This window comes from Moschus berezovskii, chromosome 21, assembly GCF_049115385.1.
Source record: "Moschus berezovskii isolate FMDL1 chromosome 21, NW_MosBer_1.0, whole genome shotgun sequence".
Taxonomy (NCBI): domain Eukaryota; kingdom Metazoa; phylum Chordata; class Mammalia; order Artiodactyla; family Moschidae; genus Moschus; species Moschus berezovskii.
This window is the reverse complement of record NC_142480.1, coordinates 52005448-52077536: the sequence shown is the minus strand read 5'-3', so window position 1 is coordinate 52077536 and position 72089 is coordinate 52005448.

The following is a 72089-nucleotide window of genomic DNA, read 5'->3' as shown; positions in this document are numbered from 1 at the left end:
AGGGTGAGCTGTATGGAGAGAGTAACATGGAAACTTACATTACCATTTGTAAAATAGATAGCCAACGGGAATTTGCTGTATGGCTCAAGAAACTCAAACATGGGCTCTGTATCAACCTAGAGGGGTGGGTTGGGAATGGATATGGGAGGGAGTTCCAAAAATGAGGGGATATATGTATACCTATGGCTGATTCATGTTGAGGTTTGATAGAAAACAACAAAATTCTGTAAAGCAATTATCCTTTAATAAAAAAATTAAAAAATAAAATTTAAAAGTCAGGTATATAGAATATCCATTATTAAATATGATTTTCTAAAATCCCAATCTTATCACCTGTATAAGGCTGCAATTGAAAACAAAAATAGAAAGAAGGAAAAAAGAATTCCATAGCCATTTCTTTTTACTTGCTGTCCTTATTCTTCCTTACTCAATTATACATCTCTGAATGAACTAGTCCCTTATCCACTAACCTTCTTCTGAAATAAGAAGAATATAAATGATTTGTATGTGATCTAATCATATTTCCTGGTCCCTTGGCACTCTAGAGTCTTACTGTGCATACCTGTCTCTGATTTCCATACATTGTATCTCAGAGATAAGCAAATGTATGGCCAACTTCCCTAATTCGATTCGCTGTGTCCTGGAGACCTCCCAGCAGTGCCTTCTCTTCCTTTCATTCTTTTATTTGTGTTTTCTCTCTCTCTCCCTGAAGTATCTTCTCCTTGTACTTCTCTGATCCCTAAGGAGGCTGCTTCAACATTTGTTTATATATCAAAATAATTGAAAGCTAAATTAATTCTCAGCTTCAATTTCTCAAGCAATTTTTCAATTGCTATAACTTTTTCAACCCCCTTCAGAATCTGGACTTTGGCAACTAGGAAAAGATTTGAAAACAGAAAGCACACAGTAGATATTGATTGATCAGTTAATAGACTGTCTCCTTCAAGCCTGGAGTCTATGATTTTATGATTGATGGACTTGATGGATTTTTTTTTCTCATGGGTTCTCAAAACCTGATTATTAAATTACACAGAGAGAGCCACCAACCATGCTTGTAAATCCCACACACTTAATATCTCTGTTCCTTTTGTAAAAGAGTTTTAATGAAAAAAAAAATCTAAACCCCTGGACTATGAGTACTTTAGTGACAAGGAAATGTGCTTCATATCTCTTTATGTACTAAATTCTCAGTATATTGGCTAAGGTATAGTATAATCTCTATATAGAACTCTCTTACTGTGATTTAGGAGGAAATGTGACTGGGAAGTATGTCAAACAGCTTCTTTAATGATCCTCAATGATCTCTGCTTCCTGATATCCATACCAGGTATAATCCCCTCCCTTTGAGGATAGGCTAGTCTAGTGACTTGCTTTTAAGTAATATAATATAGCAAAGATGATGAGATGCTGCCTTAGGGATTGGTTATGAGAGATTGGAGAGAGTGTATGAATGCTCAGTCATGTCTGACGCTTTGCACCCCTATGGACTGTAGCCCACCAGGCTCCTCTGTCTTTGGGATTTTCCAGGAAAGAATACTGAAGTGGTTTGCCATTTCCTTCTCCAGGGGATCTTCCCAACAGAGGGATCAAATGCCTCTCTCCCAACCTCATATTTCTAGCAGATTCTCTCTGACCTATGCTGGCTTTGACAAAAAAGTTGTCTTCTTGAGGAGGCAAGGAATCAAGGGCATTCTAAAAACCAGCTAGGAACTGACTGAGCCCATCAAGCCAACAGGCCTTAGAGAACTGAATTCTGCCAGTAACTATGTCAACTTGGAAATAGATCCTCCTCAGTTGCACCTTTGGGCTTCCCTGGTGGCTCAGATGGTAAAGAATCTGCTCACAATAAGGGCGACCTGGGTTTGATCCCTGAGTTGGGAAGATCCCCTGGAATAAGGCATGGCAACCCACACCAGTATTCTTGCCTGTAGAATACCCATGGACAGAGGTGCCTGGTGGGCTGCAGTCCATGGAGTTGCAGAGTCAGACACAACTGAGCGACGAAGCACAGTTCTACCTTCAGATGAGATTCCAGCCCTGACTGGCACTTTAAGTATGGCCTTCTAGAGACCCTGTAAAAGGACCAGTGCAAGTAAACCACACCCAGACTCTGATTCACAGAAACTATCAATTAATAAATCTGTATTAACTTAAGTCACTGTTCATTATAGTTCGTCATGTAGCAATAGACAATTTACATATGGAGAGTGTATCTATGGAGTTAACAGTACCAACTCTGTACTAGACATTGGAAGAGAGGGACCTGAAGCACAGAACCTCATTTGGTCTTAGCAGCCTTTTTGCAAGGTATGTCATTAGCTGGTACATAGAGATGACTTTTCGGAGAAGGCAATGGCAAGCCACTCCAGGATTCTTGCCTAGAAAATCCCGTGGATGGAGGAGCCTGGTAGGCTGCAGTCCGTGGGGTCACTAAGGGTCGGACACGACGGAGCGATTTCACTTTCACTTTTCACTTTCACACATTGGAGAAGGAAATGGCAACCCACTCCAGTGTTCTTGCCTGGAGAATCCCAGGGACAGGGGAGCCTGGTGGGCTTCCGTCTATGGGGTCACACAGAGTCGGACACGACTGAAGTGATTTAGCAGCAGCAGCAGCAGCAGAGATGACTTTTGGGGTTTCCCTGGTGGCTCAGTGGTAAAGAATCTGCCTGCAATGCAGGAGACCTGGGTTCGATCTCTGCGTGGAGAAGATCTGGAGAAGGACATAGCAACCCACTTCAGTTTTCTTGCCTGGAGAATCCCATGGACAGAGGAGCTTGATAGGCTGCAATCCACAGGGTCACAAAGAGTCAGACACGACTGAAGCGACTGAGCACACACACACACAGATGATTTATTCCAACCTACCAAAGTTCACACAGAGCCAAGATTCCAAAACCCAGACTAGATCTTGTGAAGAATGGGAATGGGAAGAAAAAAAAGAAAGGGCTAGATATGAATCTTGGTTTCATGGGTCAAGAATGAGATAGGGGACTGAGCTTTAGCTCGAGTGTATGTGGATGGCCCCAAAGTACCAGAGAATATGACACAAGGTAAGGGAGAACTAAGTCATGATCTATATACATAAAATCCTAGGGAGGGTAGAAAATTAGTTTAAATTCTCTTGAATTGGATAAGAATCAGTTGACAAATGAAATTACAGAAAGAATATTTCAAAAAAGAGCCATGAAAATGATGCCCATTTAAAAATAGAAAAACAAAAACATTTAATGAGAAAAATGATTTTTGTAGTCATCTGAAACACGTAGCAAATTTTTCCAGGAAAGTCATGTTTTACATTGCTACCAGGTTCTAAACCTAGCTAGAAATATCTATAACCATAATGCAGCTGAAACACTACACATTTGTAATGAAAACACAGGATGCCAGACTCTGGAAATAACGCATTCGACAACAACAGCCAAATGAACCCCAATAAAATAGAAAAATAAATTACTTAGCTAAATTATTTCCTCAAGAAAATCAGTTTTAATGGAAAATTTGTGAGGACTCTGAGCTTCTGTGAGAGCTTTAAAAATTGATACTACTGGCTCTATATTGTTGTTTCTGACTTCTTTACAAAACATCATGCTTTTTCTTGATATACAAATATTGCCATCACAAGTCTTGTTCATAATAGGCATGAATAGGGACACAGAGAGAGTGAGGTGATTTGTTTAGAAATAACCAGAGAAGTTGGAAAGGTGAGTACAAACAACAAAGGAATTAAGAAATTACTGTATACAAAAAAAATGTATGTAAAATGCTTACTGGTAAGAGAATCAGCTCAGTTAGATATCTAAGTAAATGCATCCCAGGAGCAAATAGAAATGCTGACACGACAAATTACTTCTTATGTATGCTTAGTCAATTCCCGGGTCTTAGATTTCTCGTCTGAAAACAAATGATAATGTTTCTTTCTATATCAAATGGCCTCACACAGATGGTAATTCCTTGCATCACGTCTGCCATGTAGTAGATGCCGAATGATGTTTGTTGAATCTGAAACTGAATGTGTTACCTTCCTAGGGGGAAAGAAGGAAAGTCATAAAGAAGAAAATTTAGAATATCACATCCCCAGGATAGATGAGTTTGCAAAGGAAGGAGAGCCAGGAAGGGAGGAAGAAAAGGTCAAACAGAGGCAAAGCCTAGAAAAAGTTGAAGCTGGCTAGATGCCTACCAAACTCCTTTTCTCTTCCTGTAAGAGGGTTTTCTGACCCCTTTGCACATGAGAGACATATGAAAAGTTCTTGCTAATGGATAGAGAGAGGAAGTAACTTGTTTATAGTTAAGTAACAGAAGTTATACATAAATAAATGCACTTTAACCCTTCCCTCCCTCCTGCCTGCTGGCTGGATTATGCCGGGGCAGCCCTGAACTGTATACTGAAGAAAAGCCATCACACAGTAGGACCTGAATCCCTGAGCAATTGAATGACACAGAGGTTCACCCCCACATTGCTTCTGTTGAACTGGAAATGAATGAAAGGACCTAGAGACTGTCATACAAAGTGAAGTAACTCAGAAAGAGAAAAACAAATATCATATTAACTCATATATTTGGAATCTAGAAAAATGGTACAGATGATCTTATTTGCAAAGAAGACAAAGAGAACAAACATATGGGCACCAAGGTGGGAGGAGAAGGGGTGGAGTGAATTGGGAGATTGAGCAATCTTATATGTACATGGACTGTAGCCTACCAGGCTTCTCCATCCATCGGGCTTTCTAGGTAAGGGTACCGGAGTGGTTTGCCATTTCCTTCTCCTATGGATAAAATAGATAACTAATGAGAACCTGCTGTATAGCCCGAGGAACTCTACTTGGTGTTCTGTGGTGACCTAAATGTGAAGAAAAGCCAAAACAGAGGCGATATCTGTTTACAAAGAGCTGATTCACTTTGCTGAAGAGCAGAAACTGATACAGCAATGTAAAACAACTGTAATCCAGTAAAACAAAAAAATGTGGTATACCTAAGCAATGAAGTATTATTCAGCTGTAAAAAGGAATGAAGTAGCGATTGATTCAAGCTACAAGATGAATGAATCCTGAAACTATTATGCTAAGTGAAACCAGAAAAATAATCTACATATAATGATTCCACTGATGTGAAATGTCCAAAGAAGGCAAAAACATAGAGTTAGAAATGTTGATAAGATTGCCTGTGTGCCAGCCAAGTTACTCCGTCATGTCCGACTGATAGCAACCCTCTGGACTGTAGCCCTCAGGCTCCTCTGACCATGGGATTCTCCAGGCAAGAATACTGGAGAGGGTTGTCCTTCCCTTCTCCAGGGGATCTTTGGGATCCTCTCCACTCAGGGATCAAAACTCCATCTCTTATGTCTCCTGCATTGGGGGCAGGTTCTTTACCACCAGTGGCCGCCTCTGGGGTAGCGGTAGGTGGTAGATGAGGAAAGAGCGCTAATGGGAAAAGGTTTCTTCCTGTGTTAGTGAACACTGTCTGTAATTAGATAATGGTGAGAGTTGTGCAACTTTGCGAATATCCGAAAAACCACTGACTTGTACATTTTAAAGGGTCAGTATTATAGTATTTGAATTATATTTCAATGAAAAAGAGAAAAGATGCACTAAAAAACCTTTTACCTTGTTATTCTACTTAGAACTGAATTGGGACTGTCTAGTATTATTTACAAATAGAGCCTAAATGAAAGCAAAAGAGGACATTATGTAGCTGATTTTATGGATGTTTAGAAATTGAAAGTTGAGATTTGGAGAACAGACAAATGGCTTGGTCATTTTTTCCATCAAAGAAATATTCCCTTTAGATTCCTATCAGTGGCCAGGTTCTCCTGTCCATTCATAGTGATTGTGTTTACAGCATAATTTTGTGTGTACAGCCATTGGCTGTGACACCTAAGAGGTATTCGTATGCTGCCTGAGCTGTAACCGACTCCCAGAGGAGGTGACAGACCTGCCTACTGCAGAGGCATTTATTTCGGAGCCAGCACTGTGCAAGAGTGCAAATATCTGAGATATTTGCTTAGGAGCTCAGAATTTAAACTCGCAACATTGGCTTAGCTACTTCGTTTAAGGTAATAAAAGTTGCTTTTGTTGGAGATATATTTGGAATACCCATTGTGTACAGTTTCCCAATTAATTGGACTTTAATTACTTTGCAGAAAATCTATAAAAGAGTCATCAAAGTTTTCGAGATGAGAACAAGCTGGTACATATTCCATTTATTTTCCATAGTACTATCTCACCATGAAACTTGAAAAAAAAACAATGGCCAATTTAATTTTCTTCTGTTGAGGTTTATAAAAGACCCAATAGAGGCTACTATCTCTAATTTTTATAGAGATAGCTCTATTTAGAAATATAAATGCTGAGAAAGAGAACAGGCTCAGGAATGCTGTTTTAAATCAAGGTGACCCTTTAAATCAGTTTCTTACATTGTGTGTGTGTGTTGTACACATTTATATGTATAGATCCTTGTGTGACTGCCTCAGTATTCAACCCAAGCAAGGTTAAAAAAAAAATCCAACAACAATGTGGTAACATAAAACTAATCTCTTAATTTTTTTCTCATTTTCATATGAACTGTTTTTCTGGGGTACTTTCTTCCCATGGGAGGTGGGAGAAAAAGTGATTATAAGTGTGAAAATTGTTTAGTAAAATGTGTGTAACTTCAATGCTGAATATATGCTTAGTGGGGTAGAGTTTGAATAAGACATAGTGGCTTAGCTTGATGGAAATTTGTTTTACAGTCTGCAAGTAAGAAGGATTTATGTACAAATGATGCACAAGAGAAGGATGAAGGGTTAAGAAGCAAGGGTGGGGGCAACGCTGAATGTGAGCTGGGGCTGTATCCTGCCATTTCCTCTTTACAATATTAGTGTTGAAATGGGAGGAGCCATGTTAAAATCCCAACCCAAACTTGTCCAGTGTGGTCAATGAGAAAAAAAATTATTTTTGGCATTGGGAACAGGACAAGACCAGATGGAAAGCTAGAATCTAAATAAAAAGTGAAACCTGAAATTAAAAACATGTCAAAATCCATCAGTTCAGTGTGGACTGAAAAATATTCTTACCTAGAGGGAGTTGATTACCCTTGAGGATGTCTCAAATCTCTTTCTGGCCCTGCACTTTGATGATATAAGATGCTGAGCTGGAAGGTAATTGGCTGAATATTTTGCCTTTGATTTTGAAATTTCTCATCTTCAACCTTGGTCCTGTATAGTGTTGCTACACTGTTTATTTTCTGACCAGGCCACTTAGACCTTCTTCATATTACTAATGGGTACTTTTCTATAGCCTGAATCAGTTTAATGTTTCTGACAATGAATTCCCAAGTAATTGCAATGGCTTTACTCCTGATCTCTCTCCCAGGGCACACTTGGAAATTAAATGTTAATTCTCACCAGTTATTTGCTGACTTCATCCTCATTTTATTAAATAATCATTTTTAAAAATCCTTTCAAATTGAAATATGCATGCCCCAAGGAGATCAAACCTGTCAATTCTAAAGGAAATCAACCCTGAATATTCATTGGAGGGACTGACGTTGAAGTTGAAGCTCCAATACTTTGGCTACCTGATGCAAAGAGTTGACTCACTGGAAAAGACTCTGATGCTGGTAAAGTTTGAAGGTAGGAGGAGAAAGGGGTGACAGAGGATCAGATAGTTGGATGGCATCACTGACTCAATGGACATGAATTTGAGCAAACTGGGAGATAGTGAAGGACAGGGAAGCTTAGTGTGCTGCAGTTCATAGGGTCGCAAAGAGTTCCAGTCCAGTTCAGTCTCTCAGTCGTGTCCAACTCTTTGAGACCCCATGGACTGCAGCATGCCAGGCTTCCCTGTCCATCACCAACTCCTGGAGCTTGAAAAGAGTTGATTGTGAGTCTTTCCTGGAATCACAAAGAGCTGGATGCAACTTAATGACTGAACAACATTATATGCTCTATTATCTGAAAGTTTTGTCATGTTGGAGAGTCTGGGTCAAACTAAGCCAACCCCATGTTCTCTTCATGCTTCTCCATGAATTTTCCATTGGTGTTCAGTGTATTCTAATTTGCTATAAGATACTGTTCTGTCCCTACTGGAGTGAGGGAGTGAAAGTCACTCAGTGGTGTCCGACTCTTTGCAACTCCATGGACAGTAGACCACCAGACTCCTCTGTCCATAGGATTTCCCAGGCAAGAATACTGGAATGGGTTGCCATTTCCTCCTCCAGGGGATCTGCCTGATTTAGTGATAGAACCCTGGTCTCCTGCATCCTTAGGATTGTTAGATCCATCGTAAGGAATCAGATGGATTCCTTCCCATCTGAGCCAACAGAGATGTGACTTCTGGGGCCCTGCTTTAACTGCAAGCAACTATAGCAGAAATTGCTACTATTTAGAGGTGGCTTGAACCTTTCAACAACATTGAAAGTGATGCAATCCAGTTATAGTAAAGAAATGCTTCCCTGGTGGCTCAGATGATAATCTGCCGGCAATGCAAGGGAGACTCAGGTTTGATCCCTGGGTCAGGAAGATACCCTGGAGAAGGGAATGGGTACTCACTCCAGTATTATTGCCTGGAGAATTCCATGGACAGAGGAGCTTGGTGGGCTACAGTCCATGGGGTTGAAAAGAGTTGGACATGGCTGAGTGACTAACACTTTCACTTTAAGATGATTTTTCTTTTGTGTTGGAGGAATTTTCCACAAGTTTTCTGAGGGTTTATTTTGATTGAAGAACTAGGTAAGCAAAATCCCAAGGCACATGCATTGTCTGGTGATGATAATTGTATACTTTATCTACTTCTAGTGGATAACAAGAGCTTTCCCCTCATTCTAGGAGTATTTCTCTTCTAGAGGAGTTGCATGAACTTTCCTGTAGAATTTGGAGGGGAGGATTTTATATTTAGTTAAAAAAATCACCCAATGAGATATGAAGCTACTTGTTCAAATTCAGCAAAATAGAGTTCTCCTTAATTCCCAGTTCATGTATACTAGAACAGCATAGAGTAGCACAAAGGTCTTGATTTTTAGACATAGAGACACTTGATTTAAATTCTGGTAACTGCCCCTTACTAGCTGTATGACCTTCCATATAAAAATAGCATCTGAGTTTCACAGCCCTAGATAGAAAAATAAAGTGTACCTTACAGAGGTTATTGTCAATCTTTAAAAATGCCTTTAATCTACTCCAAACATGAGACACAGCAGTAAAGAGGAAACAGTCTTATCAGTATTTCTCTCATTATTATTTCCAGTGGGCTGCTTGGTTTAAGGCTGGCACTTGTGCGATGATTCATAATATAGTCATAGTACAGAAATTATATTTAGAAAAGCTTAAGTTTTATTCCTTCTACTGGAAATTTACTAGACCACTCAACGTGGTAGATTCTTGTTCAGCAAAAGCACAATATACAGATCTGATATTTTCATAAAGGAAGGCTACATGTAATAACTAATGAAAAAGAGAGAATTTGCATTCTCCTTCTCTATTCCCTGTCTAATTCTATTGTGTGATCTTAGTCAAGCAAGTACATTTTTCCATCTCTTTTGGGGAGGAAGAGCAGAGGGCTTTATCTGCAATATCAAGGCTATCTCTGTGTAAATTATTTCCAATAGATGAACGAGAGTGACTGCAGTATTGTCCCTCAAGTACTTGGCATTCCTTGGAAGAAAACATGATGTAATTGGACTTTAATAACTTGGATGAAAATGTATCCTAGGGCCATAAAATGTTTCTCTACAACATTAGATCTAGGCAAGTTATTATGATTACCTCTTAAGAAGTGTTCAGATTAAAGGATATGTGATTATAAAGTCCATTACAAAGGCAGAATCAGGCAGAGGTACAGAAAAGCACCCTGATATTTCAGTGTGTCTCAGTCCTGAACATTTTGGGCAGAGAAGTTATTTTATCACTGGAATTGCCAGATTCAGCGGGGGAATAGCTGAACAAGGAGACCTGCCCTGAATATCATTTCCACCTTCTCATTTCCCTTGTATCACATATTAGGCATCTGCTTAAAGGAGCTTCCCTCTATTGCAGTGTATAGGTGAGCACTGTGATATGAGTCAAACCACTTGAGTCTACCAGCTCAGCCCCTACCTATCTATGTGATTTGTGTGTGTGTGTGTGTGTGTGTGTCTGTGTGTGTGTGTGTGTGTGTGTGCTCAGTCGTGTCTGACTCTTTGTGACCCCAAGGACTGCAGCCCGCAAGGCTTTTCTCTCAATGGGAATCTCCAGGCAAGAATACTGGAGTGGGTAGCCATCCCATTCTCCAGGGGATCTTCTTAACCCAGGGATCAAACCCGGGTTTCCCACATTGCGAGAAGATTCTTTCTGAACCACCTATATTCCCATATAAAAAAAAAAAAAACACACAGAGGGACCGTCAGGTAATACATACAAAGAATCAGAATCTCTGATCTATTTGTACTGAGATGGGTCCCACGCATCTGGGTTTTTAATAAGTGCATCAAATGATCTTATGTTCAGGCAAATTTCAGATGATTGTTCTAGTTGCTGTAATAGAAGCAAGAATTAAGTGCAGGCTTAGCAACCAATTCAGCCTGAGGAGTTGTGAATAGTTTCTTGCAGGAACATTTGATCTGTGCCTTGAAAAATGAATGGGGACTTATTTGGCTGAGCAAAGGTGGGCAGAGGGTCCCAGAACACGGTGTCTTAACAAAACCCATATCTTCAAGACATTGCCTCATCTATGAAATGAAGACACTAAAAAGCATGCCTTCTCATCCGATGCCTTCTGTTTCACTGATAACTTTGGAAACTGGGCAATTTCAATGTTATTTGCTTCTCAATTCACCTCAAAAAGTTCAGTGTAGTAACTTGTCAAATTTTCTTTGTGAGAACTTCTCTCTAGTGGAAAAAGTGAAAATATTTGGTAAGCTCTATTATAATATAACTACCTTGCATGCTTGCTAAATCGCTTGAGTCATGCCTGTCTCTTGGTGACCCTATGGACTATAGCCCTCCAGCCTCCTCTGCCCATGGGATTTTCCAGGCAAGAATACTGGAGTGGATTGCCATTCCCTTCTCCAGGGGATCTTCCCACCCTAGGGTTTGAACTTGCATCTCTTAGGTCTCCTGCACTGATATATGGATTCTTTACAACTAGCGCCAACTGTCAAGCAGGCAGAGGTTATCTTTCCTGTTCACTTTTGTATCCATATTATCTATCAAATTACCTGGTTCATTTGCACTCAAATGTGCTTATTATATAACTGAATTGAATTAATTGTATTCAAGTATTCACTTCCAGGTAAACCTGTTAAAGGTTAATTTCATATGTAAAATAATATTTTAATTATAATAATTATAATATCAAAAATGTAAATATTTGGAATAGGGATAACCACTTCATATTTTTAGATCACCCACTCATTCAACAAATATCTATTGAACATTTTCTAGTTGTAAATCACTGTTCTTGGCACTGGAGATGGAGCAGTCAATGAAACACAAAAATTCATGCCCTCATAGGCTTGTGTTCTGATGGAAGAATGGAGAGATCATTTCATCTCTAAGCTAAATTCAGTTATAATTATCTATAATTCATAGATTAGTGAAAGGGATTTCATATCTTGATTAGGGTACTCATTTTGTCACACTTTTAAGAAAAACCAGAAGCTACACAATGCACAGGCTATTTTCTACTCATGAATTAAAAGAAAATAAAAGCTCTCCTTCTAACGCTTCATCCAGCATTAAATAGTGTCTCTCTTCTTGTGTCAAAGGGCCATGAGTCATTTCCCTAACATTAGGACCAAACGTCCTTTACAGGGTGCAGAAACAACTCCAGTATCTGGAGATCACTTTCTGGGAGCATCCACTAGCTGAAACATAGACAGAAATGAAGAATCCAGAATAAAGCCAATCTGAGTAGCAAAAAGAGAAGTGCTGAGTTCCTGCATGATCTGACTCGCTAATACTTTTCGTATTTTTCTTTGATCCTCCCTTGAAGGAGCTGTACAATAGCAACAAAAATAACAACAATAATTGCAACAAAAACAAGAATAGTGAGGAGAGCTACCCCGTTGGGAGCATATACTCATATCGGAGTCCTTATTTCATTTTCTCCCAAACTCTATAAAGCAAAGTATGATTATGACGGCTGTGTGTGTATCTGCTGTGCTTAGTCACTTCAGTCATGTCCAACTCTCAAGGGACCCTATGGACCATAGCCTTCCAGGGTCCTCTACCCATGGGATTCTCCAGGTGAGAATACTGGAGTGGATTGCTATTTCCTCCTCCAGGGGTCTTCCCTACTCAGGGCTTGAACCTGCATCTCCTGAGGCTCCTGCATTAGTAAGTGGATTCTTTACCACTGAGCCACCTGGGAAGCTCAACTATGAATATCAATGTCCAGATAGTTAACTGGTTTTAAGAACCTAATATCCAGATACTGTTTTTATTTCCACCGAAGAGTCTGAGAGAAATATTTCTTATCAAAAATTTGTAATAAAGTTAGTTGTTCTTCCTGTCCCTTCATCATATTTAAAATTCTGTGCATGGATATATAGTACATCACTAACAAAATCACTGATGTTTGGCATTGAAGAATAATCAAAGACACTTTTGCCATCAAGGCTAACATCTCAGGAACGAGCAGAGAAAGCAATGGTGTTGCAAGAAAGCTCAGCAAAAATTTCTGCTAGTAGCTTCCAGATCAGAGAAGGCAATGGAACCCCATTCCAGTACTCTTGCCTGGAAAATCCCGTGGATGGAGGAGCCTGGTAGGCTGCAGTCCATGGGGTCGCTGAGATTCGGATATGACTGAGCGACTTCACTTTCACTTTTCACTTTCATGCATTGGAGAAGGAAATGGCAGCCCACTCCGGTGTTCTTGCCTGGAGAATCCCAGGGACGGGGGAGCCTGGTGGGCTGCTGTCTATGGGATCGCACAGAGTCAGACATGACTCTAGCGACTTAGCAGCAGCAACAGCTTCCAAATATGCAGCAAGCTGCTTTGAGCTTCTTCATTTTTCCTTCTGTTAAATAAACTTATCTGTGTAATGGGCTTTCCAGGTGGTGCTAATGGTAAAGAACCTGCTTGCCAGTGCAGGAGACACAAGAGTTATGGGTTCAGTCCCTAGGTTGAGAACAGTCCCTGGAGAAGGTTATGGCAACCCACTCCAGTATTCTTCCCTGGAGAATCTCACGGACAGAGGAGCCTGGCTGTTTTGAGCATATTCATTTTTCCTTATTTTAAATAAATGTATCTGTGTAATGGCATTGTTAACTGTGTGGGGTAAATTCACCAATGTACTGTGCCCTCACCAACAGAATTTCCTCTTTTTTTCCTTGGGAAAACCTCCCAGTTCCTGCACTGGTGTGTATTTCTCTATCGTCAGTTTGCTTGACCTCTTTCCTTCTGCTTGGCCGCAGCCACAGCCTCTCACTCATGTACAAATACCTCCCTCAGTGAGAAGCGTTGCTCCCACATGATGCGTTACCATAGAGATGAGGAATGGCAAAGGATGGCACCTCAGGGTCGCCTCTTTTATACAACCAGCACTCCTTCCCAGAAGAGTGACACTGATTTGCTCTCCACCCAAGGCAAATATTTGCTGTTGTTAAAAAAGGGGTTTTTCATTTCCAGGCAAACATCTTTGCCTACTTCTTTGGTTCCCACTAAAACACCTTGGACTTTCTGTAAGCCGGAAAAAATTCAACCTCCCCTTACCATTCTATATGTCAGCTTTGCGTATTAAAGGAAGTAACTTTGCAAACATTTCCTGATATTGCTGACATTTTGCACCATTTGCTTCTCAGTACATTTTTTAGCTAATATCTACAGTGCCCTGATATAACCATAATTACAAAGTGAGGGATTAGTCAGTGAGAAAATTGGAGAAAGGAGACGTATTAATAGGCTAGAGAGACATTTCTTATAGAAAATATACATTTGCACCAAACAAGGATCCATGGCTCACCTCTTAGACTCAGACTGCAGAACAGTCTTAAGTGAAGGTAAAAATTCAGATCTCTATTTCAAATCACGTCATTTTTTAACGTGGGAAAATAAATGGACTTTATTATTTGCTATGTTTCTTGTCTCTCAGGATTTTCACTAAAGTTCCACTCCTTTTTAATACCTTCGAATTTCTATACTTACTTCTCATGGTTTATTACATTATTTTGACTTTATTTGTTACTGTTGCTGCTGCTGTGTTATTTTGTCACTCTCTTTTGTTTTTGCCAGAGTTGAACTTGTGAATGGATCCATATTTAATTTGACAAATAGAGCTGGCAAGCCCTGGGGCACTTATATAATTAGTCAAAGATGTCTCACGGCATGGCGTGCCTACCCTGTGTACATCTACACACGGCAATGGAAGAAGAACAGTCCAAATGCACTTTTCTCCTAAGACAGAGGATTATTTTTCAGATCAATCTGGGCTTCTTTAGAATAAAGTTACTTTTCTCAGTAGGCAAATAAAAGGCAGTTCCCAAATAAACATCATCCTTCAGAGTTGTGTGCACTTACCACTACTTGTCTAACATTTGAGAACAAGATACTTTTTTTAAAAAAACTTTATATTGTGTATTGAAGTATAGCTGATTAACAATACTGTGATAGTTTCAGGTGAACAGCACAGAGACTCAGATTACTTACATGTGTATCCATTCTTCCCCAAATCCCCCCTCCAATCCAGGCTGCCACGTAACACTGAGCTGAGTTCCATGTGCTATACAGTAGGTCCTTATCTGTTATCCATTTAAAATACAGCAGTGTGGAGAACAGAGATATCAATTGAGACCCTGCAGTTGTAGACTTCTGTAGACTTCATGCCTCTAAGCAAAATACTCTCTGGAGCATAGTGAACAATGTGGTTCATTGGAAATTATACCGTGATTACTAAATTCTGTCCAACCGCCCTTAAAAAAATGTCACCGTGTGTCTTAGTTAAACTCCCCAGCTGCAGAGCCTGAGATGAGGATTCACTTGAAAGTGATTTATGAAGGTAGTGCTCCCAAGGTAAACTGATAAAAGATTGGGAGAAACAGGAGAGGGAAGGGGAAGAAGTTAGTCAAGGGTGATTTCAGGCAAAGTCTAATCTCAGCCTGATTCCATGAGGACTCTGGAGTGTTTGCAGTTTGCATCTCAGTTTATCAAACTCAAAGCAGTGGAACTAGGCTTTCTTAATCCTGTAACAGTCAACCTTTAGGTATAAGCTCTCCTGGAGGGATAGAATCTCCCAGGCATACAGGGTAAGGTGGTTACAGTAGGCAAAAGACATTTATCTAGAAGTACATGCCACTTATGGCTACCCTGATATCTCGGGGGTAAAGAAACTGCCTGCCAGTGTAGGAACCTCAGGAGACATGGACATGGTCTCTGGGTCAGGAAGACCCCCTGGGTGAGGAAATGGCAACCCCCTCCAGTATTCTTGCCTGGAGAATCCCATGGACAGAGGAGCCTGGTAGGCTATAATCCATGGGATCTCAAAGAGTTGGACATGATTGAGTGCACACACACACGCACGCGCACACACACACACACACACACACACACACACAAGCCAAAGAAGTGCAAAGAAGGTGGAGATAATTCAAAGATCCAAGGAGAACTTGGAAGAGAATTGACAGAGTTTGCTAAACCATGTGTTCTCCTCCCAATGTTTGCACATATGTTTTATGCTGTTCATTCAGGGTCAAAATGTACTCTGATGTAGTCCAGTGCTATCCAATAGAAATATGTGAGCTAAATAACTTAAGATTTTCTAATATTCACATTAAAAAAGTTAAAGGTAAAATTAATTTCAATCATATATTTTCTTTTTTTTTCTTTTTTTTATATTAGATGTACTTTCACGTTGCTGAAAGGATTTATTTATTTTTATTTTTTTATTTTTTATTGGAGGCTAATTATTTTACAATATTATATTAGTTGGTTTTGCCAGACATTGACATGAATCCACCCCAGGTGTACATGAGTTCCCCCTCCTGAACCTCCCTCCCACCTCCCTCCTCCCTTTATCCTCCCTCTGGGTCATCCCTGCATACCAGCCCCAAGCATCCTGTAACATGCATCGACCCTGAACTGGCGATTCGTTTCACATATGATAATACACATGTTTCAATGCCATTCTCCCCAATCATCCCACCCTCACCCTCTCCCACAGAGAACTAAACAGACATTTCTCCAAAGAAGACATAAAGATGGCTAACAAACACATGAAAAAATGCTCAACATCCCTCATAATCAGAGAAATGCAAATCAACACCACAATGAGATACCACTTCACACCAGTCAGAATGGCTGCTATCCAAAAGTCTACATGCAATAAATGCTGGAGAGGGTGTGGAGAGACGGGAACCCTCTTACACTGTTGGTGGGAATGCAAACTAGTACAGCCACTATGGAGAACAGTGTGGAGATTCCTCAAAAAACTAGAAATAGAACTGCCATATGATCCAGCAATCGCACTCCTGGGCATACACACCGAGGAAACCAGAATTGAAAGAGACACATGTACTCTAATGTTCATTGCAGCACTGTTTATAATAGCCAGGACATGGAAGCAACCTAGATGTCCATCTGCAGACGAATGGATAAGAAAGCTTTGGTACATATACACAATGGAGTATTTTTCAGCCATTAAAAAGAATGCATTTGAATCAGTTCTAATGAGGTGGATGAAACTGGAGCCTATTATACAGAGTGAAGTAAGCCAGAAAGAAAAACATCAATACAATATACTAACGCATATATATGGAATTTAGAAAGATACAAATGATAACCCTGTATATGAGACAGCAAAAGAGACACAGATGTATAGAACAGTCAATCATATATTTTACTCCATGCAGTATTTCCACACATGCAATAATAAAAAATGTCAATGAGCTATTTTACATTCTTTTTTGTACTTGGTCTTCAAAATCCACTGTGTATTTTGTGCTTATTGTACATCTCACTTTGGACTAGACTCATTTAAGGTGTTTAATAGTCACATATGGCCAAGGGCTACTGTTTTGCACAACACAGATGTAGCTGGTTTCTTGAGCTGATCTTTGGGGCTATTACTGACTGGTATAGTCAGAGAAAATAATATGTTAAACTTGAAGTAAGTTGTTTTTCTGTGCCATACTACTCATAATATCCTCTCTACTATAAGAATAGTAAAATTCTTCAATAACCTTTGCTTTTGTGAAAATACCCCATTCCTTCTATAAGGGGGCCCTGTGGCTACCTTTGTATAATGTGACTGTCTGTTTGCACATATTGTTTAGATTCCAGTAATTTGAACCAGTTCAGTGCAGTTCAGTCACTCAGTTGTGTCCAGCTCTTTGCCACCCCGTGGACTGCAACATGACAGTCTTCCATGTCCATCACCAACTTCTGAAGCTTGCTCAAACTCAAGTTCAATGAGTCAGTGATGCCATACAACCATCTCATCCTCTGTCATCCCTTCTCCTCCAGACTTCAATCTTTCCCAGCATCAGGATCTTTTCCAGTGAGTTAGTTCTTTGCATCAGGTGGCCAAATTATTGGAGTTTCAGCTTTAGCATCAGTCCTTCCAATGAATATTCAGAACTGATTTCCTTTAGGATGGACTGGTTGGATCTCCTTGCAGTCCAAGGGACTCTCAAGAGTCTTTTCCAACACCACAATTCAAAAGTATCAATTCTTCAGTGCTCAACTTTCTCTATAGAACAACTCTCATACCCATACATGACTACTGGAAAAACCATAGATTTGATTAGATAGGCTTTTGTCATCTTTTGCTGTCTAGGTTGGTCATAGCTTTTCTTACAAGGAGCAAGAGTATTATAATTTCATGGCTGCAATCACCATGTGCAGTGATTTTGGAGCCCCAAATTAAAGTCTGTCACTGTTTCCATTGTTTTCACATATATTTGCCATGAAGTGATGGGACCAGATGCTAAGATCTTAGTTTTTTGAATGTTGAGTTTTAAGCCAACTTTTCACTCTCCTCTTTCACTTTCATGATGAGGCTCTTTAGTTCTTCTTTGCTTTCTGCCGTAAGAGTGATGTCATCTTTGTATCTGAAGACATATGCAGATGGCCCAATCCCATTCACCTTTATGAGGATTACCTGTGTACCCACTGACTTTCCAGGTCCTGATTCCAGTATCTCTGAGGCTTGGCTTCCATTCAGTCCTCACTTTGGTGGAAATATGACTCTGAAGTAGGTCTACCCTGATCACTCTCTTAAAATTATAACCCTGTTCCACTGGAACCATTATCCCAATCACTACTATCTTTTTATTTAAACTAATATACCACATAATGCATACATTCATTCTGTTTATTTATTTTTTTTCTACTGGTGCACTACAAAAAAAAATAAGTTCCATAAGGTCAGGGATTTTTTTTTTCTCTGTACCTCTAATATGTAAACTAGTATGCATTTGAACCAGTGTTAGGAGCGCTAACATCTGAGTAGCCAGGATAGGCCTGAGACCTTGCTAAGGCCTAAGTTTCAATTTCCTGGAGACAGAGTGGAGGCCAAGTTCACAGAAACTCCTCCCTAAGAAGATCCCGCCGGTGCCAAAAATAAGAAACTCCTCCCTAGAAAAGTCACGCTGGCGCCAAAAATCGGGCCAATCAGAGGAAAAAGGGAAATCCCCCAGAAAAACTCCGCGTGCACACAAACTGGCCAATGAGCTTCTGCGCGTGTATGAACTGGCCAATGAGCTTCTGCCAGTTTGATCTTTTGAACAAAAATAGGTGCTTATGTAATCTAAGACTATAGAAACCGCTGTGACCTGGGCTCGGGGCTCTTGTCCCACTCCATTGCGTTGGAGGAGGCATGAGCCCTAGCTCGAGCTAGAAATAAACCCCATTCTTGCTTTTGCATTGCTGCGAGTGTCTTATTCTACCAGTATGGGGGGACCGGACCCAGGGCATAACACCAGGTATTACATGTATTAGGAACTTCTTATATATTTGTTAGATAATGAACATATGCTGCCAAAATAAATTACTTGAGGTCCCAAACAAAAAAATTGAGAGCCCTGCTACGCTGCAGGAGAAATATTATTTTTTAGACTTCTTTACGTTGCTGAGATCAGTATGGTGACTGTGAAAGTGCTGAATCATGTCAGCTAGAATGGAGATGTCTAGAAGGAAACAGAGAGAATGACAGCTTGGCCACAAGTCCTTTCAGGACACCTCTACCTGCCTTTCACCACTGAATTTTGCAAGTCCAGGTTGAAACTTCATTTGGAAGGGAATTCCATGGGTAGAACAGCAATACAGTGGAAGTTTCTTTCTCTGTTACATCTCTATTTCTTTCTCAATGTCTACTGGTGACATTTTAGGGGAAAAAAAAGCAAATAAATAAAAATAGAGGTGATTTCAGCAAACATGGGAGAGTAGACAGTTCCAATAGCCTGTTTTCCCAAAAGAAACACAGAAAAGTTGAGCAAAGTTGTCAGAAGCAAGCCGGTCAGAACTCTGGAAAATAATAAAAGTTTACAGCAACCAACTGATTGCTGATCCAACAAAAAGGCAAGTTCAAAAGAAAACCTATGTTTCCTTTTTTCTTTCTTTTTTTGCCCCTCCTGTTTACCATTGGAAGTAGTCTTGAAGACAGTTCAAGGTTTCGATTCTCTTTCTGGGACCTAGTCTCTGATTTTGGAGGGAGCAGAATAGATGTTACTTGCAAAAGAATTGTGTTTGTCTGTTCCAATCTGCCTGGAGGCTGCCTCAAGGCCTGACACAGGTCACTTGCCTTCGTTTTACCCAGCTCAGATGTCAAGTAGGGTTAAAGAAGCAAGCTTTCCTCAAAAACAGTGTAAAACAATTCAACAAACCACAGTCACCTGGGGCAAAAGATATTGGTTGAAGCAACAATGGAGCATCTAAAGTCTAGGCAAAGCAATCTTGGAAGAGAAATTCTTTGGGAAATTAGATCCCTCAAAATCACCTGTATATACTGGAAAATTGGAAGAGTCCTGGAAATATCCAGGACAGGATGTACACTGCTGGTCATACACACCAAGGAAACCAGAATTGAAAGAGACTCATGTACTCCAATGTTCATTGCAGCACTGTTTATAATAGCCAGGACATGGAAGCAACCTAGATGTCCATCTGCAGACAAATGGATAAGAAAGCTGTGGTACATTTACACAATGGAGTATTACTCAGCAATTAAAAAGAATACATTTGAATCAGTTCTAATGAGGTGGATGAAACTGGAGCCTATTATGCAGAGTGAAGTCAGCCAGAAAGAAAAACACCAATACAGTATACTAATGCATATATATATAGAATTTAGAAAGATGATAACGATAACCCTGTATGTGAGACAGCAAAAGAGATACAGATGTATAGAACAGTCTTTTGGACTCTGTGGGAGAGGGCAAGGGTGGGATGATTTGGGAGAATGGCATTGAAACATGTACATTATCATATGTGAAACGAATCAGCAGTTCAAGTTTGATGCATGATACAGGATGCTCGGGGCTGGTGTACTGGAATGAACCAGAGGGATGGGATGGGGAGGGAGGTAGGAGGGGCGGTTCAAGATGGGAACATACGTACACCCGGGGCAGATTCATGACAATGTATGGCAAAACCAATACAATAATGTAAAGTAATTATCCTCCAATTAAAATAAATAAAAAAATTAAAAGTAAATAAATAAATAAAATAAAAAGACCTGAGAATTTCCTAAGCTGTCACCTCTGCCTAACCTCAAGACTCAAAGCAAGTAGGAAGTGAAAACTAACAAAGAGTTGTACATGGCCTAAGGGCTGGAGAAGTGCCCCAGCATATAGCCAACCTGCAAAGACAAAGTATGGTGGCTCAGACAATAAAGAATCTACCTGTAAAGTTGCAGGATATAAAATCAACACACAGAAATCCTTTCCATTCCTATACACTAATAATGAGAAAATAGAAAGAGAAATTAAGGAAACTATTCCATTCACTGTTGCAACGAAAAGAATAAAATACTTAGGAATATACCTACCTAAAGAAACAAAAGACCTATACATAGAAAACTATAAAGCACTGGTGAAAGTAATCAAAGAGGACACTAATAGATGGAGAAATATACTGTGTTCGTGGATTGGAAGAATAAATATTGTGAAAATGAGTATACTACCCAAAGTAATTTGTACATTCAATGCAATCCCTATCAAGCTACCAATGATATTTTTCACAGAGCTAGAACAAATAATCTCACAATTTGTATGGAAATACAAAAAACCTCGAATAGCCAAAGCAATCTTGAGGAAGAATAATGGAACTAGGGGAATCAACCTGCCAGACTTCAGGCTCTACTACAAAGCCACAGTCATCAAGACAGTATGGTACTGGCATAAAGACAGAAATATAGATCAATGGAACAAAATAGAAAGCCAAGAGATAAATCCACGGGCCTATGGACACCTTATCTTTGACAAAGGAGGCAAGAATATAAAATGGAGAAAAGACAGTCTCTTTAACAAGTGGTGCTGGGAAAACTGGTCAGCCACTTGTAAAAGAATGAAACTAGAACACTTCCTAACACCATACACAAAAATAAACTCAAAATGGATTAAAGATCTAAATGTAAGACCAGAAACTATAAAACTCCAAGAGAAGAACATAGGCAAAACACTCTCCGACATAAATCACAGCAGGATCCTCCATGACCCACCTCCCAGAATATTGGAAATAAAAGCAAAAATAAACAAATGGGACCTAATTAAAATTAAAAGCTTCTGCATAGCAAAGGAAACTATAAGCAAGGTGAAAAGACAGCCTTCAGAATGGGAGAAAATAATAGCAAATGAAACAACTGACAAAGAATTAATCTCCAAAATATATAAACAGCTCCTGCAGCTCAATTCCAGAAAAATAAATGACCCAACCAAAAAATGGGCCAAAGAACTAAACAGACATTTCTCCAAAGAAGACATAAAGATGGCTAACAAACACATGAAAAAATGCTCAACATCCCTCATAATCAGAGAAATGCAAATCAAAACCACAATGAGATACCATTTCACACCAGTCAGAAAGGCTGCTATCCAAAAGTCTACATGCAATAAATGCTGGAGAGGGTGTGGAGAGACGGGAACCCTCTTACACTGTTGGTGGGAATGCAAACTAGTACAGCCACTATGGAGAACAGTGTGGAGATTCCTCAAAAAACTGGAAATAGAACTGCCATACGACCCAGCAATTGCACTCCTGGGCATACACACAGAGGAAACCAGAATTGAAAGAGACACATGTACTCCAATGTTCATTGCAGCACTGTTTATAATAGCGAGGACATGGAAGCAACCTAGATGTCCATCTGCAGACGAATGGATAAGAAAGCTTTGGTACATATACACAATGGAGTATTTTTCAGCCATTAAAAAGAATGCATTTGAATCAGTTCTAATGAGGTGGATGAAACTGGAGCCTATTATACAGAGTGAAGTAAGCCAGAAAGAAAAACATCAATACAGTATACTAACGCATATATATGGAATTTAGAAAGAGGGTAACCTTAACCCTGTATACGAGACAGCAAAAGAGACATAGGTATATAGAACAGTCTTTGGGACTCTGATGGAGAGGGTGAAGGTGGGATGATTTGGGAGAATGGCATTGTAGCATGTATATTATCATATGTGAAATCAATCACCAGTCTAGGTTTTACACATGATACAGGATGCTTGGGGCTGGTGCACAGTGATGACCCAGAGGGAGGATAAGGGGAGGAGGGAGGTGGGAGGTGGGGTTCAAGAAGGGGAACACATGTACACCCAGGGCGCATTCATGTCAATGTCTGGCAAAACCAACCAATATTATATTGCAAAGTAATTAGCCTCCGATAAAAAAATTAAAAAAAATGAAAACAGAAAAAAAAAAAAGAATCTCCCTGTAATGAAAGAGACCCAGATTCCTGGGTCGGGAAGATCCCCTGGATTAGGAAATGGCAACCCACTCCAGTATTCTTGCCTGAAGAATCCTATGGACAGAAGAGCCTGTCAGGGTCCATGGGGTCGCAGAGTCAGACGGGACTAAGCGACTAAGCACACAAGCACAATATTGTTTGCATTCATGTGTTCTAGTGTTCTTTGTTTGGAGAAGGGAATGGCAACCCATTCTAGCATTCTTGTTTGAGAATCCCATGGACAGAGGATCCTGGTGGGCTACAGTCCATGGTGTCACAAGCGTCAGAAACAACTTAGTGATTAAACCACCACCACCAGGGTTCTCTGGGCCTTGCGTACATGTGTGTGCTCAGTCGCTTCAGTCATGTCCAATTCTTTTTGACCCTATGGGCTGTAGCCCTCCAGGCTCCTCTGTCCATAGGATTCTTCAGACAAGGATACTGGAGTGGGTTGCCATTTCCTAATCCAGGGAATCTTCCTGACCCAGGGATCGAACAGTCAAACAGGCATCTTCTGCATCTCCTGCATTGTAGGTGGGCTCTTTACCACTGAGCCACCAGAGAAGCCTTTGTTATGCAATAATAAATATCTAAAACTGACATTGGTGGCTTATAGTGGGGTGCCGCCATAAGAAATATGTAATACACATGCCAGAGGCTAGAAAGGCAATGGAAAACTTTCTAAGTGGAAGTTGGAAGGGAAGAGAATCATGCTAATCAATAGCAAAACATTTGGCAACAGTCTCACCTATGTAACTTGGAATAAAGAAAATATATTCAATGAATTTGTGCAGCTGGCTGAGGAAATATCTAGATCAAAAGCTAAAAATGCCAGCTGCCTTTTGGTAGCAACCTAGATAGCATATTAAAAAGCAGAGACATTACTTTGCCAACAAAGGTCCGTCTGGTCAAGGCTATGGTTTTTCCCGTGGTCGTGTATGGATGTGAGAGTTGGACTGTGAAGAAAGCTGATTGCCGAAGAATTGATGCTTTTGAACTGTGGTGTTGGAGAAGACTCTTTTGAGAGTCCCCTGGACTGCAAGGAGATCCAACCAGTCCATTCTAAAGGAGATCAATCCTGGGTGTTCATTGGAAGGACTGATGCTAAGCTGAAACTCCAATACTTTGGCCACCTCATGCGAAGAGTTGACTCACTGGAAAAGACTCTGATGCTGGGAGGGATTGGGGGCGGGAGGAGAAGGGGACGACAGAGAATGAGATGGCTGGATGGCATCACTAACTCAATGGACATGAGTTTGAGTGAATTCTGGGAGTTGGTGATGGACAGGGAGGCCTGGCGTGCTGTGATTCATGGGGTCGCAGAGTCGTACACGACTGAGTGACTGAACTGAACTGAACTGCAACTAAGGAATAAGCTGTTCAGTTTGGGAGAAGAATCTAAAGTTTTAAGAAATTAAATCTGAACTTGGAAAGCAAAACTGTTTCTCATTTCCAGATCCTAGTTTGAAAAAATATTCTCAAAGTAAGAAATGGCCACAGGGAACTTCCTCGTGGTCCAATGGTTAAGAGTCTGCCTGCCAATACATGAGATACCAGTTCAATCCCTGGTCCAGAATGATCCCACAACTACTGAGGCCCTGGAGCCTGTGCTCCACAACAAAAGAAGCCATGGAATGAGAAGCCCATGTACCCCAATGAAGTGTAGCCCTGCTTTTGGCAACTAGAGAAATCCTGCAAACAGCAACAAAGACCCAGTGCAATCAAAAATAAATGAATGAATTAATTAAAAAAAGAAAGAAATGGCTTCAGGACAAGAATCAAATCCAGGCCTTCTGCTGTAAAAGGTTTCCTTAGGGTCAAGAGTAAATCGAGAATGCAAGAGAAAAGTCCTTTGTTAAAACTTCGGAAGGATTTAATGTGTTGCATTATAGATTCAACTAGATGAAAAAAAAATTGCTAAGAACGTTAAAGGTATTTTATCACAGCAGCTCAAAGTACAGTATGACTTGTCTTGAAGATATTTGGGGTGGGGAGAGGAGGGACAAAGCAAACACTGATATGACTGTAGAAAACCTACAAAGTTTTTAAACATAATTAAAGGGAGCTTGCTCTAAAAGAAACAGAGACAGTTCAAAATGGCAAGAGGCTTTTGGACCTCTGAACTTATGTAGACAGGGAGTAGTAGGATGAGAATGTCTTTAGTTACAAACGGGTTACTTAATTTTTGAAAGGAAAAATGAAGGATAATGCAGAGGTCAGGACCAGTATCTCAGAGAGCAGAGCTAAGACACACACACAACACACACACATACACACACACATTCCAAGGAGTAGAATTGAATCTGTGTGTGTGTGCTCAGTTGTGTCTGACTCTTTGTGACCCCATGACCCCACGGATTGTAGCCTGCTAGGCTTGTCTGCCCATGGCATTCTCCAGGCAAGAATACTGGAGTGGGTTGCCATTTCCTTCTGCAGGGGATCGTCCCAACCAGGGATCAAACACCTGTCTCTTGTGTCTCCTGTATTAGCAAGTGGGTTCTTTACCACTGGGCCACCTGGGAAGCCCAGAATTGAATCCACTGGGCCCTTATACAAGAATATTTTCTGTTCCTGGGGTAGAAGAATTGGAGATGCATGCCAAGGTAGATTTTCAGAATTTCCATGAATAAGTGGTTGATAGGCAACTTCTTTTACTCTTGTTATCCTGCTGCTGTATCTAATTCTGTCATATCTTTGGATGGATGGGTTGAGTTTTCAGGTCTTCAGATTAAGAGGATTTGTGCGTGTTGAACTGACCCTGAGGAAGTCACAAATGAAAACCCCCCTACACCTGGGTCTGATTTAGAAGACAATACTCTGGACTTTCAGTCCAAGCATGATGTTAAGATGGCTCTGACTCTGGGCTCCAGTAGGGTAGAAAGAGAGTATATTTGGGGCGTGGGAAGAATGTGAATCATTATCAGCATTTGGAAGCTACTGCTTCTGTGCTCTTGGGAGCCTTGAGTCTCCAGCACGGAGACCGGTCACACCACGGTCAAGAGCACATGGCGAGGCACAGTGGAGGTTCCCATGCAACGGGAGGGGCTTGAGACCACACAGGCCAAGACGCCCATGTGCCAGCATTCCTGCTGAGCCCAGGGCCCAACTGACCTGCCCGCTGAATGGAATCCCAGGAGTGAGCACTGGCAAGATCAATTGAGCCCAGCCCACAAAATAGAATCACGGGCAAATAAAAGAGTGATTGTTTTAAGCCACTACATTTCAGTATCATACCTTTTTGCCTTTTCGTACTGATAATGACACTTTAGTTTTTGGGCTCCAAAATCACTGCACATGGTGACTGCAGCCATGAAATTAAAAGACTCTTGCTCCTTGGAAGAAAAGTTATGACCAACCTAGACAGCATATTAAAAAGCAGAGACATTACTCTGCCAACGAAAGTCCGTCTAGTCAAAGCTATGGTTTTTCCAGTCGTCATGTATGGGTGTGAGAGTTGGACTATAAAGTAAGTTGAGTGCTAAAGAATTGATGCTTTTGAACTATGGTGTTGGAGAAGACTTTTGAGAGCCCCTTGAACGGCAAGGAGATCAAACCAGTCAATCCTAAAGGAAATCAGTCCTGAAGGTTCATTGGAAGGACTGATGTTGAAGCTGAAACTCCAGTACTTTGGGCACGTGATGTGAAGAGCTGACTCACTGGAAAAGACCCTGACGCTGGGAGGGATTGGGGGCAGGAGGAGAAGGGGATGACAGAGGATGAGATGGTTGTATGGCATCATCAAATTGAGTGACATGAGTTTGAGCAAATTTCGGGAGTTGGTGATGGACAGGGAAGCCTGCCATGCTGCAGTCTATGGGGTGGGACAGCTGGACACAACCGAATGACTGAACTAAACTGAAATTTCAGTGTGTTTGTTAAGAAGCAATAGATAACCTTGCAGAGTCCCTCGGACTGTAAGGAGATCAAACCAGTCAATCCTAAAGGAAATCAACCCTGAATATTCACTGGAAGGAGTGTAGCTAAAGCTCTAATACTTTGGCCTCCTGATGGGAAGAGCTGACTCATTGGAAAGACCCTGAAGCTGGGAAAGACTGAAGGCAAAAGGAGAAGGGGTGACAGAGGATGAGATGATTAGATAGCATCACCAACTCAATGAACATGAATCTGAGCAAACTTTGGGAGACAGTGGAGGCCAGAGGAATCTGGCATGCTGTAGTCCATGAAGTCTCAGAGTGAGACATTAGTCAGTGACTGAACAACAAAAACAATACAAAGGTAACCAGAACAGAAACCATCCTTGTCTACTTTAGATGCTCTGATGATTTGAGTAGCTGATGAAAATCCCCACAGGATAAAGCAGAGGAGGACAGCAGCTGGTAGGTAAGAAGCATCTTTGAGATTTCCTTGTGGATTCTCAGAGGGTGATGGGCTGAAGACCTGAATGCTCAGACTAGGTGGGTTCAGAGAAAAACTAGAAATATCTTGTTACTAAGTCACCTTATAGCTATAGTAAGTTCCTTACACATGAACAAGTTATAGTCCAGGAGGGCTATTCAAAAGGACAATTTGTTCTTTGTTCCATCAAAGTTAGCCCAGGTACCCAGCTAGCACAGTCAACTATCTAATATTGTACTGTAATAGGTTTATAATAATTTTCACACAAACAATGCATAGCAAACAAACACACACACAAAATAGACACTTTTAATCTTAACAGTACAATACCTTGAAAAGTACAGTAGTACCAGCTACATCACCACTGCCTTTATACCTGCTTCCTGACATCCTGGGCTTGAAATAAAGATACGGTACTACTGTCCTCGATACAGTGCCGTATAGTGAAGTAAACAAAAGTTCAACCATTTGTGGAGGATGCATTCATGTGGCAATGCACGCCAGACACCTGAACTAACTTTACTTGACTGGACATACGAACACAGGTTCTTTGAAAGTTCACAACTTGAAGGTTCATATGTAGGGTACTTACTATAATCTGGTTTAGTCTTGAACAAAGAGACTCTTCATCTGAGAAAGCCATATAAATGTGAGTTATCATAAAAGAAAAACAACACAAAGATCTGTCAGGTCAGGGGTCTGATAGGTTTCAGCCGGTGGAGAGCACTATGGTGCTTGATCTATGATGACAGACCTAAGAGCAGACAGGCATGGACCCATCAGAAATTTAACAGAACAAGCAAGGACCCAAATTGCTTCCTATCAAATGTCTGAACACATGTATATGGATATGGTGCTGAAAGAACTAGAACCTCTGAGCTAACATAAGCACAACCTCCACATCTTGAAATACCCAGGCTTTAGGAACTCACTTTGCCCTAGCCATCTTGGTAAGGCCAATCCACAAGCATCATTCAAATTACAGACCAGCAGAATGTAAACAATGAGAGGATGTAAATGAATGTGGCCTCCCAGGAGATAAAACCTGGGCTGATTATTTTGTTTTTCAATCCAGAGAGGAATGAAGTTTGAAATGGCAGCTTCTGACAAGAATAAAAGAATAGTAATAATCATGGTAGCTCTGTCTGAGTCAATTTTCTCCAAGTGGCAAAATATGATAGGAACTCGCAAAGTAAAAGGATACCAGGCTACCCGAAGCATAGCTACCACCAGGGAACACGTCATGACTCTATCATCACAGCATCTTTTACCAGCAGTATTTATTCAGCATGTTCATCCCATGGGGTGATGGTGGAGCATAACTGTCCCCCTTGTGCATGCTTCATAAAATGTATTGTTAAGAGATGGGTAAAATAGGAGGTGATGTAAAAATGTTCCATTTTAAGCATTTTCAAATTGGCCAATTTCCTTGATCTTTAAAAATATTTGCAAAGCACTGTGGTGATGGAAACATTTTTCTATCTTTAAAATGCATAGACTGGATTCATCTTGAAGATGGCTATGCTATTAGAATATCTGATGGATGTCGTTTCTGCAGGCTACTGGTACTTGGATAATGTAGCAAATGGTGCCAGGAATGTTTGCTGAATTTGCTCAGCTATTTCATTTGCTTTCTGGGCTCCTTGCTACAGGGGGTTCTAATCCACAGAAGACCCTGCTGAGCTGAAATTTCTCATGAGGTCTCTGTTCCTTTAAATATCCATCCAAAGGTCACGTTTCTTGATTAGGCTCACTGCTCTATTAATACTAAAACCTGCTGCCCAACTCCTTCCATTTACTGATCTCCCGTATTCTACTCTATTTAAAAAGAAGTCAATGACTTATTTCTGTTAACTGCAGATGAGATGCAAGTTTTTTTAAGAACAAAAGTCTTGGTCTTTTTTTTTTTTGGCCTCCTCTGATATATTCAATTGTCTAGCATAGTGCCTGCAGCTCAATAAGCATGCACAGAATAAATAAACAAATGAAGGCAGCTCTGGTAAGGCATTTTATTCCCCTGAACTATAAATCTCATCTTCTCAATGAGAGTAATTGTTCTAGTTTCCAGGACCTATAACCTGTTTAATCAAACCTGGTTCCATGCAAATCTGCTTCATGTGGGGTGAGACCCAAGGAGGTCTGCTTTTTTTATTTTAATCATCTCAATGACAAGTGATATCAGCAGATTTCAGTTTTTGATTTTCAATGCAGAAATTGTCTCCATGGATGTCCAAACTGTTAGTTTCCACAGCATGGACCTGTATAATAGGGCTGAACTAGCATGAGTCATTCACACGTTTGTTAGATAGACATTTATTAAGACACTACTGTGTATCAGATGGACTTGGCCCGTGGATGCAGAAATGAATCAATTGCAGCATGTGTCCACAAGGAGCTCACCATCCGCTATAAGATGAAGACATGAGCATTTCTATAGCAATGGCGGGAGGCAGACTGCACTGCAAACATGGGACGAGCAGATGTTGAAGAAGCACAGAGAAGAGAGTCCCTCACTCTGCCTGCCAGGGAAGAGGGGGTCAACAAGCGGATCTTGGAGGAAGAAAGAAGTTGTCCAGGTGGACTGGATGATGAAGGAGGGGTCAGAGGAAGAAATTCTGGGCAGGGAAAACCAATGGGGAACGGAATGGGGTGGCCCAGGAACCTGGGGAGTTCAGAATGGGACAGTGTTTTGTGGAATACTGGATATCTTTATTAAACTCAGTTCTTGGAAATGACCTCCCTGAATCTTTGGTCAAAGACATGACACAGCTTCTTAGACTCCAAAAGAATCTGCCTGTAATCTGGGCAAAGCAGGAGACCCAGGTTCGATCCCTGGGTGGGGAAGATCCCCTGGAGGAAGGCCTGGCAACCCACTCCAGTACTCCTGCCTAGATAATCCCATGGATAGAGGAGCCTGGCAGGCTACAGTCCATAGGGTCACACACAGTCAGATATGACTGAAGTGACTAAACAGGATATATATATATATATATATATATATATATGTATGTATGTATATAATATTCTTTTCTTATTGTTTTCCTTTATTGTTTATTACACACATTGAATAAATTTCCTGGTGTTATTAAATAGGAACTTGTGTGTACGTATTCTATATATAATAGTTTTAATCTGCTAATCTCAAACTCCCAGTCCAACCCTCTCCTGCCCCCTTCTCCCCGCTTTGGCAACCGTAAGTCTGTTCTCTATGTGGTGAGTCTGTTTCTTGGATAAGTTCATTTGTGTTATATTTCAGATTCCACATATAAGTGATATTCTATGGTATTTATCTTTCTCTTTCTGACTCACTATGATAATTTCTGGGTACATTGATGCTGTTGCAAATGGCTTTATTTCATTCTTTTCATGACTGAGTAATATTCTGTATCTTCTTATTAGTTTATCTATCATATTTTCTTTATTTTATTTTTAATGGCTGAGTAATATTCCACATTTTCTTTATTCATTTATCTGTCATTGGACATTTAGATTGTTTCCTTGTCTATTGCAAATAGTGCTGCTATGAATATAAGGGTGCATGCATCTTTCTGAATTATAGTTTTATTCATATACATGTGGAGACAGCATCTTTGAAGATAACATGTCTAGATGTTGTTCAGTTCAGTTCAGTTCAGACAGCTCCAACTGAGTTGTGCAGACTCCACGGACTGCACCATGCCAGGCTTCCCTGTCCATCACCAACTCCCGGAGTTTACTGTAAGTCATGTCCACTGAGTCAGTGATGCCATCCAACCATCTCATCCTCTGTCATCCCCTTCTCCTCCCACGTTCAATCTTTCCCAGCATCAGGGTCTTTTCAAATGTGTCAGTTCTTCACATCGGGTGGCCAAAGTGTTGGAGATTCAGCTTCATCATCAGTCTTTCCAATGAATATTCAGGACTGATCTCCTTTAGGATGGAGGGATTAGATCTCCTTGCACTCCAAGGGACTCTCAAGAGTCTTCTCCAACACCACAATTCAAAAGCATCAATTCTTTTCTTAGGTGCTCAGCTTTCTTTATAGTCAACTCTCATATCCATACATGACTACTGGGAAAACCATAGCCTTGACGAGATGGACCTTTGTTGGCAAAGTAATGTCTCTGCTTTTTAATATGCTATCCAGGTTGGTCATAACTTTCCTTCCAAGGAGTAAGCGTCTTTTAATTTCATGGCTACAGTCACCATCTGCAGTGATTTTGGAGCCCCCGAAAATAAAGTCTGCCACTGTTTCCACTGTTTCCGCATCTATTTGTCATGAAGTGATGGGACTGGATACCATGATTTAGTTTTCTGAATGTTGAGCTTTAAGCCAACTTTTTCAAGCTCCTCTTTCAATTTCCTCGTGGCTCTTTAGATCTACTTTACTTTCTGCCATAAGCATCGTATCATCTGCATATCTGAGTTTATTGATATTTCTCCCAGCAGTTTGATTCTAGCTTTTGCTTCATCCAGCCCAGAGTTTCTCAAGATGTACTCTGCATATAAGTTGAATAAGCAGGGTGACAATATACAACTTCGATGTACTCCTTTTCCTATTTGGAACCAGTCTGTTGTTCCATGTCCAGTTCTAACTGTTGCTTCCCAACCTGCATACAGGTTTCTCAAGAGGCAGGTCAGGTGGTCTGGTATTCCCATCTCTTTCAGAATTTTCCACAGTTTGTGGTGATCCACACAATCAAAGGCATAGTCAATAAAGGAAAAGTAGATGTTTTTCTGGAACTCGTTGCTTTTTCTATGATCCAAAAGATGTTGGTAATTTGATCTTTGGTTCCTCTGCTTTTTCTAAAACCAGATTGAACATCTTGAAGTTCACAGTTCATGTGTTGACTATATAGAGCTTCTCCATCTTTGGCTGCAAAGAATATAATAAATCTGATTTCGGTGTTGACCATCTTTTGATGTCCATGTGTAGAGTCTTGTGTTGTTGGAAGAGGGTGTTTACTATAACCATTGTATTCTCTTGGCAAAACTCTGTTAGCCTTTACTCTGCTTCATTGTGTACTCCAATTGCAAATTTTCCTGTTACTCCAGGTGTTTCTTGACTTCCTACTTTTGCATTCCAGTCCCCTATAATGAAAAGGACATCTTTTTTGTGTGTAAGTTCTAGAAGGTCTTGTAGATCTTCATAGATCTGTTCAACATCAGCTTCTTCAGGGCATAGACTTGCGTTACTCTGATAGTGAATGGTTTGCCTTGGAAACGAACAGAGATCATTCTGTCATTTTTGAGATTGCATGTATTTTATTTCAGACTCTTTTGTTGACCATGTTGGCTACTCCATGTCTTCTAAGGGATTCTTGCCCACAGTAGTAGATATAATGGTCATCTGAGTTAAATTCACCTATTCCAGTCCATTTTAGTTCACTGATTCCTAAAATGTTGATGCTCACTCTTGCTGACTCCTGTTTGACCACTTCCAATTTGCCTTGATTCATAGACCTAACATTCCAGGTTCCTATGCAATATTGCTCTTCACAGCATTGGACCTTGCTTCCATCACCAGTCACATCCACAACTGGGTTTTGTTTTTGCTTTGGTTCTGCCTCTTCGTTTTCTCTGGAGTCATTTCTCCACTAATCTCCAGTGGTATACTGGACACCTACCGACCTGGGGAGTTCCTCTATCAGTGTTCTATCTTTAGTATTTTCATACTGTTCATGGGATTCTCAAGGCAAGAATACTGAAGTGGTTTGCCATTCCCTTCTTCAATGGACCACATTTTGTATGAAATCTCCACCATGACCTGTCCTTCTGGATGGCCCTATATAGCATGGCTCATAGTTTCACTGATTCTATTTCATTGTGTTGATGATATATCTTCTATGCACATAAGGGGTTCCCTGAGAGCTCAGTTGGTTAAGAATCTGCCTGCCATGCGGGAGACCTGGGTTTGATTTTTGGGTTGGGAAGGTCCACTGGAGAAGGGAAAGTCTACCCAGTTCAGTATTCTGGACTGGAGAATTTCATGGACTGTATAGTCAATGGGGTCACAAAGAGTCAGACATGCCTAAGTGACTTTCACTTTCATATGTACATAATGATTATGTCCAAGATTCATATTCTCAGTTTAATGGTGCTCATGCATGTAACTAGGTGTCTAAAACCATAACAGTAAATGATATCATCTAGAACCAACCCACTGACAAGCTCTTTGCTAATATATTTATAAAGAAATTAGAGATCCAACCAGTCCATTCTAAAGAAGATCAATCCTGGGTGTTCATTGGAAGGACTGATGCTAAAGCTGAAACTCCAATACTTTGGCCACCTCATGCAACGAGTTGACTCACTGGAAAAGACTCTGATGCTGGGAGGGATTTGGGGCAGGAGGAGACGAGGATGACAGAGAATGAGATGGCTGGATGGCATCACTGACTTGATGGACATGAGTTTGAGTGAACTCCGGGAGTTGGTGATGGACAGGGAGGCCTGGTGTGCTGTGATTCATGGGGTCGCAAAAAGTCGGACACGACTGAGCGACTGAATTGAACAGAACTAAAGGTTGGAAAAGTCTTTGCCTGATAAGAGAGATAGAAGTACTTGGCATATCAATAAAGATGATATGATTTAGCTGCATCTGTCACCACAGTTATGACCAGGACTCCCTAATTTGACCTGGATAGCTAGAAGATTAAATCTTTTTCTCTCATATTTTTAATGCACTTTCTTACTGTGGTTTGGACATACTCAGGAGTTTCCAATGGTTCTTTCCATTACCAGGAATGCTCGTCTGCCAGATAGCCACATAGATCACTCCGTCACCTTTTTTCAATCATTGCTCAAGTGTCACTTTCTCAATGAGGTTTGCCTTGAGCGTCATATTTAAAATTTCAATTTCTTTCCCACATCCTTATCCCATTGCCTACTTCCTCAGCCCCTGGCACTCCCAATTGCACTTTCTGTTGTTTAATTCTTTCTACAGCAGTGGTTTTCAAATTACATGTTTGCAGGTTTGCTTCTGGGTCTGCTAAAGCATAAGAATTGGGGAAGTTGAACAGACAAGGTCTCATTTTCCAGCATTTATTTTAATTTAGTTCTCTTTAATAATTTTTCTATTCTTTGACTCAACAGAATACATTATTTAAAGCATGTTGCTGCTGCTGCTGCTAAGTCGCTTCAGTCGTGTCCAACTCTGTGTGACTCCATAGACGGCAGCCCATCAGGCTCCGCCATCCCTGGGATTCTCCAGGCAAGAACACTGGATGGGTTAAAGCATGTTGGGGCATTGCAAAGTTGAAAAATACTGATAGAGGAGAAAACACAGAGGACTAGATTCTGGATAGTTAGATTCAAGCCCTACATCACCTGTAGATCACTGTGTATAAACTTAGAAATGTCATGCTCCTACTTTGTACTTGCAAGACGGTTGACAGTAATAATCTCTTGTGTGTGTGTGTGCTCAGTCGTGCCCAACTCTATGCAATATCATGGACTATAGCCTACCAAGTTCCTCTGTCCTTGAAACTTTCCAGGCAAGAATACTGGAGTGGGTTGCCATTTCCTTCATCAGGGGATCTTCACATACCAAGGATAGATAGAACCTGCATCTCTTGTATCTCCTGCATTGGCAGGAAGATTCTTTACTGCTAGAACCACCTGGGAAGCCCAAAAATACTGGAGTGGGATGTCGTATCCTCCTCCAGAGGATCTTTCCAATCCAGGGATCTAACCCGCATCTCCTGTGTCTCCTGCATTGCAGGCAGATTCTTTATCATGGAGCTGCCAGGAATAATCTCTCGGTCCTACTCAAATGGAACATTTCTGTGATTCTGAATAGCTAAACATACATACTCCCTGCTGTTGAAGAACAAAGAAAGGACTTCTCGTGAAAACTTTTATTATTATGAGACACAGACAAGAACAAAAACTGCTGCTAACTAGGTGTGAGGAGGTGCATTCATAAATCAAAGAGGTGATGTTTTACATAGGAACCAAGTGCTGAAAAATAGAAGTAGTGGGAAATAGGAAACAGGCTAGATGACAAAAGGTGAGAAGGGGGTCAGCTTTGAGGGTAAAGTGTCTGCCTGCAGTGCGGGAGACCCGGGTTCGATCCCTGGGTTGGGAAGTTCCCTGGAGAAGGAAATGGCAACCCAATCCAGTATTCTGGCCTGGAAAATCCCATGGATGGAGAAACCTGTAGGCTACAGTCTATGGGGTTGCAAAAAGTCGGACACGACTGAGCGCCTTCACTTTCTTTCACTTTCATAGAATACTTTGGCCACCTCATGCAACAAATTGACTCACTGGAAAAGAGTCTGATGCTAGGAGGGATTGGGGGTGGGAGGAGACGGGGACAACAGAGAATGAGATGGCTGGATGGCATCACCGACTTGATGGACATGAGTTTGAGTGAACTCCGGAAGTTGGTGATGGACAGGGAGGCCTGGCATGCTGTGATTCATGGGGTCGCGGAGAGTCGGACACGACTGAACGACTGAACTGAACTGAACTGATGGGGCTTCTCCGGTGGCTCAGTGGTAACGAATCCACCTGCCAATGCAGGAGACGCAAAGATGTAAGTTCAATCCCTGGGTCATGGCGATCCCTGGGAGGAGTACCTGGCAACCCACTCCAGTATTCTTGCCTAGAGAATGCCATGGACAGAGGAGCCTGGAGGGCTACAGTCCATGGGGTCATAAACAGTTGGACATGACTGAGCAGCTAACACTGTTTTCAGTGATTCATCTGGTGAAGGCTAAAATATTGTTCTCTGGCCAAAGTCATGTTTTGAAACTCATCCACTGACATACCTTCCCACAGTGGTGATGCTTTAGGAAATAAGGACCATTTTGCCCTTGTGTTTTATAATATCGAAAGCAACAGCAGCTTCTCTTTAGAATGCATTGTTCCAAAAGAAATTGAGTATCTTCTGACACACCCACAGGATTCTTGATAGCAGCTGTCATATTCCAAGTCCTGAGAGCGCTTCCTGGTGAATATGAGCCTGCTCTTACCGAAAGGTCAAAAGGGAAATCAATGGCAGAGTAAGTACCTTGAAACAGTATAGACTTTCCATACATGTGTGATGTGTTGAAACAATTCCTGTCCATCAAATTCTTTTAAGCTTCATTTCCCCTCTTTGATCATTTAGTCATTTCAAAGGACTAAAGGACACAGCTCTAATCAGAACTAATTTATCATGAACCACATTATTAATTCTGGCCCAAATGCTCTGATTTTTTAAACTTTTTATTTTGTCTTGGGGTATAGCTGATTAACCGTCAATGTTGTGATAGTTTCAGGTAAACAGCTAAAGGTACTCAGTGACACATGTATATGTATCCATTCTCCCCAAACTCCCCTCCCATCCAGGCTGCCGCATAGCATTGAGCAGTGTTCCCTGTGCTATACCGTAGGTCCTTGTTGGTTATCCATTGAAAATACAACAGTGTGTACATGTTCATCCCAAACTCCCTAACTATCCCTTCCCCTCATCCTTCCCCCAGGCAACCATAAGTCTGCTCTCTAAGTCTGTGGGTCTCTTTCTGTTTTGTAAGTAAATTCATTTGCATCATTTCTTTTTAGATTCCACATGTAAGGGACATCGTGAGATCTTTCTACTTCTCTGTGTGGCGTTACTCAGTATGACACTCTTTAGGCCCATCCATATTACTGCAAATTGCCCCAGTTGCTCTCATTTTTAGAAGATTTTTGGATTATGGCTTACTTTTGAACTGAGGGATACAAAAGTTTGTTTAAAAAAATGATACCCTACAGAATATCACTTAGCCTTGACTCCCAAATTTTTCATGAGCCTTGGCTTATGAAAAACTCTAAATCTCCTAAGTTTTTTGATTTAGGTACTAATACAATAAGTTGACTATATGACTTCTCAGATTATGTTACATTAGAAACAACTTTTAGGACTGGGGGCATAACTGACTGTTGAACATCATAATAGTAGCTGGGTAAGACTTATTGATCTACTAATAGCAAAGGAGAAGATGAAATACTATTTAAAGATGAGATTCAAGTACTTCAATACTAAAAAAATATGATCATTAGAGAATGTTTATAAAATACGTACCTACTTGAAATAGAAAATAGAGAACTACCTGAAATTGAAATGGAAAATAGAGAAAATAGAAAGTAGAGCCATGTCTCTTGAGAAGATATTCAATTTCTTTTGGAACAATGCATTCTAAAGAGAAGCTGCTGTTGTTTTTGATATTATAAAACACAAGTGCAAAATGGTCCTTATTTCCTAAAGCATCACCACTGTGGGAAGGTATGTCAGCGGATTAGTTTCAAAACATGACTTTGGCCACAGAACAATGAAAACAGTCTATTAGATAGCTCTAGGATCAAAGACAATATATTATGTCAAGTATAGTCTTAGATATTAATGCCAATTAGAATAATTAAAATCCATGAAAACTTAAAGGAGGCAAAAAAATACTTTTAGAAGCACACTCGTTAGTTATTGAACTAGGAAAATGAGAATTAACCCTTCAAGTGATAACTCGTTTTCCCTCCTCCAGTCCTCTCAAATAAAAAATAAATAAATAATTTAAAAAAAGGAAACCTTGGTAAAAATATAATATATTTTAAGCAAAAAGTCTGAATCAATACATTAGAAAATTTTCAAAATTAAAAAGCCAAATGTAAGGCTTTTTACATTTTTTACATAAGGCTAATGTTTTGAGTAATTTTAATAATAGTCAAAATTCTTATAAATCAAACAAATTTCAGGAAATTATAAATAAATTTATATGCCAACAAGCAGTTATAATGTGGAAGAGATTAAACACTTAAAAGAAATAGTAATATAAAATTATATGAATATCATTGAAAAGCTATATAAAATAAGATAGTCTATACTTTGTTTAAAAACATAAACTGTGACATGATGCATTTATAAAAAGGAAGAAATTTAACATGTTTTTAAAGGCCTTCTCCAAAATGAGGGCTTCCCTTGTGGCTAAGGTGGTAAAGAATCCACCTGCAAAGCGGGAGACCTAGGTTTGATCCCTCGATTGGGAAGATCCCCTGGAGAAGGGAAAGGCTACCCACTCCAGTATTCTGGCCTGAAGAATTCCATGCACTGTATGTTCCATGGGATCACAAAGAGTCTGACATGACTCAGCAACTTTCACTTTTTCCAAAACAATGGGTCCAAAGAGTTTTAAGTTCTTAAAAACAAAGAACGTGGGCACCTCATATTGGAAACATGCATCTCAAATATGTCAACTAAGTTAGAAGGTCTTACACTTTAGCCTTGTTTGAGAAATTTTGACCTTGGAAGAACCCTGGGGATTTTTTTTTTAATGTGCCTAAGAAATTTTCTCTGAGGCTTTAGCAATGGAAATTTGATTGCCCATTGTATAATAACAAATTGATTTCCTAACCACCTGATTATGTTCTCTTGTTAGTTTAGCCATTTTGAAATTAGTGCTTTGGGCTAAACATACTGAATGCTACTTGTATGCAGAAAAGAATTAGATGATTACATATTTCAACCTTTTAGGGTAGTAAATACATGTACAATTGTTTACATACTTAAAAGGAAAAAGTTGAGTAAATTTCTTGTCATATAGTGGCTCTACTTAATGTAGCCTGTATTAATGGGAAATATTTACCAGAATAGTCAATAAAAAGATGAACAGTGGGAAAAAAAACAACAACAAAGAACTAATGATGCTTATGCTCTCTAAATTTTTCTGTGTTGTAGAAAGCAATATATATTTTCTCAGTTAAATTTATAAATCAAATATTAATATAGTTCTCATAATAAACCATGAAGATAATTCAATAAAAACCTACAGGCTAATTTTTAAGAATATAAATTTATTAATAAAACAAAAATATAAAATAACCTGTTAAAATAATAACATATAGTTTAATAAAGTCTTTACAGGAATGTGAGGCTAGTCCAAATTAAGATATATATTAATATATTAAAATGCAGTCTAATAAGCAGAGAAGGTATTGTGTGTGTGTGTGTGTGTGTGTGTGTGTGCATGCTCAGTCACTCAGTTGTTTCAAACTCTTTGCAACCTCGTGGACTGTAGCCCACCAGGCTCCTCTGACCATGGGATTCTCCAGGCAAGAATGCTGGAGTGGATTGCCATTTCCTCCTCCAGGGGATCTTCCTGACCAAGGGATCAAATCCACGACTCTTGAAGCTCCTGCATTGGCAGGTGAATTCTTTACCACTGCACCACTTGGGAAGCTCCAGAGAAGATATTAGTAGATGTGAAAAATAATTGGAATAAATTTTATATTATTTCTTTACATTCAAAAACATTTAAAAAAAAACAGAGCAGGGATTTCCCTGGCAGTCCAGTGTTTAGGAGCCTGCACCTCCACTGGAGGGGTCAGGGGTTAGGTCCCTGCACTGTGAACTAAGATCCAGCAAGCCAAGTGGTGCAGCCACAAAAAATAAGCTTTGAACAAACTATAAATAGAAAAATACTAACATTACATGATAAATACTTCAAAGCTGATTATTTCAATATGATTAAATGATATAAAATTTTATTTTATGCATGCTATAATATATATAATATTTTATTGCATTCTCTGTATAGTATGTATCCTTAAACTCATCATGCTATATTCAAAGTTTTCCTGGAAATTCCAACCAATACATTTAGAAAAAGAAGAAATAAGAATATTATTTAGAAAAGGGGGAATTAAAAAATAAGTATGACAATTTAGTAATTGAGTTACCTACATGGTGAATTAATAAAAGTATGCTGTTTTCCAATATAACTGCAGTAACAAGCCAGATATCAAATGCACAAAGAAATAGAACTGCACACACACACACACTCATTAGAAATGGACTATTTGAAACTGAAAGTAAAGCATACCGTTAACAGAAAAAAAAAAATCTTTAAAGGATTTTTTTCATTATGGGGATTAAATAATAAATTACATAAAATATGATTTAGCACTGTCACAAAAGGTAATAATGAAGAGAAAAATAAAAATATATCATTTAGGCTTAAAGTTATTTGGGAAGATGGGTAAAAAAATTTTTTTTTAAGTCTAGACAGTTTGGCAAGAGAAAAAAGATGTATTATTTGAGAAAAATCTAAGAGAGAGAAAAAACCAGGAATATGACAATTTTATAATAGGAGCTTACAGGAAAGAAAATAGGCATGAATAGAGTATGTATTAAATAAACTAAAAGAAAAAATATTACCAGAATTTAAGAAAGAAAGAGGTTTTCAGTTTTCAGGAACCCAACAAATGCCAAGTCATTCACATGAGAGAAGCCACATCTATACTAGAAATGAAGAAAAGAATGTTTCAAAATGTCAGAGCATGATAAAACACACAAACAGGCAGAAAGCAAAAGAAAAAAGATATTGTTCCCCACAAAGGGGGAAAAAAAAAAAAACACAAGATTTTTTAGCCTTCTCTTCAGCAACACTCTACACCAGAAAACAACAAACCAATGTCTGCAAAGCTTCAAGCAAAAATAATTTTGTCCTTAGAATTTTACACGTATCAAAAGAAGTCAAATGTGAATACAAATTTAACATATGTAGAAATATGAAGAACTCAAAAAAATTATTTCCCATATAATTTTTCTCAAAGAAAAATAGTTTCAGTAAATAAAAACAGAAACTAGAAAGAAAGAGAAAGAATCACACATGGAATCAAATCACCATGCATCACAAATGCATTAGAAAACTTAAATATAAAGCAGGCCTAAAGAATAAAAAAAAAAAAAAATTAGCCCAAACTTAAAGAGGAAATGGAACGGCCCCTAATAGAAGGCAGATTTTATATTAATCTTAATTTTCTCTATACTTTCTGATTTCTCTGTATTAGATTTGTGGCTTTTAGGGGACTATTAGGAGATAGGTGCTAATGTGTCAAAACAAACATATTTGAGTGAAAATCCTATCAAACAGTAAGTCCAGTGAAAGCTTAGACTGGACCTACTTTGTTCCCAGCTATTTCCTTAGAGAAGTGCATTCATTCTCAATGTGTATGAGGTTAACGGATAAAAAGAAAAAACAGAAAACATTGACAAAGTAAATGCTTGGGGTTGCAAAGAGTTGGACACGACTGAGTGACTGAATTGAACTGAACTGAACTAAAGAAGTCCTTAGGCACACAATTTAAATAATCAGTGAAACTATGAGTCATGCCATGTAGGGCCACCCGAGACGGACAGGTCATGGTGAAGAGTTCTGACAAAATGTGGTCCACTGGAGAAGGGAATGGCAAACCGCTTCAGTATTCTGGCCTGGAGAACCCCATGAACAGCATGAAAAGGCAAAAAGTTAGGACACTGAAAGATTAACTAACCAGGTCGGAAGGTGTCCAATATGCTACTGGAGATCAGAGGAGAAATAATTCCAGGAAGAATGAAGAGACGGAGTCAAAGCAAAAACAACACCCAGTTGAGGATGTGACTGGTGATGGAAGCAAGGTCTGATGTTGTCAAGAGCAATATTGCACAGGAACCTGGAATGTTAGGTCCATGAATCAAGGCAAATTGGAAGTGGTCAAACAGGAGATGACAAGAGTGAATATCGACATTCTAGGAACCAGCAAACTAAAATGGACTGGAATGGGTGAATTTAACTCAGATGACCATTATCTACTACTGTGGGCAGGAATCCCTTAGAAGAAATGGAGTAGCCATCATGGTCAACAAAAGAGTCTGAAATGCAGTACTTGGAGGTAATCTCAAAAACAACAGAATGATCTCTGTTTGTTTCCAAGGCAAACCATTCAATATCATGGTAATCCAAGTCTATGTCCCGACCAGTAATGCTGAAGAAGCTGAAGTTGAATGGTTCTGTGAAGATCTACAAGACCTTTTAGAACACACACCCGAAAAAGATGTCCTTTTCATTATAGGGGACTGGAATACAAAAGTAGGAAGTCAAGAAATACCTGGAGTAACAGGAAAATTTGCCATTGGAGTACAGAATGAAGCAGAGCAAAGGCTAATAGAGTTTTGCCAAGACAACACACTGGTCATAGCAAACACCCTCTTCCAACAACACAAGAGAAGACTCTACACAAGGACATCACTAGATGGTCAACACCGAAATCAGATTGATTGTATTCTTTGCAGCCAAAGATGGAGAAGCTTTATACAGTCAGCAAAAACAAGACCAGGAGCTGACTGTGGCTCAGATCATGAACTCTTTATTGCCAAATTCAGAATTAAATTGAAGAAAGTAGCGAAAACCGCTAGACCATTCAAGTATGACTTAAATCAAACCCCTTATAATTATACAGTGGAAGTAACAAATATATTTAAGGGACTAGATCTGATAGACAGAGTGCCTGATGAAATATGGACAGGTGCTCATGACATTGTACCAGATACAAGGATCAAGACCATTCCCAACAAAAGGAATGCAAAAAAGCAAAATGGTTGTCTGAGGAGGCCTTACAAATAGCTGTGAAAAGAAGAGAAGCAAGAAGCAAAGGAAAGGAAAGATATACCCATTTGAATGCAGAGTTCCAAAGAATAGCAAGGAGAGATAAGAAAGCCTTCTTCAGTGATCAATGCAAAGAAATGGAGGAAAACAATAAAATGGGAAAGACTAGAGATCTCTTCAAGAAAATTAGAGATACCAAGGGAACATTTCATGCAAAGATGGGCACAATAAAGGGCAGAAAATGTATAGACCTAGCAGAAGCAGAAGATATTCTGAAGAGGTGGCAAGAATACACAGATGAACTGTACAAAAAAAAAAAAATCTTCATGATCCAGATAACCACGATGGTGTGATCACTGACCTAGAGCCAGACTCCTGGAATGTGAAGTGGGCCTTAGGAAGCGTTACTAAGAACAAAGCTAATGGAGGTGATGGAATTCCAATTGAGCTATTTCAAATCCTTAAAGATGATGCTGTGAAAGTGCTGCACTCAATATGCCAGCAAATTTGGAAAATGCATCAGTGGCCACTGAACTGGAAAAGTTCAGTTTTCATCCCAATCCCTAAGAAACGCAATGCCAAAGAATGCTCAAACTACCACACAATTGCACTTATCTTGCACGCTAGTAAGTGAAGTTGCTCAGTCATGTCCGAGTAAAGTAATGCTCAAAATTCTCCAAACCAGCCTTCAACAGTACGTGAACCATAAACTTCCAGATGTTTAAGCTGGTTTTAGAAAGAGCAGAGGAACCAGAGATCAAATTGCCAACATCCAGTGGATCATCGAAAAAGCAAGAGAGTTCCAGAAAAACATCTATTTCTGCCTATTGACTATGCCAAAGCCTTTGACTGTGTGGATCACAATAAACTGTGGAAAATTCTGAAAGAGATGGGAATACCAGACCACCTGACCTGCCTCCTGAGAAATCTGTATGCAGATCAGGAAGCAACAGTTAGAACTAGACATGGAACAACACACTGGTTCCAAATTAGAAAAGGAGTATATTGTCACCCTGCTTATTCAACTTATATGCAGAGTACATCATGAGAAATGCTGGGCTGGAAGAAGCACAAGCTGTAATCAAGATTGCCGGGAGAAATATCAATAATTTCAGCTATGCAGATGATACACTTATGGCAGAAAGTGAGGAAGACCTAAAGAGCCTCTTGATGAAAGTGAAAAAGGAGAGTGAAAAAGTTGGCTTAAAACTCAACATTCAGAAAACGAATTCATGGCATCTTGTCCCATCACTTCATGGCAAATAGATGGGGAAACAGTGGCAGACTTTATTTTTGGGGGCTCCAAAATCACTGTAGATGGTGACTGCGGCTATGAAATTATAAGATGCTTACTCTTTGAAAGGAAAGTTATGACCAACTAGACAGCACATTAAAAAGCAGAGACATTACTTTGCCAGCAAAGGTCCGTTTAGTCAAGGGTATAGTTTTTCCAGTTGTCATGTATGAGTGTTGTACTATAAAGAAAGCTGAGTGCCAAAGAATTGATGCTTTTGAACTGTGGTGTTGGAGAAGACTCTTGAGAGTCCTTTGGACTGCAAGGAGATCCAACCAGTCTATCCTAAAGGAGATTAGTGCTCAGTGTTCATTGTAAGGACTGATGCTAAAGCTGAAACTCCAAAACTTTGGACACCTGATGCAAAGAGCAGACTCATTTGAAAAGACCCTGATGCTGGAAAAGATTGAAGGCAAGAGGAGAAGAGGATGACAGAGTATGAGATGGTTGGATGGCATCACCGACTCAATGGACATGAGTTTGAGCAAGCTTCGGGAGTTGGGTGATGGACAGGAAGGCCTGGTGTGCTGCAGTCCATGGGTTCGCAAAGAGCTGGACATGACTGAGTGACTGAACTGACTGATATATATATATATCCAGCATATATTTTAAAACTTGACTTTGAATTATTTTAGACGCTATTTGTGCCCTCATGAATCTTACACTTCAGCGAAGGACACAGATATGCAAAAAAATTAATTTTGTCTAACGGAGTGTTGGAAAAATCCAAATGTGTACCCTCATTTCACCACAGAGTTCATTCTCAGTTCTGTCCAACTCTTTGTGATCCCATGGACTGTAGCTCGCCAGGCTTCTCTGTCCTTGGGATTCTCCAGGCAAAAATACTGGAGTGGGTTGTCATTTCCTTCTCCAGAGTATCTTCCAAACCCAGGGATCAAATGCCCCACATCTCTTGCAGCTCCTACATTGGCAGGGGAATTCTTTTACCACTGAGCCAGCTGGAAAGCCCCATACCACCCTCAAATCATGTTCTTACCACCAGATGTAATGGATTTTATTGGATATTCATAATTATATACTCCATATCTTCTTAGTGCAAACTTGCAGACTCTGCTCTTACACAAGTGGACACATGGGACAAGCTTTCTTTCCATCTGTTTCCCAATTATAATGATCTACAGTGTTCAGATCTCAAATGTTAATATTTCAGAGAACAGAATCTACGGTGTTCAACACTAGAAAAAGTCATTTTTTTTATCATTTGGTTTCTGTAATGTTTTTAAAATTTCAATTGAAATATAGTTGATTTACAATATAATGTAAGTTTAATAATATCAGGTGTGCAGTACAGCAATTCAGTTATATATATATATATATATTTTCACACACACACACTGATTGCAGCCATGAAATTAAAAGACGCTTGCTCCTTGGAAGGAAAGTTATGACCAACCTTGATAGTATTTTAAAAAGCAGAGACATTACTTTGCCAACCAAGGTCCGTCTAGTCAAGGCAATGGTTTTTCCCGTGGTCATGTGTGGATGTGAGAGTTGGACTGTGAAGAAAGCTGATCGCCGAAGAATCGATGCTTTTGAACTGTGGTGTTGGAGAAGACTCTTGAGAGTCCCTTATACTGCAAGGAGATCCAACCAGTCCATTCTAGAGGAGATCAATCCTGGATGTTCATTGGAGGGACTGATGCTAAAGCTGAAGCTGCAATACTTGGGCCACCTCATACGACGAGCTGACTCACTGGAAAAGACTCTGATGCTGGGAAAGGTTGGGGGCGGGAGGAGAAGGGGACGACAGAGAATGAGATGGCTGGATGGCATCACCGACTCTGTGGACATGAGTTTGAGTGTACTCCGGGAGTTGGTGATGGACAGGGAGGCCTGGCGTGCTGTGATTCATGGGGTCGCGGAGAGTCGGACACGACTGAGCGACTGAACTGAACTGAACTGAACTGAATAGATAGATTTATTTTCCAGATTCTTTTCCCTTATAGATTATTACATAATATTTAGTACAGTCCCATACAATATCTTTTCATGCATATAGAAGGTAAAAATTTGCAAGAAAAATAATAAAACCAACTAGTGGTGATAAGTTAGGAGAGTGGAACCCTAAGGGAGCAGGATAGAGACTGAGAGTGCAGAAAGGGGAGATCTCGCCAGCAAATAAATTTCTACCTTGTCTACAGTGAACTACTGAATTATGTGATGATTGTTTTTTCAATCTGTTAGTGAATATTACCATGCTGTACACTCACTATTTGTGGTTTTCTACATGTAAGTTATACTTTAGTAAGTGTTCTTGGAATATAAATTCTGATCTGAGTTTTTATGAGCAAATTAGATTTATCCGAAAATAGACAAGGAGAGTTAAGTATTTGAAATGTGAATATAGGTTCAGGAGCATAAAGCAGTATGATAAATGTGTAAGCTATAGTAACTCCGTAAGTGAAACAGAAACTTTGAGGCAGGAAGTGATGGAGATAAAGCTAAAAAGCAGGGAGGGACAAATAGATGGAAAGACTTGAATATAATGTTAAGAATAATGGCTTATAAGAGGTAGAAAATGGGAAGCAGGGATGTCTCTGGTGGTTCAGAGGTTAAGACTCCACAGTTTCCAGTGCAGGGGGTGTGGGTTCATCTCTGGTCTTGGATCTTTGATTCCACATGTCTCATGGCACTGCCAAATGAGTATCAATCAAAGTTAAATCCAAGACACAAAATAAATGACAAAAAAGCTTTAGCATGATAAAGAGCACAAACGCAAAGAAGATCAAATTATCATGAGTCTTCATGCATCAGATAACAAAATAATTTAAATGTGTAACCAAGAATTGCAGGCAATAAAAGGAAAAAGAATAGAAAAATATTAATTAGCAGAGTTTAGCTTCTTTCTTGTCCCATGACTAATCCATGTCACAGAGGATTTAAAACGCAATTTAAAAGGTAGATCTAGAAGAAAAATATCTTCTCTACTGTATGTGCTAAGTCACTTCAGTTGTGTCTGACTCTTTGTGACCCTATGGACCATATTCCCCAAGCTCCTCTGTTCATGGGATTCTCCAGGCAACAATACTGGAGTGGGCTGCCATGACCTCCTCCACAGGGATCTTCTCAACCCAGGGATCTAAATTATGTCTCTTATGTCTCCTGCATTAGCAGGTGGATTCATTACTAATACCACCTGGGAAGCACCCCCTGTACTGTAAACTAGAAGACAATTTATTTTCAGGTATCTATGTTTACAAACATTATCCACACATTAGGTAATTCCTTTGGTTAGTACTACCATATTTCTCATATTTTTACCTCCATTCTCATACCACTCAGCAGTGGCTACAGGGCTGGAAATGGTCAGTTTTCATTCCAATCCCAAAGAAAGGCAATGCCGAAGAATGTTCAAACTACCCCACAATTGCACTCATCTTACATGCTAGCAAAGTAATGCACAAAATTCTCCAATTCAGGCTTCAACAGTACCCGAACCATGAACTTCCAGATGTTCAAGTTGGATTTAGAAAAGATGGAAGAACCAGAGATCAAACTGCCAACATTCGTTGGATCATAGAAAAAGCAAGAGAGTTCCAGAAAAACATCGACTTCTGCTTTATTGACTATGCCAAAGACTTTGACTGAGCAGACGACAACAGATTGGAAAATTTTGAAAGATATAGGAATACCAGGCCACCTGACCTGCCTCCTGAGAAATCTGTATTCAGGTCAAGAAGCAACAGTTAGAACTGGACATGGCACAACACACTGGTTCCAAATCGGGAAAGGAGTACATCAAGGCCATATATTGTCACCCTGCTTATTCAACTTATATGCAGAGTACATCATGTGAAATGTCCAGCTGGATGAAGCACAAGCTGGAATCAAGATTGCTGGGAGAAACATCAATAACCTCAGATACGCAGATGACACCACCCTTATGGCAGAAAGCGAAGAAGAACTAAATAGCCTCTTGATGAAGGTCAAGGAAGAGAGTGAAAAGGTTGGCTTAAAACTCAACATTCATAAAACTAAGATCATGGCATCTGGTCCCATAATTTCATGGCAAATAGATGGGGACACAATGGAAACCTGAGAATCCTGTGGGCAGAGGAGCCTGGTGGGCTGCTGTCCATAGGATCACACAGAGTGGGACAGGACTGAAGCAACTTAGCAAGCATGCATGCACTGGAGAAGGAGATGGCAACCCACTCCAGTGTTCTTGCCTGGAGAATCCCAGGGACGGGGGAGCCTGGTGGGCTGCTGTCTGTGGGGTCGGACAGAGTCGGACACGACTGAAATGACTTAGCAGCAGCGGCAGCGGCAATGCAAACAATGACAGACTATTCTGGGGGGCTCCAAAATCACTGCAGATGGTGACTGTAGCCATGAAATTAAAAGACACTTGCTCCTTGGAAGAAAAGCAATGATAAACATAGATAGCATTTTGAAAAGCAGAGACGTTACTTTGCCAACAAAGGTCCATCTAGTCAAAGCTATGGTTTTCCTGGTAGTCATGTATGGATGTGAGAGTTGAACTGTAAAGAAAGCTGAACGCTGAAGAACTGATGCTTTTGAACTGTGGTGTTGGAGAAGACTCTCTTGGACAGCAAGCAGATCTAACCAGTCAATCCTAAATGAAATCAGTCCTGAATATTCATTAGAAGGACTGATGCAGAAGCTGAAACTCCAACAGTCTGATGAAAACACCTGATGAAAACAACTGACTCACTGGAGAAGCCCTGATGCTGGGAAAGATTGAGAGAAGGAGTAGAAGGGGACAATAGAGGATGAGGTAGCTGGATGACATCACTGACTCAATGGACATGAGTTTGAGCAAACTCAAGGAGATAGTGAGGGACAGGGAAGCCTGGTGTGCCGCAATTCATGGAGATGCAAAGTGTCAGACACAACTTAGCTACTGAACAATGAACAACTCTTCTTTAGATTCTTACCCCATAAAAGTCTTTGCAGAAAGAAGAGAGTTCTGTGTGTAGTAGGTTCTTATTAGTCATCCATTTATATATAGTGTTGTGCATATGTCAATCGCGATTTCCCAGTTTCCCCCATCCCTACTTCCCACTTGGTAACCATAAGTTTGTTTTCTATATCTCTTTTGTAAGGACAGAGAAAGACAAGCATCATTTATTATCGCTTTTATGTGGAATCTAAAAAATAGCACAAATGAACTAAGCTCAATTTTTAATATTTAATTTTTACTTGCACCTTTCTTCTTCCCTCCCCTTCCACATTTATCTTTCCCACAAAGTAACCTAGCACAGGTTCTTTCTAATTTTCGCTCATGCTTATGTAATTACATACAAACATATGTGTATGAACACATACACATACAGACTCAGGACATATACATAAATCCGAATACACAAATATTGTTTATGAGTTTTGACATTATTTAATCAAAATATCTTTATAATATACATTATTTTCTATATATTACTTATCTCCCTCAGCTAAATACCTAGTGCAAAGTTCTCCACATAAATTTCTGTAGCTCTAGGCATTTTATTTCTGGTGTAATATTTTATGCTGTGGATATAAGATAAAAATATTCAACCTATAATTGGAATTCACATTGTTTCCACATTTTGTCACTACAAACGATGCATCATAAAATATCTGTATTTCAGTGTTGTGGGTTGAGTTTCCTGGGAAACAGATTCTGACAGAGTTTCTGAATGTTGCAGCAGGAAGCTCAAAATTTTTATGGGGTTCTATGTATGTTCTGTTAAATTTGCAAATGTTCTTTGGGCATTAAAGACATGAATTCTTCATCTATTATCTCTGGTATCTGCACCGAAAGAAAAAAACTTTGGTAAAAAATCTATTTTTATTGTATATTGAATTTATGAATAACATATTTTACTAGCAATACTATGTTACCAGAACATTGGAATATTTATTTCACTGGGAATTTCTTTGGGGAATGGTATAAGATGGAGGTCCAAATACATGTTCTGGTGATGGATAATATTCCATTAGTATCAATTACTAAATAATCCATCATTTTCCATTGATTTCATGAATACATGTATCTATATTAATTCACACTTATTTAAGGATCTACTTCTGGAGTATTTATTTATTCTACCAATAAAACTTCAGTAAATTTGAAATACATTTATAAATCTTTAATCTGACACATATACATGAAATCAAAGGTAAATCACTTATCATGGCAGATAAGTGAAATGCAAGAAGTCTTATCATTAGAATAAGGAACCAAATCACCTTTTGTTTAAATTATCTTGCAAATATTAATCAGAACAACAGGAAAAGGAACAAAGTATTGAGTGTTAAAAATGGAGGCAAATTTATTAATATTTTACATGATATGATTTTATATTTGGGAAGAGAATCAACTGATAAACTATTTTAATAGTAAGAGAGTGTATAAGTTGTCCAGTTAAAAAATTAATATACAAAATCAATTGCTTCCTAGACACAAACAGTAAAGTCAAAAAGTCAAATACAGGAAAGATCCTGTTTACAAGAGCAACATAAAGATAAACAATCTGGAAAGAAGCTGGAAAACTGTTCAGTGCCTGTTGGAAGAAAATAGTAAAACCCTACCGAGAGATATAAAAGAAGAACTTAGACAAAGGAAAGGCACATTTCTTGTAGATAATAAAGTTTCAAAATTGTGGAGAGTCAATTCTTTGTAAATTTATCTATAAACTCATTGTAGGGTTTGGGTATCTCAAGATTAGTAAAGAGGTTCTGGGCAAGTACTCAGTTCACTTTAAAAATACTCTATTAATGTCTCCTCTATATTGCGTTCTCACATTCTTATTACGCTCTGTCTAAATCAGGGGCTAGCTATCTGTCTGGCATGGTCAGATCTGTCCTGCAGTCTGTTTTTATAAATAAAATTTATTGGAACACAGCCACACCCCCTCATTTACATGTGGTCTACGGCTCATTTTACTCCACAATGGTGGAGCTGAGTAGTTGGAACAGAGATAGTATGACACACAGAGACATTTACTATATGAACCTTCAGAAGGAAAGGTTGCTGACACGTGTTCATGTTCTTGATCATAAAAATATAAAGGACAAGCTCATTTCTTTCTTATCTCAGCATATGCAGACTTCAGTCATAAGTGTTGCTTAAAAACTATGTTTGCATTAGTGAAGTAAAAGAAGGGATATTCCTTAAATTCTTTGTTTAGATTATTAAGGTTTGATTTATTTATGCATATTTGCTTGAATATTTTTAATGGAAAATGAGATGGGGGTAAATCTGAGAAGGGCAGCAAAATAATGTGAGCTAGAAATGGATAAAAGGTGAGGTTGAGACATAAAGAAAGGATTAAAGACAAATTAAGAGAGAGGATTATAGTAGAGATGAAAAGTGGGGCATGGGGGTAAGATACATGACGGAGGCTGGGAGGGGGGTGACCCTAGTAAAGTCTCCCTAGATCAAAAGATCTGGAATTAGGACTTTCGTGGTGGTCTGGTAATTAAGAATCCACCTTCCAATGCAAGGAACACAGGTTCGATCTCAGGTCAAGGAATCAAAACCCCACATGCTAGGGGCAACAAAGCCCACACCACACCACAAAGAAAGATCTTGCATGCTGCAACCAAGACCTGATGCAGCCAAATAAATAAATAAATTACAAAAAAACCTGGGGTTTTTGTTTCTGATTCTTATATTAGTCTACAGCTTTTCCCACTCAAAATTAAGTTCCATAGCTTCTTATTTCCAAATATGTAGGAACTCTTCACTTATCTTTATTCCTACTTCTGCCACCTCCTTGCTCTAAGCCAAAACTGCATATTCCCTGGGTTCTACAATGGCCTCCTAATTGGACACTGTTATCACTGTTAGTCAGGGTGCTTGGGATGTGCAAATAAGAGAAAACTCTAACTCTTAGCCAACTCTAACTGGCTAAAGAATAAGGAGAATTTACTGTATTATTTAATTAGAAATTCTAGCAGCAATTCAGACTTCAGGCATGAATGTATCAGGAATCTAGGTCCATGTCGGTACTATTATTTTATTTTATTTTTTAATTGGTGGATAATTGCTTTACAATACTGTGCTGGTTTCTGCCCCACATTAACATGAATCAGTCACAGGTATACGTATGTCCCCTCCCTCCTGAACCTCCCTCCCACCTCCAACCCCCATCCCACCCCTGTGGGTTGTCACAGAGCACTGGGTTGAGCTCCCTATGTCACACAGCAAATTCCTACTTGCTATCCATTGTATATATGGTAGTGCGTATGTTTCCATGCTATTCTCTCAATTTGTCCCACCCTCTCCTTCCCCCGCTGTTTCTGCAAGTGTGTTCTCTTTCTGAATCTCCATCGCTGCCCTGCAGATAGGGTCATCAATACCATCTTTCTCACTTCCATTATTTTACTGTGTGCTCCTTCGTGGTGGAGTTTGTCTTCCCACTGCCTTTCCTCCTCCTGTAAGATTGTCAGCAGTGATCCAGACCTCAGCTTTCCTCATTCACATTCAAGCGGAGAGAAATGATATCTTGTTCATCAGATAGGAATCAGCAGTCCCAAGCCTGAAAACGGTTGACCCAACCAGAGCCCATCACCTGGGCAGGAAGACTGTGATGATGATCCTACATGGCTTGTTTCAGCAGAAATGCTTACAAACAGGGTGAATAAAAAGTTGAATAGTCCTTGAATGTGCATTAGATTCTCCATGAGGTCTTGTAAACCACAGATAACTGGGTTCCTCCTGCAGTATTTCTGACATAGAAGGTTTTGGATGAGACCTGAATTTCTCCATATCTTTTTTTTTAATGCATTTATTTTTAGTTGAAGGATGATTGCTTTACAGTATTGGTTTGATTTCTGCCATACATCAACATAAATTAGCCATAGGTGTACATTTGTCCCCTCCCTTTTGCACCTCCCACCCTTCCCCAACCCTCTAGGTTGTTACAGAGCCCCAGTTTGAGTTCCCTGAGTCATACAGCAAATTTCCATTGGCTGTCTATTTACATATGGTAGTGTATATGCTTCCATGCTGCTCTCTCCATTCATCTCATCCTCTCCTTCCTCCCCTGTCCTTATCCATAAATCTGTTCTCTACGTCTGCATCTCCATTGCTGCCCTGCAAATAGGTTCATCAGTACCAACTTTCTAGATTCCATACATATGTGTTAATATATATATTATAACAATAATCTGAGTATAATAATTATATTATATTTTATAATAATATTATTATATAATGTGTATATTATATATATTAGCCCATATATGTGGAATCTAGAAATATGGTACTGATGAACCTATTTGCAGGGCAGCAATGGAGATGCAGAAATAGACAACAAATTTATGGATAAGGGCCATCTAATCAAAGCTATGGTTTTTCCAGTGGTCATGTATGGATGTGAGAGTTGAACTGTAAAGAAAACTGAGTGCTGAAGAATTGATGCTTTTGAGCTGTGGTGTTGGAGAAGACTGTTGAGAGTCCTTTGGACTGCAAGGAGATCCAACCAGTCCAGCCTAAAGGAGATTAGTCCTGAGTGTTCATGGAAGGACTGATGTTGAAACTGAAACTCCCAATAGTTTGACCACCTGATATGAAGAACTGACTCATTGGAAAAGACCCTGATGCTGGGAAAGATTGAAGGTGGGAGGAGAAGGGGATGACAAAAGATGAGATGGTTGGATGGCAACACTGACTCAATGGACATGAGTTTGAGTAAACTCCAGGAGCTGGTGATGGACAGGGAAGCCTGGTGTGCTGTGGTCCATGGGGTCTCAAAGAGTTAGACATGATCGAGCAACTGAACTGAACTTCTGACTTATTTTACACTGTACAATAGGCTCTAGGTTCATCTACCTCATTAGAATGGACCCAAATGTGTTCCTTTTTATGGCTGAGTTGTATTCCACTGTTTATATATACCACAGTTTCTTCATCCATACATCTGTTGATGGACATCTAGGTTGCTTCCACATTCCAGCTATTGTAAATAGTGCCACAATGAACACAGAGGTACAAGTGTCTTTTTCAGTTTTGGTTTACTCAGGATATATGCCTAGAAGTGTATTTGCTGGGTCATATGGTGGTTTTATTCTAGTTTTTTAAGGAATTTCCATACTGTTCCCTAGTGGCTGTATCATTTTACATTCACACCAGCAGTGCAAGAGGGTTCCCTTTCCCCACACTCTCTGCAGCATTTGTTGTTTGTGGATTTTTTGATGATGGCCATTCTGATCGGCATTCAAGTGATGTGAAATTCTCCATTTCTAATGCATTTTCACATAATGCTGATGTTGCTGGTTTATACTTTGTGAACAGCTGGTGTCAAGAAAGATGTATTTAAAAATCCTTTCCCAAGTTATGAAGAGGCTAGGAAATATGTAGAGTCTCATTTACTTTCAGAGAGAGCCTAAATATCCTGTTATATGAGACTGTTTAATGTTTTCATTTTGACAAACCCAGAGCCTTGAGTTCTGGGAAGACTGAGTAATGGCTGAGCTACATTTAAACTTTTTAAAAGCATTTTATTTTATATTGGAGTTTAGCCAATTAACAATGTTGTGATAGTTTCAGGTGGACAGCAAAGGGACTCAGGTATACACATACCTGTATCCATTCTCCTCCAAACTCCCCTCTCATTCAGGCTGCCACATAACATCAAGCACTGTTCCCTGTGCTATACAGTAGGATCTTGTTGGTTATCCATTTTAAATACATGACTTGTCTAATTTTAGACATGGATCTTTCATTCTTCTTGCTGGGCAAATATTAGCACTTGAGGTTTTTTCAAAGTCTCAAGTCTAAGGAAAGAAGAAAAGTCCGTAATCATTTCTGGAAAATAAAAGCACCGAAGTGCAGACTGAGGGGCTTATAACTCTAGTTGGACCCATACTCTTGGAGAACTGAGTCAAAGATGGACCGAAGGATTAGCTGCAAGGATTTAAGGAAGTGATCAGGTTATTTGTCCTCATGCTCAGTTTCAGATTCCAGGGTGATCTGAAGGACATGTGGACTAATATAATAATGAAAGTTACCACCCACAGGGGGTTAAAATTGGCAAAAATTAATGTGAGACTCTACTGGCCTCTGCTGGAGTCTGATGTCATTAAGAAAGCTTTGTTAACTAAAAACTAGTCACAACGTGAAAGTAGAGAGTTATTTTATTTAGTGGCAATGTTTTGGACTCTGAGCCCAGGAGACAGCATCTCAGTAGCTTTGAGAAAGGTCATATCCAAGTTTGCAACAAAGGGAGCAGGCAGTCTGAACATCAAAGGTCAAATATCAAGCTAAGGAATTTAGCATTCTATGTATGGGAAGTTGCAAGCCTCTAGGCTCACTGAATTCATGCCTTTCATGAACCTCAACTACCTGGGACCAAATCCTGTTTCCTTGTTCACCTTAAGGAGTGTCGGATGGCTGCTTCTTGCATTCCCTTGCTCCTCAGCAATCACTTAGGGGAGTGGCAGCATCCGCTGGATCGCAGTTTTGGGAGCCCTCATTCACATTTGGAGGCCAGAAATCTCTGATGGTTGTGACATTTCTTGTTTATTGATATGGCAGGAGATATTTTCATCTCACAGCTTTGAATCTGGAGGAGCTTAACTGTAAAGCAGCTGAGGGAAGTGCTAAAGAAAAGCAAACAAAAAATCCAACCCCTCTGGCCCTAGCCTAGCCCTTTGTAGCTGATAAATAAAAGGACATTTCGCCAGATTCACCAAGTAGCCAGTTTCTTCTGAAGTCACCAAAGTGACACCTTTTTAATCTCTTTGGTCGGATGGTGGCCTATAACTTACTGTCTTGGGGGAGCTTGGGCTGCCATAACAAAATACCGTAGATTGGATGACTTGAGTAGCAGAAATTTCCCAAAATTCTAGAGGTGGGAAATCCAGTATCAAGTTGTCAGCAAGGTGGGCTTTATTCTGAGGCTCTTCTCTGCAATAAACAACCACTATCTCACTGTGTCTTCACATGGCTTTTCCCTGTGTGTGCTTTTTGAAGAGAAAGAGCTCTCTCTCTCTCTCTCATCATGCTGTCTTTTCTATAAGAGTATTAATGTCATCATGAGACCCTCTTCATGACCTCATCAAACTCTAACTCCCAAAGGCTCCAACTCCTTTGAAGTTAAGGCTGCAACATATGAGTTCTTGGGGTCCCAAGCATACAGTCTGTAACACTGAGCCTTGATTCAATTAGGCAAGGATGCTCTCTTCCCCTTTAAAAATACAAGACAGTAAGTCAGGCCTGGGAGAGAAAATTCTACTTAAGCCAAGAAATTAGAGTCAGGTCTCTAGGTCTGTTCAGACCATGACGAATAACTATAATTGTAGGCAGCTATCAGCACTGGGGAGAAAATCTTTCCAAAACCTCTTCTGCGTCTCAGACCAAATATTCCTCTCCCTTCTTTTACAGGGAGAAATGAAAGTGTTAGTCACTCAGTCATGTCCGACTCTTTGAGACTCCATGGACTGTAGTCTGCCAGGCTCCTCTGTCCATGGAATTTTCCAGGCAACCAATACTTTACAGGGAGAGTGCAGAAGTAAATGAAGCCTAGGGAACCAGCCAGAAAAAGGCTCCCTCCCCAGGCTGTCAGTCAGGAAAAGGAGTTGTGAATTACAGACTCACAGCCTCCCAGACAAAGCTGCCCCCCATAGACCTCTCTCTTGCTGCTTTCTGATTATTTCAGATTCCTGTAAAACAAGCCCAAGTTCAGAAGCCCTTGTTGTGAAGGGAGAGAAAACACGCGGGTGACTGAGCCACTGCACACAGGTGTCATGCAAAAGCGATGTCTTTTACCAAACAGCCTGTACCCTAAGGCATGTATGCAGCACATCCAGGCTTGATAGGCTTGTATTATTAATACAATAATACAAACACACAGATAGTGTTTTATAATATGTCAAAGCAAATCCACGGGTACTGTCTGACTTAATTTATGGAGCAAAACAGTGAGTTAGAATTATAATAACCTTCCCCCACCCAAACTTATAAATAGATATGTGAATTGTATCATGTTTTCCTAGCTTCTATTTATAGGTTGTGGGATCACTGGACATCAGAGTCCACTAAGGTGAGAAAGTATTGTTCAGGGTGTGGTTTGATAAAGGGGTTTGAGAGGGCTGTACCCAGCACACACACACACACATTGTAGTCAGAGGAATCTTGTCCAAATGGAAATCTGAGTATGTTACTTAGAAAAGCAATGAGGAAAAGAAGGTTCTGATATGAGAAAAATACAAGGCAGTCTCTGCCATAAACTGTGTGATGCTGGGCAAATCATGAAGCCCAGGGACGTCTTTCCTCCTAAGATGAAACATTCACACTAGATGAGGCCAGGACACTGAGCAATTACTGTCTTCCAGGCCCTGGGCTCCATGGGCTTCCCCTGTGGCTCAGTGATAAAGAACCCACCTGCAATACAGGAGATGCAAGTTCTCTCTCTGGGTAGGGAAAATCCCCTGGAGAAGGAACTGGCAACCCACTCCAGTATTCTTGCCTGGGAAATACCATGGATAGAGGAGCCTGGTGGGCCACAGTCCATGGGGTCGCAAAAGAGTCGGACACAACTTAGCAACAAAGCCACAATAACAGACACTGTTCTCAAAGCACTTTAATTATATCTTCTCTTTTAATCCTTACAGAAAAACTGTGTGATTAGGAATTTTATTATCCTTGTTTCTTCCTTCTTTCCTTCCTTGTTTTCTTTCCTTCTTTCATTTCTTTTTATAGATAAATTCTAGTCTAAAAGGGCAAATTACTTACTTAAAATTGCATTGCTGATAAGTGGAGAACTAGGGTATGAACAAAGATCTGTATGACTCCAGCTATGCATGCAATATTCATCCACTTAAAAAATTATCACATCTTTGCTTCATCCCAGATGTCATTCTAGGCATGAGATATAAAAATTTGCTTGAACTTTGCCCTTATGGAATTTAAGAGGGGAGAGAGATTTTAATCAAATGAGTAAAACTATACTTGGAAAATAGCAACTCTTCTAAGTGTTTTGAAGGATAAGCTCCTGGTGATTTGAGAGACTAGAACGTCATGTAGAAGGATGTGGTAAATACCTCCTGGATAAGTTAGCCTAGGGAGAAGATTGTTCTGAAGTCATCTAGCCTTTCTTACCCAAGGCTGAAGCTGCTGACTCAGACCAAACATTGGGGACACAGGATACATTGAGGGTTAAAGTAAAGGATGGCCGTGAGTTGTCATGGCTTATGGAGAGGTCAAGTGTAATCAGCCTGGAGTACTACTGAGGGGTACACAAATATACAGAATATAACTGACCCAACAGAAAGAAATGGAAGGAGTCAGGCTATACCTCTCTAATCGAGGAAGTAGAGAAAAGATTGTTAGGTGGTGCTAAAGAGTCTCATTGAACCTTATTCCCAGGCAGCAGTCACTTAGGATGGAGTTAAAGGATGGGGTGTAGTCTAGATTTAAGTGACTCTCTATATTATAGTTAATAAAAATGTTAAGTAAAACCATCTCCATTTGGATGGTACCAAAGTATATTTAGGGCTTTCCTGGTGGCTCAGACAGTAAAGAATCCACCTGCAATTCAGGAGGCCGGAGTCGATCCTTGAGTCGGGAAGATCTGCTAGAGGAGAGCATGGCAACCCATTCCAGTATTCTTGCCTGAAGAATCCCATGTACAGAGGAGCCTAGTGGACTACAGTCCATAGGGTCACAAAGAGTCGGACATAACTGAGCATGCACACAAGTAAGAACTCATAAGCCCATATACCCTGGTGCTTTCCAGATGGCCCACACTGTATCTATGGGATGTGTTTCTTTCTGAGCACACCTTCCTTCATTTTACTATGGCTTGCTCTCGAATTTTTTCCTTGGTGAAGCTAAGAACTCACACTTGCCTGAGACTTGGGACTTGATCATCCTCTCAAAGTTCACTTTCTTTGCTGCAACTCCATGACAACACACACAGCATGGGTCACAATGCATTTAAGCTGTCATCTTGCAAAGAAAACAGAGAGAGAGGAGGACTGGCAAGACCAGGTGTGGGGCTAGCACTTTTTGAAGCTCTGGAGTCCAGTGGCTAGAGGAGTTTGAATCTGGGCTCTCCTCACTCCTGTATCTTTGGGACCTTCTCTCAAGCCTCTGCCCACCATTTCTTCTGTATACAATATGTGTAAGACTAGAATGTCGCTCATAAGATTAATTTGCACATAGATCATGTTGAGTTATTCTCTGAATATTAGAAATCATTATTAGAGTTATTGAGGTAATGCTAATAAATGTTCAGTGCTGCCCAGAGGGAGATGACTTTTGGCTCATTTTGAATTGCCCTCGTATACAAGATTTAGTTTTGCTCCTTTTTCCTTATTAGTCTAAAGGGAGTGGCGATATTCAATGTTAGTGATGTTTTGGTTCTAGCCACTGTTTCCAATGTGAATTAAGACTTCAGACAGCAGCTGCTTGGACAAAGTCCAGGCTCCAGAGAAAAGGAACTGAGATTGGCAAGGGTTTGGAATATTTTCAAAGCCCCAATCAAATGGTTTGAGATTCTAGGAAAACTGTTCATTCTGTCAGAAGAAAGCAGGCCGCAAATCAGGAAATCAAGTTCTATAGGCTTTATTAATACAGGAACGGGAATAGTAATGCTGGTGGGAACAGCAGCAGCTTACTAGACATTAGGTGGACTTGAAGAAAGCCTCAGGTAGTCTAGATGTTACTGTGTGCCTCCTCGGGCATTCAGATGACTGTCCTGCTATTCAGGAGAATCCCTCCCCAATATAGTTTTTTTTTTTTTTGGTTATGTAGTTTATTTATGTTTTATTAAAGTAACATGATTTTATAAATTGATTTTTATTTTTTAATTTAATTTTATATTTTTATTGGAGGCAAATTACTTTACATTAATATATTGGTTGGTTTTGCCATACATTTACACGAATCCGCCCCAGGTGTGCATGTGTTCCCCTTCTTGAACCCCCCTCCCACCTCCCGCCTACCCTTATCCTCCCTCTGGGTCATCCCCGTGCACCAGCCCCAAGCATCCTGTATCATGCATCGAACCTGGACTGGTGATTCATTTCACATTTGATAATATACATGCTACAATGCCATTCTCCCGAATCACCCCACCTTCACCCTCTCCCACAGAATCCCAAAGACTGTTCTATACACCTATGTCTCTTTTGCTGTCTTGTATACAGGGTTAAGGTTACCCTCTTTCTAAATTCCATATATATGCGTTAGTATACTGTATTGATGTTTTTCTTTCTGGCTGACTTCACTCTGTATAATAGGCTCCAATTTCATCCACCTCATTAGAACTGATTCAAATGCATTCTTTTTGATGGCTGAAAAATACTCCATTGTGTATATGTACCAAAGCTTTCTTATCCATTCGTCTGCAGATGGACATCTAGGTTGCTTCCATGTCCTGGCTATTATAAACAGTGCTGCAATGAACATTGGAGTACATGTGTTTCTTTCAATTCTGGTATCCCAATATTGTTGTTGTCTAACTCTTTGTGATCCCATGGACAGTAGCCTACCAGGCTTCTCTGTCCATGGAATTTCTCAGGCAAGAATACTGGAGTGGGTTGCTATTTCCTTCTCCAGAGGATCTGCCCAACCCAGGGATAGAACCAGTGTCTCCTGCATTGGGAGGCAAATTCTTTACCATTGAGTTACATGGGAAGCCCCAGTAGGTCATTATGATTTATGTTATGCCACTCAAACCTGTCCCAGCTGACAAGACCAGGGATGAATATCTGATCTAAAGATATTACTCTTGCCAAGTAATGTGCTAAGGATTTACCATTTTATACTTAAACTTTCTCAATATTCACAGCAATTTGGCATAGATATTTCTGTTTAATACATAAGGAAACAGAGTTGTCTTCTCATATATTCTAGCTACCTCTTGAGGAACAAATCAAATCATCTCAAACTTAGTGGCCTATACAAATAACTCTACTGATTTCCTATGGTTACATAGAGTAATAGGGCTCAGCTGAATGGTTCTTGCTTCAGCTCTCTAATGCTAGACTGGACCTAAAGTCATTTGAAAACTCTGAGCTGAACATCCAAGATGGTACACCTTTAGTCACATGACTGGTGTCTGAACTGAGATGGCTTGGTCATGAGGGGCCAGCTAAGCATTTCTCTCTTTCCTTCCATGTGACCTTCCAAATGGTGAGCATGGGCTTTTTGAATGCATGATGGTGTGAGAATGTCAGACTCTTTACATGATGGCTGGCATCCTCCAGGAAGGATAGGGAGCAAACCAAGAGGCCTAAACTGAAAGGTGTTTTATATCTTGCCCTCAGAAGTCTCAAAAGTATAATTCTTTTGGTAAAGTAGGTCACTGAGCCCAACTCAAATGAAAGAATGGAGAAGTTGACCCCTACCTGTCATGGGAAGAAGTGTCAAAGGATCTCTGAAAGTGAAAGTCATTCAGTCATGCCCGGTATTCTTTGTGACCCCATGGACTATACAGTCTAAGGTATTCTCCAGGCAAGAATACTGGAGTGGTACCCATTCCCTTCTCCAGGGGATCTTCCCAACCCAGGAATGGAATCCGGGTCTCCCACATTGCAGGCAGATTCTTTACCAACTGAGCCACCAGGGAAGCCCAAGAATACTGTAGTGGGTAGCCTATCCCTTCTTTTGCAGATTTTCCTGATCCAGGAATCAGACCAGGGTCTCTTGTATTGCAGGCAGATTCTTTACCAGCTGTGCTACCAGGGAAACCCAAAGGATCTCTTGTCATCTTTAAAAAGTTATATCATGGTAACTGAGGATGACAGTAGTATCCATTTGATCACATTTCAGGTAAATTAACCCAAGAGAATGTTTTATTTTGTTGATGAAGTAGCTGAGCTGAAGATAGGTAAAGTCTTATAATCAAATTCACAACATTTTCTAGGAACTTTCACATATAAGGTTGCCCATTGATTTGTTCAAAAATAAGAAACTGCTTCTAGAAAGGAGGTACAAATTCAACCCATTGAAAAGAAAAGAAAATGAAAGTGTTAGTTGCTCAGTCCTCTCCATGGAATTCTCCAGGAAAGAACACTGGAGTGTATTGCCTTTCCCTTCTCCAGGGGATCTTTCCAACCCAGGGATTGAACGCAGGTCTCCTGCATTGCAGGCGGATTCTTTACCAAGGAAGCTCATTGAACACAGCACAAAACTCGATGAAAACCCTACAGGGAGCTCTCCAGAGCAGGTTGCATATGCAGGGATCTGTAAAGCCCTAAAACCTAATGGCCATTCCGGGACAAAGGCTCCATGCTGCTCCTTCTATAATCACCAGGTGGCTGAGACTTAGAACAGATGGGCCAATTCCCAGAGAGCGCCTCATGTCATACATCTGGGATGTTAACATGCTGTGGGGTGGAAGTCTTAGTGTTTACAGTAGCAGAACTCTCTGGGTAAATCAGTCGTGCTCCTCTCCATGTTTAGAGTCATAAAAAAAAAAAAAAATCCGCACTCATCTGTGAATATCCAGGAGGAAATCCAACAGTGATGATACTGCAGTGATCCAAAAGAGAAGACTGAGGCAACCCCAGGGTTTCATGCTTAACACTCAGTAGATCATACATGGGTGAATATGGAAGGTATTAAGAGTGGTGAGTGGGAGAGATATTGCAGAGAATGGGGACAAAATATTATCTATTTTTTCCAATGGTGATAATGAGAAATTAGACCAGAAATCACTGTAAAAAGCCATCCTTACAAAACTGCTTTATATAAAAAATAATGAGAACAGAAGTAATTTAGTTAGCTAATTATCACATGCATTTCACATCAGCCCACAAGCAACCAGAAACCATTAGCAGCACACCCCGCCGTTCTCATCAAGCAGGGGATTAATAGGAACAAACCTGGAATTGGCTTTTGCAGAGATGAATCCACCGTCCTCAAAAGGTAATAACCACCCTGGGCCTCCCCTTGTGATCTGTAGGATGCAATGAGTTTCCCCTGGAAGACTTGGGCAGCGGAAATATGTTTGTCTTTACTTCTCTGTAGTTGCCGGACTCTGAGCACTGGCGGTACAAAGTGCATCGTTTTATGTAGGTAGTCCCAGCGCTTAATTACTCTCATTAGTGACAAAACCCAGTTTCATGATGATCTCTGACTCTTCTTCAGACTCTGGTGGAGGAACCTGATGGAGGAAGAGATCCCTGATCAGTTCTTGACAGCATTTGAAATTGGAAGTCACTCATTCATGCAAGTGGTTACTGTTATCTTCCTTAGACGATGCACTGTAGTAGGTGGTGAGAAAGGAGAAACATAATGTATGTAGAGAGCTCCTCATATGATGCAAAAGAAAACAAACAAACAAAACTTACAGCACGGCCCCGGTATCAAAGCTCCCTTGGCAAGAGACGCAACTCAAGGGATGGGGGACTGGACTTGAAGATTAAAAACCACAGAGAACTAAGCAAACAGAGAGTCTGGGTGGTTCTTGCAGACAGAGGACAAACAGCATGAACCAAACAGAAAAATAAAAATTACGTATGTTTTACATGCTGGCAGGGTAAACTGCATATGGAGAAATTGCAGTTGAAATAAAGCTACTATAACATTTGTGCTCTAAGTATAGGCAGCAGCCCGTGGCACTCTATATTTTGAACTTCTATTTGTTTAATTTTAATTTTTAAGTTGAAGTATAGTTAATTTACAACATTGTGTTAGTTTCAAGTGTACAGCAAAGTTTATATATATATATATGACTAGCCCACGAGGATTGTCTAGGCATGGAGTTTTCCAGGCAAGAATACTGCTGTGGGTTGTCATTCCCTTCTCCAGGGGATCTTTCTAACCCTGGGATTGAACCCAGGTCTCCTAAATTACAGGCAAACTCTTTACTCTCTGAGCCACCAGAGAAGCCCATATATATATACATACACACATTTTTATATATATATACACACACATTTTTTCATGTTCTTTTCCATTATATATTAAAAGACATTGAATATAATTCCCTATACTATGCAGCAGGTCCTTGTTGTTTATCTGTTTTATATATAGCAGTGTGTATAATATGCAGAGTACATCATGAGGAACGCTGGGCTGGAAGAAGCACAGCTGGAATCAAGATTGCTGGGAGAAATATCAATAACCTCAGATATGCAGATGACACTACCCTTATGGCAGAAAGTGAAGAGGAACTCAAAAGCCTCTTGATGAAAGTGAAAGAGGAGAGTGAAAAGGTTGGTTTGAAGCTCAACATTCAGAAAACAAAGATCATGGCATCTGGTCCCATCACTTCATGGGAAATAGATGGAAAAACAGTGGAAACAGTGTCAGACTTTGTTTTTTTGGGCTCCAAAATCACTGCAGATGCTGATTGTAGCCAGGAAATTAAAAGACGCTTGCTCCTTGGAAGGAAAGTTATGACCAACCTTGATAGTATATTAAAAAGCAGAGACATTACTTTGCCAACCAAGATCCGTCTAGTCAAGGCAATGGTTTTTCCCGTGGTCATGTATGGATGTGAGAGTTGGACTGTGAAGAAGGCTGATCGCCGAAGAGTCGATGCTTTTGAACTGTGGTGTTGGAGAAGACTCTTGAGAGTCCCTTATACTGCAAGGAGATCCAACCAGTCCATTCTAAAGGAGATCAATCCTGGATGTTCATTGGAGGGACTGATGCTAAAGCTGAAACTCCAATACTTTGGCCACCTCATGCGACGAGTTGACTCACTGGAAAAGACTCTGATGCTAGGAAAGGTTGGGGGTGGGAGGAGAAGGGGACGACGGAGAATGAGATGGCTGGATGGCATCACCGACTCTGTGGACATGAGTTTGAGTGTACTCCGGGAGTTGGTGATGGACAGGGAGGCCTGGCGTGCTGTGATTCATGGGGTCGCGGAGAGTCGGACACGACTGAGCGACTGAACTGAACTGAACTGAACTGATATATTAATCCTAAATTTCTAATTTATCCCTTTCCCTCCCGTTTCCCCTTTGGTATCCATAAATTTGTTTTCGATTTCTGTGTGTCTATTTCTCTTTTGTAAATACGTTCATTAATATCATTTTTTTCAGAGTCCTCCTGTAAGTGATATTATATGACACTTGTCTTTGTTTGGCTTACTTCACTTAGTATTATCATCTCTAGGTCCATCCAGGTTGCTGCAAGTGACAACGTGAATTGTTGAAAAAAATTCTTTCATTTTGTTATTGCTGATCAATATTCCCATGTGTATATATATCTGTGTATGTGTGTGTGTGCATATGTACCTGTCTCTGTTAGTCTCACAGTCACGTCTGACTCTTTGCAACCCCATGGACGGTAGCCCACTAGGCTCCTCTGTCCCTGGAATTTTCCAGGCAATAATGGAGTGGTTGCTGTTTCCTTCCCCAGGGGATCTTCCCAAGCCAGGGATCAAACCCTGGTCTCCCTCATCACAAACAGATTCTTTACTATCTGAGCCAGCAGGGAGCCCTTATGTATATATGCATATGTACTAAGTCACTTGAGTTGTGTCTGCTTCTTTGCAACCCTATGGACTGTAGCCTGCCAGGCTCCTCTGTTCACAGGATTCTATTCCACTTCCACTCTATGGAGTCTGTTGCCATGCCCTCCTCCAGGGGATCTTCCTGACCCAGGGATTGAACCCACATCTCTTAGGTCTCCTGCACTGGCAGGTAGGTTCTTTACCACTGGTGCCACCTGGGAAGCCCTACATATATTCTGAGAAGTCACTTTTAGATAAAATTCTTGGCTATGCTGTTGCTGTCCTATCTGTCACCTCTCAGAGTAACTTTAGGCATAGCAGCAAGTAACTTTAGGGATACATCTCTGAATGTGAACATTCTGGCAGATTGCTTCTGAGTGAGCTAAAGGTGAGTATTATATTCAACATCCTGGGAGCTGTGTCCATGTTCAAAAGTGAGCCTCTTGTTCTAGAAGACTTTGGAGCCTCTTTAGATGACCTTGCTGCTATTCACCATCTATGGACCTGAAGTTCGAGGACAGGCTCCAGTTTGGAAACATCTGCTCTGACTCTGTGCTGAAACTCGTGGTTGAATCTAATTCTCCATCCTCAGGGACCCTTTGACAACATAAGTAATAGGAAGTATATACTTCCTGTACTTGTAGAGCTTTACAGATAATGAATCTCAGGCTTCACTGCAGATCTGCTAAACTCAAATCTGCATTTTGACAAGCTCTCCAGGTTACTTGCATGCATGTTAGAGTCTGAGAAGCCCTGGGCTAGGATGTACAGTAGCTGATGGGTTAGTTGGAAAGATAATAAAAATAAAAATAGAGTTTCCAGCCATTGACAGACACAGCCTTGCCAGGAAGTAAGAAGGTGAGCAATTGAATTGCATCTGTAAAGCCTTGAGATTCTTTTTTATTTCTCTGCTCTCCACAGTAGAGATCATGCCTAAGAACTTATAGTTAGCAACATTGTCGGGTTTTAGGTTTGACCACATGTTTTCCTCACTGTTTAAGGTAGTTAGTAGGACATTATTTTAATGGTGTATTTTCCTTCATATCTTTTTTTTTTTTTTAACCTTATGGCTCTTCTCCACTCAAAATAGACTCCGAAGGACCCACTGCCTTGGGTTGGAGTTGTTACTGCAGAGCCCAGAAAATAAAGAAATCAATTTCAGGCTTTTGAGTTTCAAAATGGATTTTGAAGAGGAATACTTTAGGAACTGGAAGACATAAGAGTTTATCTTCAAAATCCTAAACCACAAAGAACTGAGGGCCTAAACCTCAGGCTATTGTGAAGAGATAAAGAGTCAGGCAAACTTGCTGTCAGATTAGATAGAAAGTTCATGGACTGTGTGGAGAAGAGACAGTCAGGTGATGAAAGGGAGAACTCCACTGCTTGGGAGCCCTAAATATGGTGCCGTGTATCCTGGCATCTAGACTGGGCCTTAGGATTCCATAGGCTTGAAAGAGAAGACCTGGGTTCTGCCCCTGCCCACTCCGGGGCCTCAGATTTCCCGGAGTCCCTAATGGAAAGTGAGAGTTCTTGGTGTCTCCAAGCACACAGGGTCTGTAGGATGTTCTAGCATTCCAGAAGAACATCCTAGGATGTTCTTTAGGATACCATGAAGACATGATGACAACGTGGCTGAGGAGGACAGTGACCTGGCCTCCAGTTTCCAGAATGAGAAGCAACAATCTGCGAAGATTGGATGATGACAGATCGTCTTCACCTCCTTTCCCAGCAAAGCTTGGCATCTTCTGATTGTTCCCTGACACAAGAGAGACATGACCCAACTGACAAAGATGCTTCTCAATCTCTTGAAAGTAAATGTTTGTGTCTGTCAAAATGGGAACTGAAACTAGATATTAAATTCTACTTTAGACAGAAAATACTTTCTCTACCATTCTGTGTATGTGATGTGAATGCTCACACTTGCTGCAGACACTTGTGACTCAAGAACAGAATCAGGATCACCCCTGCATACCCCACAAATCTCCTATTATCTGTCCACTGGCTGAACAGATCCACAAGGTGATGAACATTCTCCTGTGTGGTTCATTCCCTTGGTTTATTCAGCAATTTGGGGTGAGGCTTTTCTAGTAGTCATGTACGCATGTGAGAGTTGGACAATAAAGAAGGCTGAATACTGAAGAATTGATGCTTTCGAACTGTGGTGCTGGAGAAGACTCCTGAAAGTCCCTTCGACAACAAGGAGATCAAACCTAGGTGTTTCCTTTAGGAGTCAATCCTAAAGGAAATCAACCCTGAATATTCATGGCAAGGATTGATGCTGCAGCTGAAGTTTCAATACTTTGGCCATCTGATGGGAAGAGCCTACTCACTGGGAAAGACCCTGATGCTAGGAAAGATTGAGGTTAGCAAGAGAAAGAGGTAACAAAGGATGAGATGGTTTGATGGCATCACTGACTCAATGGACATGAGTTTGAGCAATCTCTGGGAGACACTGAAGAACAGGGAAGCCTGACATGCTGCAGTCCATGGGGTCATGAGGGGTCAGACATGACTTGGTGACTGAACAACAAAGCATGACAACCATTATGGGCTGAATTGTGTCTCTACAAAATTCCTATGTTGAAGTTCCAACCCTAGTACCTGACAATGTGACTGTATCTGGAGATGAGGTCTGTGAAGATGAGATTAGGTTAAAATGAGGTCATTTAGGTGAGTCCTAATGTAAGATAATTAGTGTCCTTCTAAGAAGAGGACATTTGGGCACAGACGCCGAGGACAGGCCATGTGAAGATGCAGTGTGAAGACAGCCATCTACAAGCCACGAAGAGATGCCTCAGAAGGAACCAACTCGGCAACTCTTGACTGTGCGCATCTAACCTCCAGAGCTGGGAAGACTGTTTCTGTGGTTTAAGCCACCCAGTCAGTCTGTGCTACTTTGTTATGGTGGCACTAGCCAATTCATACAGCAACTATGTAATGGGGTCAAAACTGCGCATGGAACCAGGCATAGCTTTGTAGCATAATGGGACTATGGATGAGAGAATGAGCAGGAAGATTAGATCAGTCCCTTCTCTGGAGCAGCCCAGCGAATGCTTGGGTCAGCGCTTGACCCAGACTGTATTTATGTATTTATTAAAATTTATTTTAATTGGAAGATAATTGTTTTACAATGTTGTGTTAGTTTCTGCCGTATAATGAAGTGATTCAGATATATGTATGCATCTCCTCTCTCTCGAGCCTCCCTTCCAACCCTCTAGGTCATCACAGAGCACCAGGCTGAGCTCCCTGTGTTATACAGCAGGTTCCCACTAGCCATCTATTTTTCATGTGGTAGTGTATATGTGTGCAGGTGTGCTCAGCCACTCAGGCATGTCTGAATCTTTCTGACCACCTGGGCTGTAGCCCACCAGGCTCCTCTGTCCATGGGATTTTCCAGGCAAGAGTACTGGAGTGTGCTGCCATTCTCTTCTCCAAGGGATCTTCTGACCCAAGGATCAAAGCCGCATCTTCTGCACCTCCTGCAGTGGCAGGTGGATTCTTTTCCACTGAGCCTCTTGGGAAGCCCACTAGTGTATATATGTAAATGCCAATCTCCCAATTCATCCCACACTTACCGCCCACCCCAGCCATGTCCCTTCTCTGTGCTGAATCTCTATTTCCGCCCTGAAAATAGGTTCATCAGCACCATTTTTCTAGATCCCATATATATGCCTTAATATACAATATTGTTTTTCTCTTTCTGACTTACTTCACTCTGTATAACAGGAACCCAGACTCTTTCTAAAATACATGAAAATGTATGTCTGTGACTCCACTCTGGACCCTCGAACCAGATTAATCTCATCATTCTTCATGAGCTAACAAACCTGTCAGTGTTCATAGCTCTGAACCCCTCCAGGTGTAGCCGTCTTATAAGCCAACACCCTCTTCCCATCCTGCATTTTCCCATTCATTCTGGACTTAGCTCATTTTCTTGCATCCAGCTTGGAATGTCCCCTGTCATGTTGCCTTTTGTGGTTTCCTTTCACTGGATTCTGATTTCCTGCCTAGGATCTTGTGACTAACCAGGATGGCCCTGTAATACAAATTAGATTTTCCTTTAATGGTCAGAGATCATCAAAGTGGTTTTATATTAGGACTTTCTGTGGATGGAACAATTCCTACGAGCTGTCTTCTTTCAAATAATAGAAAGGACAGGCAATATTTTAAAGTATTCATGGAATATACAGCAGTACTATAATGCTAATGCAGTATAAAAAAGAAAAAAAAACTCAAGTTCTTCATCCCATAGCAACTTAATTATTAATTTTCCATATCTTCTATACATAAATATTTTACCCTTGTATTTTACCCAAATATTTTACTCTTATAATCATATAAGAAATATATTTTTACTCTGCTTTTCTCACATCACAGGACAGAAGCTTTTCTTTATTGCTCAGTGATCTTAATAATTACTCTTACTGGCTTCACAGTATTGCATATAAAAGAATGTACCTTTTCTTAAGGGCTTCCCCAGCGGCCCAGCAGTAAAGAATCTGCCTGTAATGCAGGAGACGTGGGTTCAATCCCTGGGTCACAAAGATCCCCTGGAGGCAGAACTAGCAACACACTCCAGTATTCTTGCCTGGAAAATCCCACGGACAGAGGAGCCTGGCAGGCTACAGTCCATGTGATCGCAAGGAGTCAGACACGACTGAGCATGCATGCACATACCATGTCTTAAATATTGTTGGACATTCAGGCTGTTTTAAAATCTCTCCTATTTTGAAAAATGTCAAAACAAACATCCTGATTTAAACAGTGCTTTCCATCCTTAGGGTTACTTTCCATAGGAAATGGAAAAAATATTGAATATTTTATTATTATATTAAAAGCATATTATATCTTCAAAAGAACCTGGAATTTGCGTTGCTTGTAGCAATGTATGAGTGTACCACTTTCATTTCAACTTCACCTGAATTTGGTGTTATCATTTTTCAGTAAAAATGAAATATGACCTCACATTTGTTTTGATCATGATTCTTTGATCAGAAAGTTGTATTTTATATTCCCTCTAATTTATGAATTTACATTCATATTACAAGGTATAGGGATGTCTCTGGTGGGTCCAACAAAACTTCAAGCTTCCACTGTAGGGGGTGTGGGTTCAATCCCTGGTCGAGGAACTAAGATCCCACAGGCCAAAAAGAACAAAACAAAGAGGTAGTTAAAGTCATGGCAAGGAAAAATGAGTATTCAATCACCACTGTCTGCCAATTTGCTAAAGATTTTACATTTGTTACTTTTTAGTCTTTTCGATAAACTCTGATCATTTCACAAATTAGTCACCTGAGATTTTGTGTGCTTAGGGTGTTGCCCAGAATTACAAGTCTAGTAGGTCAAAGAGTGGAAATAAAACTCAGAAGTGTCTCCCTTTAGGAACTGACTGACGGTGCTAGAAAATTGATCTGTAGACACCAAAGTGTAGATGCATAGGTTTGCAACAGGCCAGAAGCTGAAACTGACCTGTTAGTAGTTAAAATATAGTATCTGGGCCCAATACTCAGAGATTCCAATACAGTGGGTCTGCAGTGTGACCAGGAAATTGGCATTTTTAATTAATATCCCAGGTGATTTTCATCATTAGGGCAAGATCTGTATTTGGCAGTAGTTTGGGTATCTCACTGGTAGAGAATACACCTGCAATTCACCAGACTCCCTGCAGTAAAGGAGACGAGGTTTGATCCCTGAATCAGGAAGGTCGCCTGGATCGGGAAATGGCAACCCAGTCCAGTATTCTTGCCTGGGAAATCTCATGGACAGAGGAGCCTAACGGGCTACAGTCCAGGCACTCACAAAGAGTCGGACCTGACTGAGCGACTGAGTAAGTGCGCCTGAGCGCACAGCCATCCCCCCCCCCCAACACACACATACAGTAGTTTCTACTCTTAGCTCTCAGAATCACCTACAGATCTTTGTAAAAACCTGCAGAACTTGGCACCCTACTGTAAACCTACTGAATAAAATCTCTTCTAATGGAGCTCATGCATCTGCCTTATTACTCCCCTGCCCAGTGTATTCGGCCAAGTAGACTCAGAGAGACCCTCAGTGGCATCTGTAAAATCCCACACACATGAATGTCACTGCTATTGTCCTTTGGGTCTATGTCATACAACCCTGTATTAAGAAGGTCCTTTATAGACGTCTCTAGTTAATTGAATAGCAGCCTCTGGAATAAGGTGCCAGAGGGCATGGTATCCCCAGTAACTGAGTCTGCTTGCCTTTTTTGAATCTCCCTTTAGATTACCTGGGGTTTCTCTGGTGCCTCAACAGTAAAGAATCCACCTGCAGTGCAGGAGATGCAGGTTCAATTCCTGGGTCGTGAAAATCCCCTGGAGAACGGAATGGCAACCCACTCCAGTATTCTTCCCTGGGAAATGCCATGGACAGAGGAGCCATGAGGTCGCAAAGAGTCAGACACCACTTAGCGACTAAGCAACAACAAAATAACACTGTAAGAACTCTGAATATCTTTACAAATCTAAAATTTATTTTACTTCTTATACACACATGTATCTTAGTTCTTATAGATATTAAAGTTGTATTTCTTTCTACTGCCAAAAAAAAAAAAAAGATTGCTCTCATGACAAGGCATGTTTCTGAAATTACCTTCCTTTTCACTCCCCGCCCATCCACCCCACAGTAATTGTTATATTCACATATTGGATGAAGAACCCAAGATAAGGGGCTAATTTGGATTAATAGGATAATTACCGTGTGACAAACGAATGCCAACTAACATGAGGAACTGCTTTGTGAGAGAGTTCTTAGTTTGACAAAGGTTTGTTTTCAGGTGTACAGCCTGAATTGCCAGCTTCAGAATTATTTCCCAGGCTTCTGATGAAA